At 37.8% G+C, this 71,333-nt stretch overlaps 6 protein-coding genes and 1 pseudogene across 10 annotated transcripts; 3 read left to right on the top strand and 4 right to left on the bottom strand.

The window, feature by feature from the left end:
- Window positions 1-12,701: 12,701 nt before the first annotated feature.
- On the top strand, window positions 12,702-14,517 carry LOC125192736 (uncharacterized). Its single transcript, XM_048090367.2, has 2 exons — window positions 12,702-13,278; window positions 13,666-14,517. Exons 1-2 carry the CDS (start codon window positions 12,725-12,727, stop codon window positions 14,354-14,356), a joined length of 1,245 nt encoding a protein of 414 aa, XP_047946324.1. The 5' UTR covers window positions 12,702-12,724; the 3' UTR covers window positions 14,357-14,517.
- Window positions 14,518-17,605: 3,088 nt separating this feature from the next.
- LOC125195726 (uncharacterized) lies at window positions 17,606-21,719 on the bottom strand. Of its 4 annotated transcripts, none has more exons than XM_048093911.2 (3): window positions 21,497-21,718; window positions 18,215-19,730; window positions 17,606-17,622 (listed from the first exon to the last, which is right to left on the bottom strand). In XM_048093911.2, exon 2 carries the CDS (start codon window positions 19,681-19,683, stop codon window positions 18,223-18,225), a length of 1,461 nt encoding a protein of 486 aa, XP_047949868.1. In that variant the 5' UTR covers window positions 19,684-19,730; window positions 21,497-21,718; the 3' UTR covers window positions 17,606-17,622; window positions 18,215-18,222. The 4 variants fall into 4 exon arrangements, with proteins under 4 accessions (XP_047949868.1, XP_047949867.1, XP_088913417.1 ...); XM_048093910.2 differs by lacking the exon at window positions 17,606-17,622 and adding an exon at window positions 17,706-17,883; XM_089057291.1 differs by lacking the exon at window positions 17,606-17,622 and having other exon boundaries at window positions 17,921-19,748; window positions 21,497-21,719.
- A 2,560-nt stretch (window positions 21,720-24,279) lies between these two features.
- LOC125194789 (pathogenesis-related leaf protein 6-like) lies at window positions 24,280-25,016 on the bottom strand. The gene has a single exon (XM_048093011.2). The coding sequence runs from the start codon at window positions 24,992-24,994 to the stop codon at window positions 24,503-24,505; it is 492 nt and encodes a 163-aa protein (XP_047948968.2). The 5' UTR covers window positions 24,995-25,016; the 3' UTR covers window positions 24,280-24,502.
- Window positions 25,017-33,503: 8,487 nt separating this feature from the next.
- On the bottom strand, window positions 33,504-36,857 carry LOC125194088 (protein trichome birefringence-like 13). The gene is made up of 6 exons (XM_048092111.2): window positions 36,367-36,857; window positions 35,841-36,018; window positions 34,964-35,101; window positions 34,526-34,646; window positions 34,106-34,240; window positions 33,504-33,930 (listed from the first exon to the last, which is right to left on the bottom strand). Exons 1-6 carry the CDS (start codon window positions 36,770-36,772, stop codon window positions 33,667-33,669), a joined length of 1,242 nt encoding a protein of 413 aa, XP_047948068.1. The 5' UTR covers window positions 36,773-36,857; the 3' UTR covers window positions 33,504-33,666.
- An 894-nt stretch (window positions 36,858-37,751) lies between these two features.
- On the bottom strand, window positions 37,752-41,856 carry LOC125194089 (putative pectin methylesterase CGR3). 2 transcript variants are annotated; one of them, XM_048092113.2, is made up of 7 exons: window positions 41,722-41,856; window positions 40,857-40,992; window positions 40,607-40,646; window positions 40,381-40,422; window positions 39,326-39,700; window positions 38,616-38,671; window positions 37,752-38,140 (listed from the first exon to the last, which is right to left on the bottom strand). In XM_048092113.2, the coding sequence occupies exons 2-7, from the start codon at window positions 40,974-40,976 to the stop codon at window positions 37,988-37,990; spliced, it is 786 nt and encodes a 261-aa protein (XP_047948070.1). In that variant the 5' UTR covers window positions 40,977-40,992; window positions 41,722-41,856; the 3' UTR covers window positions 37,752-37,987. The 2 variants fall into 2 exon arrangements, with proteins under 2 accessions (XP_047948070.1, XP_047948071.1); XM_048092114.2 differs by having other exon boundaries at window positions 40,857-40,995; window positions 41,722-41,835.
- A 1,888-nt stretch (window positions 41,857-43,744) lies between these two features.
- Window positions 43,745-47,729, top strand: LOC125191869 (LL-diaminopimelate aminotransferase, chloroplastic-like). Its single transcript, XM_048089297.2, has 9 exons — window positions 43,745-43,982; window positions 44,125-44,192; window positions 44,678-44,794; window positions 45,198-45,260; window positions 45,426-45,530; window positions 45,638-45,688; window positions 46,069-46,389; window positions 46,728-46,934; window positions 47,236-47,729. Exons 1-9 carry the CDS (start codon window positions 43,820-43,822, stop codon window positions 47,527-47,529), a joined length of 1,389 nt encoding a protein of 462 aa, XP_047945254.1. The 5' UTR covers window positions 43,745-43,819; the 3' UTR covers window positions 47,530-47,729.
- A 3,181-nt stretch (window positions 47,730-50,910) lies between these two features.
- Window positions 50,911-52,780, top strand: LOC125191656 (anthocyanidin 3-O-glucosyltransferase 2 pseudogene; annotated as a pseudogene).
- The last annotated feature ends 18,553 nt before the right edge of the window (window positions 52,781-71,333 follow it).

The raw sequence follows: 71,333 nt of genomic DNA, 5'->3' as shown, positions 1-71,333 counted from the left end.
TGTAGGCCCAGAGAGCATCGTCTAGACGTTTGCTCCAGTCCTTTCTCGAGGTATTCACTGTCTTCTCTAGGATGCCCTTTATTTCTCGATTCGAGATTTCAGCCTGCCCATTGGACTGGGGATGATACGGAGTAGATAACCGATGGTGGACTCCATACTTTCTCATCAGCGCTTCAATCGTCCTATTACAGAAATGAGTCCCTTGGTCTGAGATGATCGCTCGGGGCACGCCAATACCGGTTAAATAATATTGGCCTTTAGGAATCTTGAGACTTCCTTCGCGTCGCTTGAACTTGTAGCTTTGGCCTCGATCCACTTGGACACATAATCTACAGCAACCAATATGTACGTATTTCCATACGAAGATGGGAATGGGCCCATGAAGTCCATGCCCCAAACATCAAAGATCTCGCAAACTATTATTGGAGTCTGTGGCATCTCATCTCTCATAGAAATCCCTCCGGTCAGTTGGCACCTACTGCAGTTCTGGCAGAACTCATAAGCATCTCTATTCAGCGAAGGCCAGTAGAACCCGTTATCCAGAACTTTTCTCGCCATTTTTCTTGGGCCGAAATGTCCACCACATGCTAGTGCATGGCAATGGTTTAGCACGTCTCTTTGCTCCCACTCTGGAATACACCTTCTTATAACTTGGTCTGAACCCATCTTCCAGAGGTATGAGTCATCCCAAAAGTAGTACTTAGAGTCACTTTTAATTTTCATCCTCTGGGCCCTAGTGACTTCTTGTGCAGTAGGTAGTTCTCCAGTGACTAAATAATTTGCCAGGTCCGCGAACCAAGGCTCGTCATTTGGTTTGCCTTTCCGTTTCTCTGACTCCTCGGGTCCAGTCAATGCTAGCACGGCTACCCATCTGATTGGTCTAGTGGACTCCCCTAAGTGATACAAATGCTCCTCTGGAAAAACATCGGGTACGGCTTCCTTATCTTCTCCTTGGATAATTCTGCTTAAGTGGTCAGCCACTCTATTCTCGCTCCCCCTCTTATCTCTGACTTCCCAGTCAAACTCTTGCAATAGTAACACCCATCTGATTAGCCTTGGTTTGGATTCCTTCTTGGCTAGGAGATATTTAATGGCTGCATGGTCAGTGAAAACTATTGCTTTCGACCCCAGTAGATATGGCCGAAATTTTTCAAATGAGTACACCACAGCCAGCATCTCCTTCTCGGTGGTGTCATAGTTCTTCTAGGCCTGGTTGAGAGTCTTCGAGGCGTAAAATATGACATAACTTTTTCCTTTGATTCTCTGGCCTAAAACTGCTCCTATGGCAAAATCACTCGCATCGCACATTACCTCAAAGGGGTAATCCCAGTTGGGCGAGCGGATTATCGGGGCTGTGACCAAACGATCCTTGAGTAGCTGGAAGGCTTCTTCACATTTATCATCAAATTTAAACTCCACATCATTCTGCAGAAGTCGTGTTAGGGGCTGGGCAATTTTTGCGAAGTCTTTTATGAACCTTCGGTAGAACCCTGCATGTCCCAAGAATCCACGAATTTCCTTCTGATTCGTTGGGTATGGAAGCTTAGAGATTACTTCCACCTTTGCTTGATCTACCTCGATGCCCCTCTCCGATACAACATGTCCCAGCACTATCCCCTCCTTGACCATGAAGTGGCACTTCTCGTAGTTTAGCACCAGGTTCTTCTTCCTGCATCTCTCCAAAACAACATCTAGGTGCCCCAGGCAAGCCTCGAAAGAATCTCCATAGACGGTGAAATCATCCATAAAAATTTCTATGCAATCTTCCAGCAAATCTGAGAAAATGCTCATCATGCATCTCTGAAATGTCCCAGGTGCGTTGCATAGACCAAAAGGCATTCTCCGGTAGGCATACGTTCCAAAGGGGCAGGTAAATGTGATCTTCTCCTGATCCTCTGGGTTGACATAGATTTGAAAATATCCACTTTAACCATCTAGAAAGCAGAAGTATTGTTTTCCCGCCAACCTCTCCAGCATTTGGTCGATGAAGGGTAGTGGGAAATGATCCTTGCGTGTGGCTGCATTGAGTTTCCTGTAGTCTATGCACATTCTCCATCCCGTGACTAACCTTGTGGGCACAAGCTCGTTGCGGTCATTCTTGACTACTTGTATTCCTGATTTCTTAGGCACCATGTGGACAGGACTCACCCATTCACTATCGGGAATAGAGTAAATGATCCCCAGGGCTAGCAGCTTCAATACTTCCTTTAAGACTTCCTCTCTCATGTTGGGGTTGAGTTTTCTTTTGTGGATCTCGGTATGCCTTGGCTCCTTCTTCCAAACGGATGTGATGCATACATAGGTCGGGGCTGATCCCCATTAGGTCAAACAGAGTCCATCCTATTGCCTTCTGGTTCCTCCCCAGCACTTCTAATAGTTTAACTTCCTGCTCCTGGGTCAGAAGGCTGTTGATTATGACAGGCAGAGAGTCGCCTTCTCCTAGGTAAGCATACTTCAGACCCGGAGGAAGATTCTTCAATTCTTTCTTTGGAGGGGGTACTTCAGGGGGTAATGGATTTTTCTCCATACCTTTCTTGACCAGCTCGTCCAACTCTGGCAACTTTTCCATACTGGCCAGTTGAACTGATTCCTTGGACCCAGGGGATCTTGCCTCACCACAAAAATCCATTATTGCCTTTGTGATTTCTCCGTCAGATAGCCCTTGTTCCATAACTGCTTCACACCATCCTGCAACTTCTTTCCTCATGGATTCAGTCATTTCCGAGGTGTCCACCTGTTCCTGCAATAGTTCGGTCTCAAGAAACTCCTGGACCAGGGGTTTAATGACATCAACAAAATGGAGGTTTTCCACGTCTAGTGGTTTCCTCATAGCTTCATCAATGCTGAAAGTGAATTTCTCCCCATTGTAATCTAAACAGATGGTGCCATCAAAAACATCGATTATAGTCTTAGCGGTCCTCAAAAATGGTCTCCCTAAAAGAACGCCACTAGACTCAGCTGTTTCGTTGTCACTCATCTTTATCACATGAAAATCAGCAGGGTATAAAAAATTATGAACTTTTACTATCACATTTTCTAATACTCCTTCAGGGCTAATGCATGATCTATCAGCTAGCTGGATTACCACTTTCGTATCAGTCATTCTCGCTCCTACCAGTTTTTTGTATATGGAAAGCGGTAACACATTAATAGATGCACCTAAATCACACATAGCATGCTCGATTCTGACACCTCCTATAGTGATAGGTAAGGTAAACATACCTGGGTCAGTTTGCTTTGAAGGCATTATCCTTTTCTGAATTACTGCAGATACATTCTCCCCGATCACGATCTTCCCGTCAGACTTTGCCTTGCCTGCAACGAATTCCTTAATGAATTTGCTGAACGGGGGAAGCTTCAAAGCCTCCAGGAACGGGAGGTTGATCTCTAGCTTTCCAAAGATCTCCATGAAATCCACGGGGTTGTCCTTTTTCTTCTTGGCATCTCCTCGGTAGGGAAAAGGTTTCACCCTCTTTATCGTGTTGGTAGGATCTTCCTTAGAGGGTTCTTCCGCCTCTCCTTCTTCTTTTTTTTCAATTTCTACCTCAGGCTCCTGGTCTAAGAAAAATGGGTTAGCCATCCGAGGTAACGGTCCTTTCAAATCACCGGTTTGGTTATCATCCTCTGCTCTAACTTCTTCCTTTTGCTGGACCGGGTGGATAACATCCTCGCTCCTTGGCACTGACATTTCATCATTTTCCTTCAGCTTGGGTCCTTCATATGCTTTCCCAGATCTCAAGGTAACCTGGCTGATGTTTGCCCTTTCTGGCGGCTTTACTGAGGCTGGAATCCTTCCCTCATTCCCTCGCATATCGCTCAGGGATGGCGATCTGAGATAGTTGCTTTGACATCAGATCCATCGCGGCTTTGTGTTCCTGCTGAGCATCTTGGAGCTTGTGGACCACGTCATTACTTGCCAGTAGGTTGTTCTGCATGTGTTGCTGAGAATTCACTAAGTCATGGACCATATTGTCCAGATTCCTCTGGGTCCTGGAGTTCGGTTGACTGCCACTTGGCCCTTGACCATAATTTGGTCCACCCCCTTGATGCTGCCGAAAGTTTCCTTGGCCTCCTTGGTTATTATTGTATTGCGTCCCTGGTCCCTGATAGTTGTTGTTCCTCTAGTGTGGGGGTACATATGAGCTTCCCTGGTTATTTTGATTCCTATTGTTCCAGCTGGGTTGATTTCCTTGGCCTCCTTGACTCCAGTTGCCCTGTCCCTCTTGATTCCTTCCAGACCAGTTGGATTGGTTTCCTTGATTTCCTTCTGAGTTAGTAATCTGAAGTTGGGGTTGTTGATTCCCGTCGGACCACCTGAAACACGGGTTGTCCCTCTATGGAGCGTCCTTAATTTTCCACTGGTTCCAATTACTGCCCTGATTATTTTGGTTCCAATTTCCTACAGCATTTATATGGGCTGGACACTCCATCCCTCCTTGAGGTCCGCACCAATTGTATCCATCCTCTGGACCTAGTGCTTGTTTATCTTTTTCTGGTGAGTTGTTCTTTCCCAAGGCGGTTAGGATAGTCTTCTCCAGCTGTTCCATTCTAACATCCATCCTTGCATCCACTCGGGCATCTAATATTTCTTCATTTTGCACTGTTACTGCATCCGCACTTCCTCTCCGTAGAATGGTGCGAGGTGAATCGTATGCCTTTTTTGCATCAATTAATCGTCCCAGTATCTCTCGGGCCTCACTCACCTTCCTCTTGGTGAAATTCCCTCCACTAGCGGTATTCACTAAGTCTTTAGACTCCGGTCTCGCCCCTTCATAGAACAAATAAAAGGTTTCGGTCTCCATCATCCTGTGGTTCGGGCAAGCATCGAGCAGTCTCTTAAACCGAGACCAATATTGACTCAGCGATTCATCATACTCCTGCTTGCATTCCTGAATTTCCTTCTTCAGAGCATTCGTTTTGTTAGATGGGAAAAAGTAATCCAAGAATTCCAACTTGAAGTCCTTCCACGTATAGATTGATTCTGGTGGCAACCTTAGCAACCAAGTGTTCGCCTCTCCCTTCAGCGCAAACGGAATCGCGCGTAGGCGGTAATCTTCCTCTGTTGTATCGTTGGGCCTCTTTTGAATACTGCAAAGCTTACTGAACTCATTGAGGAATTCATAGGGACATTCATTCCTCCGACCCGAAAAATTTGGCAGAATACCCAGCACATTAGTTTTGATGTCGATCGCCCTCTGGCGCTGGGTAGAAACGATAGCATGGGCTGGCTCGCCATCCAAATGGCCAGTGAGCCAGCCGATCTCCGGGTCGTCATCTGCGTTGGCCATATCTTCAACGTTTTCCTCCTCTGTTTCTGAGGTTGACTTTGGTTCTCTTTTGACTGACAAATTTGACTCCTCGTCGCTCTCCGAACTCAGGTGAACTGGATCTCCTGTTGTAAGCACCGATCTGGTGGTGACTGGGAATATAGTTTCCTTGACCCGCCAACTAGTCTGGGCGCTTCTCCAACCAGGTGAGTTGTTCCAGTGTCCGAACCGGTAGCTCATGTTCATAAACTGGAAAAAGAAACAAAAGAAAACATGTTAAATAAATTATTTACGCCAAAACATTCGCAAGCACACTAATAACACCATGCATCCCCGGCAACGGCGCCATTTGAGAGTACTAGAGCTTTAACGAGTGCAGTGCAGGTGCGGTATGATATCACGCGATCTAACAGGTCCAAAGGATTCGACTAGACTTCTAAGGCTAGAAAACCGTGGAACTATCAGAAAGGGGTCGTTGGATGCACTCTATTCCCTCAAAACCTCAACCCACTATACTACAACTAGCACAGGGAAGTAAAGGATCGATCCCACTAGGATGAAGGTGCTACGAAACTGCATTTGAGGGTGTTTTGGAAAAAGGGGTTGGCTGCTGCCACGCAAATTATGGGTTGAGTACTAAAACTACTGGGTCTGAGAGACTTAAACTACTTTACTCTACCTACTGGGTCTAAGAAACAAGAACGTACGGAACATGCATGACTTTAAGAAATGAAATATTTGAGAATTAAAACAAAACAACTGGAGTTAAGTAACTAGGCAGACTTTCCTAATTTAGACAAACAAAGGAGAAACAAACAGTTGGGACCAATTTCCTTAAACGACCAGGGTCTGGAAAAGCAGCTGAAAAACAGAAGTACATGCAGAAAAGTAAAAGGTCTTGCAGAAAGGTGCTAACATAAAGCAGATCCGATTCTAACTACCACCAAACATCATCTTCTTCAGGATCAAATGAGTATAACAGAGAAAACAGAGCATTTAACATCATGAAAACAGAGTAAACTTCGGATCCAAACTAAAAACGAGAAATTAAAGTCGCAACTAACAGACCTACGCTACTGGACCTAAGAAATGGAGAAACAGAACGTAAATAGCCATGATCATGCAGAAACGTAAACAGAAACACCAGATCTGCCAAACTCCAACTCAAATCCAACATAACTCAACAAATACAAACAACTCCATACAAAAATCCACAGCCTCCAGCAACCAATAAACAAATCTCAGCTCCGAATATTCCAACAATAATTCAACAACGCAAAATAAAAACAACCGAACAAGCTCGACCGAACAAAATCCAACAAAAGCAAAGGTAAACTTCCATAAATGCATAGATAGGTTCAAATCCAGTAGATCCAAGTCAACAACTAAGAGTTACGAAACTAAAACGAACGAGTACTTAAAACCGAAAACAAACTAAACAAAGCAAAATAAATATTGTTTCTTCGCCTTCACAAGGCGGTGTTACACAGCAGCAAAATAATGACGATGAACCACCACGGTAGCCGGAATCACCCCATCTCCAAGTGCGCAGAAAGTGAAAATGAGAATTTTTAAAGTGTGGAACTAAGGAAATGGAACTCGAGCCTTCAAAAGTGAGCGAGGAGCCTTTTTATATAGATGAGGCTCTGATCCCTAGGGCATCCCTCTGGTAATTTGATGCTTTTGCCCTTGAATAAGACTCTTAAAAAGGAATCTGCTCATGCTCTATTCTGTTCCTGCCGCCAGCTTCTAATTCTCCCAGGTCCGGGCGACGACTTCTGATTTTCACTTCAATTCCATCTCTCTTGCATTTACCTGGTCAGGTAACAGCAACTCCTGGGTCCGGCAGATTTACTACGCACCTGAACTTATATAACGCACATTAGCGCCCCAAATGCACAGTTTTTTACCCTAAACCGATGCATGAAACGAGCCTTATCACTTATCCAATGAAGTAATAATGTTTCCGAATGAAGTAATAAACCCACTTGAATAAATTGCATTTTAAAATGTTAATCAAGTAAAAACTCAAGTCAATGAATTTGAATGAAGCATATGGTGAATCATTTCAAAACCTACTGAAAGCAAGTAAAAACATGTTGTAGTTTCAAGGTATTACGTACGGAATGAAGTAATATACCTATAGAATGAAGTAAAATGGGCTTGTAATGAAGCAGAAAAAATTTACACAGCAGCACATCTCATCAAAAACACTAGATCTAATGGCCCAGATTTGGGCTCTAGTTCGGTCTTTAAAATTGGTTCGACATTGATCACAACTCTATATATATATATATATATATATATATGTTAAAAATTATGCTATATGAGTCCACTGGTACAGCTGGTTTCATTTTGTTTAAGCTTTCATTTAACTCTATTTTTTCTTAATATTTCTTACAGAGCCAAAATTATTCTTATTTGCATTTGACTTTTAGGGTTCAATTCTTAAAGAAATTACTCCCTCCGTCCCGGAGTATTAGACTCACTTCTTTTGGGCACATGATTTAAGGAATTGATATTTAAATAGTTAAAGTGGAGAGAGTAAAGTATGAGAGAGGGAAAAAGTAGGAGAGAGAAGAGAGAAAAAAGTGGGTGGAGAATAAAATAAGATAAATGCTTTTTGCTAAAAAAGGAAATGAGTCTAATATGTTGGGACATCCCAAAAAAGAAAGTTGGTCTAATACCTTGGGACGGAGGGAGTATATTTTTTTATCATTTACATTCTATTTGTTGAATTTTTTGTTCTATATTTTACATTCCTAAAAATAAGAATTCAAGTCAATTTCTTTTCTCCTAAAATTTAGTACAGTATGTTTTTTCTTCATTTTTTACTCTCATCTTTTCAGATAATGTTGATTTTTGACGATGTCATTGCTTTTATCAAGTGTTAACAATTCTCGTATACATACCTCTCATTTTTATTATAGGTTCTCTAATTCGCGGTGCTAAAAAATATTTCCTCCGTCCCACAAGAATAGACACACTTTTCTTTTTAGTCCGTCTCACAGGAATATGCATTTTTTAATTTTGAAAACTATGAGATCTATTTTCCAATAACAATACTTTAATAACTTTTTCTTTCTACATTTCTCTTACTTTACTAATTGTGTATTAAAACTCGTGTCCAATACAAAATACATATTCTTGTGGGACAGAGAAAATACTATATGTGTGAACACTGGAATTGGACCCCGGCCATTATTTGATATCATCATTAGATCTCCAAATGCGAATGTTTTTGAAGTAGTTCGTTTTCTAATTATCTCCTAATTATTGTGCATAGTTCTCAGCCGATTGGAGTAATATCTTTTATGTAGTCTGACCACTTTTGTATGTGAGTATGTCTAGTGAATAATTTGGTGATTTCTAAATGCCAATTTTTCACAGTGGGAAACTGGGAATAATGTAGTAACTGATTAGGAAATAAATAACTAGAAGTCAGTATCTTTACCCCCTCGTATAAAATCATGAATGCCAAATTGAAGCATTTTATTTCAATTATTGATCATGATTTCTATAAGTGAGTATATATACTGCATTCCAAGCTGGAATTTCTATAAACTGTCATTAATCTAATCACTATTACTAAGAATCACGAAAAATTCATAATTATTTTTTTTATATCCCGATGGATTTGATGCTTTTACAGAATTCACAACTCTCGTTTGAGCAATTTAAATTTATTATTGTTATTTCTACAATTAGTCACGATCTAAACGTTTATGGAGTATATATTTTAAAACCTCAAACTATAAAACTTTTAATAATAAAGTACTAGGATTCGACTTTTGGTAATGAAAAATCACTTTGCACACTAGAATGCAAACTGAATTTTAACAAAAAAATTGGCATAAAAGTCGGATCATTTTAAGAATCATTGTTACTTCAACTTTGGGATCCAAACGGTGATGTTTTAATGTCAATTTATTTTTAATTTCTTTTCTCAAAATCTAGTCCAACTTTTGGAATTTGCGATTTAACTTTCGTCACCAATACCAAACCTCCGTTCTTTATATCGAAAATTTCGATTGTTCAGATATATATAGTACTGATACTCTATACTGACATACTCCAATATTAGTAGATATACATCACTGAAGAAGACATAAAATGGAAATTAAATAAGTTTAAGCGAAACAATTAAAAAAAATAGAAGCTGGTTGGCATGGTAGGTGAGGGTGGGAGTGGGACATCTCCATTTGTATATAGGGCGCTCACTGCTGTCATAAATTCATAATTATTCATTTTTATTACAAAGCCACAACACTGGATATGGGTTGTTCCATCGCACTTCACAGTCGCAATCCCAATTTCCAGGTCATCCTAGTTTTATATACTTCCCGCCATATTTTTGATTTTTCATTTATGTTTTCATCATTCATATTTATATAAAATAAATATATGCAGTCACAGTTAGCCATAAAAAGTTCTTTATCAAATAATTGTCGCACTTAATAATCACTTAAAATCAGAAAATAATGTACTAGTAATTATAGAAACAAATTTATGAATTAATTTACATGTATATAAGAACTAAAACAATTTTAAACATAAATTTAAATATAAAAATAATACTTATATACTACTGTAAGAACTAATTAACAATTTAAGTGGACTTGTGGCCGACCATAATCTGGTCTTAACTTTGGCGTCCAATCCAATCACAACAACTTCATTTTTAGTCAGGTTAATATTTCATTTTTATAATACAATTTCATTTTCAATCTCAAATCCTGCCACAATTTAATTTTCCATTTAATTATTTGTACTAAACACTATATAGTTCTTTTCTATTGTATTTTATTTAAATTGTGATATTTTGAAAATATAAATAAATTAATTCAAAAAATTCAAAATTAACATAACTTTATAAAAAGTGAGAATACATTATTTAAATTTCAAACACCTAAATTACTAAATTTAAAATTAACTAGAGCTTAACGTAGTGAACGAAAAATGAAGTTTTTCGAATGACCCAAGAATGTTGAACTGAAATTAAGGCATCCAAAACATACATAATCAAAAGTGTGTAGAGTTAGAGCATTCCCAATGGAGGTGGCGAATTCTCGGCGATAAATCGCCGGTTATCGCCGAATTATCGCCGGCCATTGTGGCGAAGTCGGCGATAATTCGGCGATAATGTTGCCGTTGCTTCGCCGAGTGGCGTTCTAACGCCGGATTATCGCCGAGCGATCGCCGGCCACTGTGGCGACGCTCGGCGATAATCGGCGATAATTAAAATTTTTTTTTTTTTTTTTTGAACCCAACGGCTATTTTACATTCCACCCCTATAAATATTTCCTCCACTTCCTCCATTCATCACCCACAATCTTCATTCTCTCCATTTTCAATCTCTTCTCCCAATCTTCAATTTTCATCAAAATTATGAGCTTTTGGAAGAAAAGTTCCCGATCGGGTAAGGATAAGGGTAAGGGGAAAGAGTCGAGTTCACAAATTCCCAACACGGATGAAGCAAACGAGCAGTGGATGCAGTCGTTGTTGGCGATGGGTTCTCCTCCCGGCCAACTTCCATACGGGGGTCCGTCTCCTTTGCAGACTCCTCCGGCGCGGAGACTTTCTCCGTACTTCAACTCTGCCGGCAGAATGCCCTTTCCAGCCGACGATGTGTATCGGCCCCAGTTCGACACCCCCGGATCAACCCCAGGCGACCAAGAATCTCAGGCCGCGACACTGAGCGCGGAGGACTTCGAGGTGGAAGAAACGCCCACCGAGCCGCCTTCTAGGAGCGGGAGGGGGAAGGCGCCGGCGTCGTCGGCTGCGACTGATACGGGTTCCGATGAGAGGCCGAAGCGGGTAAGGACTACTTACACTCTGCAAGAGTCCGAGCTGATAGCCGACTGCTGGGCGGACACGTCACAGGACGCGGAGCGCAGCAACTACCAGACTGAGATCATATTCTGGGAGCGGATTGCCGCGAAGTACAGGAGCCACAAGACTGCCTCAATGAAGGACCATGGCAGCGAGGCGATCCGTCGGCATTGGGAGCGCCTCATGAGGGACTGCGGGCACTTCAACGGTATTTATTCTAACTTGATGACTCACATGACGAGTGGCCAGAACGAGCACATGGTCCGAGATGAGGCCATCCGGATGTATAGTAGCCAGTACTTGTCGACGAAGGGCTTCAAGTATTGGAACATCTACGATAAGCTGAAGGATCTCCCCAAATTCCGGACGGGAATGCACGACGCGCTGCACGGGAAATCGGTGCGCTCGCGACTTAGCGTTTCGGAGAGCGAGGGGAGCGCGGCCCACATCGACTTGAGTGGGGATGGTCCGCACGAGCGCCCGGAGGGAGTGAAGAAGGCGAAGGGGAGGCGGAAGGGGAAGGGCGCAACGTCGGAAGTCGCGTCGGAATCCGTCATCGACTTAGAAAAAGCCACTTATTCGAGCAATGTCGCCAATCTGACCCAGATGTACACGCTGTACTTCACCGGCGGCGGGACCCCTGAAGAAAAGGCGGCCCTCTGGAAATGCATCCAACACCTGCAGAGTACGCTGGGGCTCGATCCCGACGCCCCTCCGGCCCCTCCGTCTTAGATTTTTTTTTTTTAAATCTTTGTTTATTTGCGTTTTTTATTTGTAGTTTTTTTTTTCTCGTTGTATTATATTTTCCAATGATTAATACAACGATGAATTGTTCATTATTAGTCTATTTATTAAATACATTTGTAGGGAAAATTAAATAATATAAAAAATAATGATGTAAAAATGAAATGTTGAGTTAGGGAGAAATAAGGGAGAAATAAGGGAGAAACCAATGTAGCACTTGGCTAAAAACTGGGGATAAATTTTGGTGCTGATGTGGCGCTGATGTGGCAGGAGTTAGGGAGAAATAAGGGAGTTTTTAGGGAACTCCATTGGGAGTGCTCTTATCAAATTAAAATATCTGTTGTAAAGCTTTCATCTGAAGTTATGGTTTTATGGATTGATAGATGATTTACTGATTAGGGCCCTAATCTCCTATACTCATATCAAGAGTTATAGAATCATCTGTTTGACTTTAATTATAATTGAAATATATCAATGGTTAAACCAAATATATAGGTTAAAATGTTTGAACGAGCGTTAGAAAAAAGGTTCCAGTTATTATTAATTAAAGACGCGGCGTTTTAGTTGAATTCATTATAAATTGAAGATATAAATAGAAAACATTATTCGAATATTTGTTACTCTTTAGCATAAGATTGATTGATAACGTTTTTTATGGAAAAGGGGTTTATTACCTTAAATAATCAAAATAGAGTTTTCCTTGCAGCATTAAATAAAACGATTTCTTTCTAATTCGCTTTCCTTCTATCCAATCCCAAGTCCAACCCTACGTGCACCTCCAGCTCATACCCCACGCACAGCCTGTCTCCACTCCATCCCCCTTCAATATATATACTCCTTTCTTCTCTCTCTCTCTCCATCTTCCACTCTCACAAATCACAATGGATCCCTGCCCTTTCCTGCGGATTGTCATCGCCAATTTGGCCCTCAAATTCCCCCCCAACTCACACCCCCCTTCCTCCTCCCACTACTGCAAAATCAAATTCGAAGGCTTCCCCACTCAATTCGCCGACGTCTCGCTCCACGCCGACGCCCTCGACAGCAGAGTCCACGGCTGTTTCCTCTTCAGCAAGCCGGAGCTCGAGAAATTAGCGGCCAAATCGACCAGATTCTCGTCTCTGAAGATCGAGATTCACCGGCGGGGCGGCCGAGGCTGCGGATTCGGCAAGCTGCTTGGCTATGCGGTGGTGCACTTGGATTTGAGGGGTATTCTCGAGGATATGGGCAAATGCGTCATCCAAAACGGGTGGGTCGCGGTCGGCGGGTCGGGTGTCAAGTTGCACCTCAATGTGCGGGCCGAGCCCGACCCCAGATTTGTCTTCTTGTTCGACGGAGAGCCCGAGTGCAGCCCGCAGGTTTTTCAGGTCAATGGGAATGTTAAACAGCCGGTTTTTACTTGCAAGTTCGGTTTGAGGAATGCTACCGAGAGATCTAGGTGAATATCTTCATTCAATTACTCTTTCAACTTTCAATTTCTGTATCCTGAATTGTTTATTGTGTTGCTATAATTGAAATTTGTGTCACATTCTAGGATTTTGGGTTCTGAATAGTACTACTACTTGTTTGTGAATTTTTTGTGTTAAATCATTGATTAGGGGAAACTATATATATCTAGGAAGGAAATTAAATTCATATATTGTCCCAATTAGTAGTATGCATTACAACCAATATTCGATGAAATTATGAACAGATGTAGAAATCATTGATGCCATATTAGTTTGTCAAATTGTACTTATTTGACAATTTTGCTGTTCGGATTCAATAATGGCAGCTTAATTACCAGAATTTGGTTAGTCTAATCATTGAATTTGTTGTTGAACAGGTCTTCACTATCAGAACCAAGCACCTCAGCAAGCTGCTTCGGCTCCGGCGGAAAGGGACATCCCATAAAAGAGAGAAAAGGATGGTCCATCACCATCCACGACTTGTCCGGATTCCCGGTTGCCGCAGCCTCAATGGTGACGCCGTTCGTGCCATCACCGGGAACAGACAGAGTGAGCCGGTCCAACCCTGGGGCGTGGCTGATCCTGAGGCCGGGGCACAGCACGTGGAGGCCGTGGGGGCGGCTCGAGGCGTGGAGTGACGGCAACCGCCTAGGTTACCGCTTCGACCTCATCCCTGACGGCGGCATTGACGCCATCACCCTCGCCAACTCCAGCATCCCCACCAAGAACGGCGGGAAATTCACCATCGACGTCAACAGTGGGCCAACGCCAATGACAAGCCCCAATAACAGCTTCGACCTCAGCTCGGGGTCGGGTTCCGGGTCGGATCTTGGCTCGGCGTTGGGTTCCGGGTCGTGGGCGCATTTGTTGTACAGAGGGTTTGTGATGTCGTCGACGGTGCAAGGCAACGGCAGGCCGGAGGTGGAAGTCGGGGTGCAACACGTGAGTTGCACGGAGGATGCGGCGGCGTTCGTGGCGTTGGCAGCTGCGATGGATCTCAGCATGGATGCTTGCAGGCCGTTTTCAAGAAAGCTCCGCAAAGAGCTGCGCCAACCGGATCTCGAATAGGTCCGTACCCTCTTCATTTCGGGTCGGATCGGGTCTATACCATTTTGAAGTGTACAGTCATCGGCAGCTATTTGTTTTTTCTTCTTGAATCATTATTTCCACTTTGTCAATTCTTTTGTACATGAACGAGAAATTTTAATTGAGCAACTATTTCTTTGGAATGCTGTTATTTGTGAGCTTAGCTAAGAATGAGAAAGAAAGTATTGGTGACAGGTTCACATACATTTCAAAGTGGTCAATATAAGCATTGAAATTTTGTCTATTTTCTTTTATAATAGTAGCTAGTTGAGTTCACATTTCTCACAGCATTTTTTAAATTCAATCACATACTTTTTAATCTATTTGGGATATTATTTTGTCCATTTTAATTTACACAACTGATAGTATTCTTACATAGAATTCAAAATTCATTAATTATTCGTAGTACTACAAATGCCAATATTCCAAACTAAAGATAACCTGAAATAAAATCTAAGGATGTGCAACAGCTCGTGTTGCTAGCATGACAGCGCGCGAACTCATTGCTTCCCTCTGCTGTGCAGAGAGTTTCGTTCGATGGAACGGTACGATGTGCCCAACTCACGTGGCGTGACGCCCAATCGCCCCTCTGTTGCCCGTAGACGTCGTCTTTTATCTGAATAATTTATTTTTATACAAAAATATCATAAAAATTCAAAAAATATCAGAAAAAATTCCAACTTCCAAACTATGACCCTTTTTTTAAAAAAATTCTAGAAAATTCACTATGTTCGTAACCTTCTCTAAACAAACAAATAAAATTACAAGGAAAATATGTAAAATCCCCCAATTATTTGTGGTTGACAGTTGAAATTGCACGGCATGTTTCCTGCCCACATATGTTAACCAACCCACTTTGTCGTTTATTTCATGAAAATTTACAATAGCTCGCCCCTATCATCCAATACGAAGAACTTTATCCGTCCCAGTCTAAATATGACATTTTTCTTTTTGGCATCTCAACATTTTTTCTGTTGGTAATAATTAACCTATTTCTTTATTTTTTTTTTACTTTTTAGAGTGAACTATAAGAATGGTCTCTGGATTATAGATTTATCTCGCTCATAGTCCCTGGACTTTAAAAAATATCGTCAGTAGTCCTTGGACTAAAGATTTATCTCGAAATTGGTCTTTTTGGCTTTTTTGGTACGAAAATGTCCTTTTTGGGGTTTTAGGCAATTTGGTCTTTTTACACTTTTTAACATTTTAAATTTGATATGTACTAAATCTGATATTATTTCAAAATTATCATTCTTCTTCCCTTTTGTCATCCTTCATCTTGTTTTTTTATTTCAATATTAGATTTAATTTTAAAAAATTAAATTTTAAATTTTGATTTTTAAATATAAAAAAAAATTAATTAAAACTATTAATTCATGGACACTCTAAATATTGATTAAAACTATTAATTTTTATTAGTTAATATAATATTCAGCTGAATTGAAGAAGTACAGAAAAATAATATTATTAATCATGATGAAAAAATAAGAGCTATTATATTTAGCATTCATTCGGTTGTTATAATTGCTTGTGATTGAATATTATGAAGTTGACTAAAAATTTGGTCCTACTAAAATTTTTATATAGGAGTGTTTTTATTGAATCTTTCTAGTAAATTTTGATTGTTTTCAAATTAATAAACGAAAATTATATTAGTCTTACATTAGATGCATATATATTTCAGAATAAATCGTGTTCTATGATCTATTTATGATTAAATCTATTAAATATTGATTAAGACTAAGGCGTTGTCATACCTTATTGATTAAATATTAGGCACAATCAAATATTGATTATGACTATTAATTTTTGTTATTTAATAATTTTTATAATTAAAAAAATTTATTGATATTTAAAAATTGAAATTTAAAATTTAATTTTGTAAAATTAAATCTAATATTGAAATAAAGAAACAAAGTGAAGGATGCCAAAGGGAAGAATAATGTTAATTTTGAAATAATATCAGATTTAGTACATAATTGAAATAATATCATATATAAAATATTAAAAGTGTAAAAAACCAAATTGCCCAAACTCCTCAAAATCCCCTAAAATGGCATTTTCATAAAAAAAAAAGCCAAAAATGACCAATTTTGAGATAAACCCTTAGTCCATGGACTACTGTCAATATTTTTAAAGTCCAGGGACTATGGGCGAGATAAACCCATAGTCCAAAGACCATTTTTATAGTTCACTCATTTTTTTTATCTCTCTTATTCTTTCTTTATTTCTCTTTTCTATTTTATTCTCATTGTTAATTTATTCTACGTTTTTCCTTCTTTGTTTAATCTATCTCTTACCCTACTATTATTGATAAATTACCTATTCATCATTACCTAAAATCTTGTGCTAAAATAGAAAACGTCTCAATTTAATGGAGGGAGTGTTCGAATTTCAAAGTTATGTTTAATACTAGTAAGAACTAAAAGCTTTTAAAATGATCAAATTTTAAGAGTTTCAAGAGTGTAGGTTTCATTTTCTTATAAGTACATTGATTTGGTTTGTCTATGCGTCACTGTTTGATGTGGGATCAACTTCGCTACGAAACAGAATTGACAGCTTTGTAATTACTAGTAACAGACTGTATTTAATATAGCAATTTAATCAAATATGATAAATTACAATATCCAACTAATTGCCATCAAATGACGGACAAATTAAGAGTAGTTGTATATGATGATGACATCACAATCATAATATTTAGTTATTAAATGATAGCTGGTTGTATAGTCCGGTTTATCAAACCAATAAAATCATCGATACCGACGGCAACAATAATATTTACAGGCAATTGTCGTATTTATTTCGTATTTGAGCTGATTATTTAAATATGTTCCAATTTTTAAAGAATTCTCAAAAATAACCAACTTAATATTTTTTTAGAGTTAAAAATGTTAGGAACATAAACATTTTAGGCCAAAATATTAAGACGGTGAGACATAATTATGCATAGGTTGAGACATTTCTAATCCGGAAATGATATGTTGGTTACTTTTAGAAAATTATAGTAAGCCATTTTCGAATAATGAGCTCAAATGATGAAATAAAATCAACCATTTATTCTACACCATATTTGTTTTGAGGATAATCACGAGTATGAGGTTTGGATGAGCTTTCTATAAATTTTTATCTACTTTTCTAATCCCTCTTTCTTTTTCTAAGGCTTAGTTTGAAGTTTTGAAGTGGATTAGCTAAATTCTTGACTTGAACAAAAGTCTTCAATGCTTCCAGATGATGGCGCACCCAACCTGTACCATAATAAATTAATAATAGTAACAAATTCAACTATAAAATGGAGTATTAACCAACACCAAATATTTTGAAAATTGCATTCAAGAAAACCATTGGAATTGATTAGCAAAATAAACTAGTACAATTGTACAAAAGTCCTTTCAAACTAATTCTGATATAAATAGCTTCACCTAATCTTAAACCACACTACCACATGTCTAATGCTACACTATTTACAACACCACATTTTGGCTCCAAACTGCAGCATCTTTGAGCCCCTACATAGAGTTGGAAAACACAGTCCCTTTTTGTCAATGACTTCAAATCCCAAGCATGATTCATATAAAGTAATAAAGGATTATGAACATTGTTGCAAACTTAGTAACTTAAGCAAAAACAACATGAGTTGGCTGATACATTATGAGCCAGAATCCGGTCGCCATCACCTTGCCTAAGTTCTACATGCAAAGTCGAAAGCAAAAGCTTAACATTTTCACACACAAGAAAAAGGACCAAAAATATACTATAAGGACCCTGATATTTAAGGAAGAATACATGGGGTGAAACTTAAATTCGAGGAAATTGATGTGATTAACAGTACCCTGCTACCTCTATATTCACTCTGCAGCAACATCTTCGCTATTACTTCCCTCTGTTTGTATGTCAGGGAGAGTGTCAAGATCCACCCGTACATCTTTCTCCTCCATGGAATTGGAAGTATCAGATATATCAATAGCATCCTCTTGAACTTCTTCAGCATTATCAGCCGATGTAGAATCCAAGCTTTCATCTCTACCATCACTTGTATCTGATTTCTCAGCATCGAATTCATTGTTCTTTTCTGAGGACTCTGTAGTGTTGTTCCCTTCTTCATTCGAAGCCTCTGATCTTAAATTTTCTGATACAGAAGAGTCTGTATTATCAGATGAGTCAGAAAACTCCTCGGGGAGTAATCCTGCGTCGTTTGTTTCACCAGAGCTTGTTGAATTAGAGTTCGAATGAGTACTGTCCACAGTTAACATAGAATTACTGCCCTGCTCTGGATCAATAGTTTTATCGTCAGATCCTTCAGCAGATGTACCCTCAGTGCCTAACTCAGGCTTGCTGTCTGTTGAATTATCTGAGGGCAACTCCTTGCTCTCTAATGTAACCTCAGTAGTTGTGCTATTACTTATCAAAGGATCAGTGGATCCTTCTGTGGTTGCATTATTAGGAGTAGAACCATTCTCAGAGTCATGTAATGTGTCATCCTTGACTGAAGTGGTTGCGATATTTTGTTGATGACCATCACCAGCTGCCTCACTTCCATCCACCTCCAAATCTTTCCTGTTCTCACCTTCATAAGTTTCTTCACTGTCATTCTCTTTCGTCTCCTCTTCTAAAATATTTCCAGGGTGTTCATTTGAGTTCTCAACATGTTCATTCTCGTTTTCTGTCGCCATTTCGGTATCATGTGTCACAGCACTAGAAGCGTCATCTGCCTTGTAATGTTCCTCGCGTGCTTCGTGAGCACTCATATCTTTTGCATCATGATCAGTATCGTCAGAAGTACTTTCCTTCTCCGTTTGGTCATGACTTTCAGAATCTGTTTCTTGCATTTCATTATCCTCCCCATCTTCCCTCTCCCCACCATCAATCAAACTTTTTTCTTTATGAACTTCTGCATCAAGTTTCTCTTGTCCGTGGTCTTCCCTTTCATCCTCTCTATCTCCTGCCTCGTCGTCATCCCTCTCTTCGACCTTCTTGTCTTCTGAATCATCTTCACCATGCTTATCTTCCTCTCCTTCTTCAGTAGTTTCCTCTTCTTCTGATGTTTCATCATGAATCTCATTCTCAGAGTCCATTTTGTCAACTCGAAGACGGATATCTTTCCTTCCAAGCCTTATAAGTTCATCACTACTAGTTTTTTGAAGTGAGCTTTTGGCATCAGTTTCATCAAATCCTGTCTTCTTGTCATGGGAATGTTTAACTTGGTATAGCAACCAACAGCATGCAGCCAGCAGCAAGCAAACTTGCAGGACATACTTAACCTTAATCCCTTTTGATCTTTGGTTCCTGCTGGGCGATTGTCTGTACATAATGATCTCTTCACGTATTCTCCTTTTTCACCGCTATTTGAAATAATCTGCCATTTAATAAAACTCTTTAAGAGAAAAACATCCACGTGAATTCAAATTTTACATATGAAACAAGACTTCTAACTCACTTAAGAAGTTCACATAGTGCATATCAACATTTTCTAATTCTCTTACAAATTACTTAAACAAATAAATGTGAAAAAAATATCATTGTCATGATTACGATCAATCACACTTTTAAAAACTTGTGATGACCAGGAAACCCTTTCCACTAAGAAATTCACAGCATTGCATGTTAGAAGAGGATCATTTATGAAAAATATCTACCCATGGAAAATGGTTTTTATTCAAGACATGGTTTCATATATTTGGGTTCATACAAGAAACAAGTTGGTAGACATGCCCAAAACAGAAATTTCGTGTCATATTCAATTGTATGGAAGCTTATATTTAACAGAAGTTAGAGGATGCTAAATTTATCATGACATAATTGATACACAGACTGACAGACAGCATAATATCAATATGCCAAGGGTGTGATGGAAAAGGAGACTGATACACTCCTTAACCAGTGAGAGTGAGAAACTTTCCTAATACAGTCTACATCACCACAAAAGATCAAACTTCACAAAAGTAATTTCTAGTCAATCTCTCTTGCAGTGTTCCACAATATATGATTCAAGAATTCTTTATGTAGATGAATAGTTTTGTTTCTATCATTTTTCACCAGATTACACAGAAAAGGGGAATAACTGTACATGAATTTTTTTGGGACCCTATTTACATGAGTCATTACACTGAGTAACAAACCAAGCTTGGCCAATTACCATACCACTTTAAACCACACTCCATGACATTGAGATGATATTGTGCAGGAAGAATTATAGAGTGCAAAAGCAATGGACTAAGTTGTACATATGGAATGTAAACCTCACAGAAGCATCATTTTGAATAACATAAAGTATAAAAAATGATACTCTTGTAAGGATAGTAGTTGCAGAATGTAATATAGAAGAAGAAACAAAATTATACCACCCTTCTCTGCAAACATAGGGTATCTAAGAAGATACTAAAACCCCATTCCCTATATACTAATAAAAAGTTCTTTGGAACTTATGTGATTCGGTCAATAATTCTGCCATGAAACATTATTCAGTGACCACCTTAACTACCCCGACCCCTCTGGAGGGAAAGCAAGCTTACATTTGACTGAACCTTTAACACATACAGAAAAATTAGAGATCAAACTACTCCTAGTGAAAGTAAATGCTGAAAGCTTCTTTTTTAAGTAGCGTGATTAAATTATGCTCACTCAATATAGATTTGACAAAGCCCTAGGAGCTCCACATGCTTAATTCCAACAACAAGCCTCCCAGAAGTTCGCCCAGCATCTCAATCTAGCTTAGATTCTGAGGTTTTCTCTACCGTAGTCTACAAATCTAAAGAAAAAACAGAAATCTACCAGGGCAAGAATTTAGGCATAAATTAGAGCAGTCAATTGTAAAGGATCTAATCCAAGATACAAGCATATATAGAAAATGAGAAACTACGATAACATCCAACACACAACTCAATAAATCGTCGAAGCAAAATCTCAAGGAAATGAAGTCAAAATCGAAACTCCACAACATATTTCCAAAGCCGAAGCCAGAAATAACTCATTAGAAACAAAAATCACTACGACATTAAAAGGTCGCATGATTCAGCTCATTCGGAATCCAATACAGGCCATAACTAAGTAAAAAAAACAGTCAACAAATTGCGAAATTAATTATAAATTATGAAGTTAAAGAACACGAAAACAATGGCATACCTTCAGCGGATAAGAAGTCCGATAGAAAAACAGGGAATTGGTAAAAAAAAAAGATGTATACTTAGAAACTCGAAATTGCTGGAAAATCTCTATTAGCTGTAAATAGGAGGCCTCATCAGCTCCCTCTCCAGATTCTCTCTCTCACACACACACTCTTCTCTCACTCTCTCTCTCCTCTCTGATCTACTGATAATAATGGAAGAAGGTTGTTCTTTGTTGCTACTGTAAAACGAAGATATACAGTTGGACTGGGACAGCGTCTTTAATTATTTCGGATTTCGGGTTGACCCATATAATGAACGGGTTATCTTCGGTTTCGTCCATACAGTATTTTACAATTTCGCTATAAGACGCTTTATAGTTAATGAACAGTATTTTAAGGCGGCAACAATGTTTAAATTGTGTTCAATTTTAATATTGAAATTTTAGTTTAGTGTGCTTACTATTTTTAGTATTGCCTAAAACACCAGTATATAATACTATTGATGCATTATATTTGAGCATGACACAGTTATTTAAATTGACCACTAATAAAGTTTGAGAATAATAACAAAATACAACGGCCACCTAATAACTAACTAAAGAATGAGATGATATAATTAGCTAATTAGTACTCCCTCCGTCCCGGATAATTCGGGTCACTTTGACCGGGCACGAATTTTAAGAATTGTAATGAAAAGTGGGTTGAAAAAGTTAGTGGAATGTGAGTCCTATATTTATATATTAGTTTTATAATAAAATATGAGTACGAATGAATTAGTGGAATATTAGGTCCACTACCAAAAATGGTAAAAGTGAAATGAGACAAATTATGTGGGACGAACCGAAATGGAAAACTGAGACGAATAATCCGGGACGGAGGGAGTAGTATTTAGTAACTTTTGTGTAACATATATACTTAATTTAAGAGATATAATTGCATCCTAACGCCACGGAACTTAACATGAATTTAAATTTGTAACATGATTTTTAGATATTTACACCAAAATATTACTCCCTCCGTCCCGCAGTATTAGACTCACTTCTTTTGGGCACATGATTTAAGGAAGTGATATTTAAATAGTTAAAGTGGAGAGAGTAAAGTATGAGAGAGGGAAAAAGTAGGGGAGAGAAGAGAAAAAAAAGTAGGTGGAGAATAAAATAAAATAGATACTTTTTGCTAAAAAAGGAAATGAGTATAATATGTTGGGACATCCCAAAAAGGAAAGTTGGTCTAATATCTTGGGAGGGAGGGAGTAATAGTTTTTGCCAGTATCAATTTGGTTGATTGAATCCATTGGCATACGAAAATGTACCGCTGGCAAAATTTGTGAAATTTTAGAAAGATGAAGAATCTAAAGTGAAAAACGCACATGATTAGAGCATCCACTATAGGTGGACACTTTTTGATGGACAACTTTTTTTTTATCTATAGCCCCATTTTATTTGTCCACAACCACAAAAAAAAGTGTCTGCAGCAATAGCGGACACTTTTTAGTGGACAAATTTCACTTTATTGTTTTTGTTGTATATTTTAATTCAATACAATTAAAATTATCGGACTATAAATAATTAGGCAAAAACGGCTAGTTCAATAAAATTAAAAACGCCCTTACAAAACTGCCGGAGCACATTTAGACTAGTCGTCTCACCCATCTGTAGGTATTCGTCGAACATATCAGCCGGTCCGGCATAGGCAAGCTGCCTAATTGCAGAGGTGCATTTCTGCAAAGTAGACAGTCCGATCCGGCCAGTGCAATCACTCCGGAGCGTGAAGCACTCGAACCGGTCCGCCAATGTCGTCGCTATATGGGTAAATAGCGGTTGCGACATTCTGAAACGCCGACGAAAAATCTCAGCCGGGTAACGAGGCTCATCGCTAAAGTAGTCGGCCATAAGCCGCTCAGCCGCTCCGACATGGTCTCGTGGGATTGTCCGACGATGACGAATCTCACGAGGGATCGCCGCCGCCTCCTCGTCGGCCTCCCTCTGCACCTCTTGAATCAAAGAATCTCATGCTTGATTCCACAAATCATCCATAATTGAAAAGTTTTTAGAGATAGAAAATTTGGATAGAGAGTGAGGAAGTGTGTGGAGAGAAGATGAAAATGAGAGGAATATTTATAAAAAAACCAACAAATTCGAATTAAAAAAAAAAAAAAAAAAAAAAAAAGGAAAATCCGGCGGACCGCCGCGGCGGCCGCCGATTTTCTCTCTCCAACGCCCCGTCCTCGCCGCAAAGCCAGCGAACTTCCGTCCGCCCCACCCAATTCGTCCACCTCCGGGGCGGACGCCTTCGCCCCTATAGATCGCCGCGGCGGCCGCCGATTTTCTCTCTCCAACGCCCCGTCCTCGCCGCAAAGCCGGCGAACTTCCGTCCGCCCCACCCAATTCGTCCACCTCCGGGGCGGACGCCTTCGCCCCGATAGATCGCCGCGGCTAAGCCGGGAAGGGGGCGGCCGGCGCGGCGGTGCTATAGTGGATGCTCTTATAGAATGATGTATCGTGATCTCATCATCGATTTTTGCAAATTTAAATAATTTTGTTAGTACATAGTAGATGTTATTTTTATTAATTAGATTTACTAATCACTAATCTAAGTAAGGATTCATATAATTATTTTCTTACATTTACGTTGCAACTTTTTACTACTAATTGACTATTAGGGTTGCTTAATCCAAGCTGTAAATATGGTACTATATAATTTGTAAGTTTTGTCTTTTCTAATAAACGTTATTTAAGGTCCATCATATAATTACAAATTTAATTTATACAATAAAATCTTTAAAATAGTGAGATTAATATTGCAAGAAAAAGTTGATCAACAATTACACATAACCTGAAACAGTTGAGCTGCAATTAGCTAGCCCTTACACTTTATAATTATATAGTGTGTGGAGTAATACATTAGTTTTTCTTCATGGCTATAAAAGAGTGCCTCAATTTATTATAGAGCAGAAACCTTATACTATTTCCACTGCTTTCGTCTGTCTATAAATTAGCTTAATTATATTATAGTACTCCTTATTAATAAGGCATCTCCCCTTCCCAGTTGCCTGGTTGATGGTAGCTGCAGATGACGTAGTACCAGCCATTGTTGCACCGGACTCGGGCGCACCCTATCTGGGTGGAGTCGTGCCACACCACCTGCGTGTAGTGCAGGCACTGGTTCGTGCCGATGCAGCAGTTGTTTGTGTGGTCATAATATTGCTTCTCCGCGGCCCACAGGTTCACCGCAGAGACGCCCGTGAAGGTGCTGCTGCTGCCCTTGGCTAGGTTTTCCCCATACGGGCCGTAGGAGTGTGTCAGCGCGCAATCCCCAACCCTAGAGTTGGCGTAGTTTAGGGCGTAGGTGGCCAGTGTGGCATTCCATGCCACCGCCCCCACGCCCACTTGGGTCCGGGGGCTATTGTGGGCGTTCACATAGTCCTGCGCCGCATTTTGGGCACGTGCAGTACTTATTAGGCCTAGAATGGAAACAAGGGTGATCAAGAAATATTTGTGGCAAGCCATTGTCATTTGTGAATATGTATGGAATGTTTTTGAATTTGAGTGATTGTGATGATGGAGGGATAACCTATTAGGTATTTATATGGAATTATGTGGATTATTGTATGTAATTGTGCCCTAGTATTTAGCAAATGACATGTGCATGGAAAGGGGTATTTGTGACTGTTATGTTACAACAATTTTAAGCAACCCTAAAGTTGCTAATTTCAAACATTTGTTTATTACATGTTGGGGGCCTATTAGTTAGCAGTTAGCACAATATTCTAAATTGCAAATTATGTGAAAGTTTGTGTACTAATTAGCAACTATAATTACTCCTTTTTGATGAAAATTCAGGTTTACTAAAAGGAGGGGATTAAGTGTTGCTAAAGTGGCGGATAATTTCTTCAGGTGGTTTTAATTTGTTTAAGTCTTCACTCAAATCCCTAGAAAAAGTACTTGGTGTATAAGCATAGTTTTTTTAATCAGATGCAGCTCACTTGGGGTATTATCAACTTTGACATTTTAATAGAATTGACAAACTTAATTTCAAAATAAAAAAGATAAGTAAATGCATGCACGTAATGTAGGATGCTGCATAAGTGGCAAAAGGCTTAGTATGATTACAAACATATTTGCTAGTGGTTAATAATCACAATATATGTTATCCTGCCTATTTTAATATTTGTAATAAATATTGGTCAAATAACTTTCTTAGAAGACACATATGTTAACACAGTTTGAAAGAAAGAGGTATATATATCAAGATCTTGAATGCAAATATTCCAAAAAGAAGGATCTTGATGCTTGATTTGCATTTAAATTCTAATAAGTATACAAGAATTAATGAACAAGTTAAAATTCAGGGATGAAATCAAGTTGAAACAACAAAAGAAAAGGTGGTGGCTGTAATTTGTTAGTCTCCACTCAAACTCCTAGCTAGAAAAGTTGTCAAGAGTAATTAGAGCCTGGTCAATTGACAAAATTTGAACTATAATTCAAAGTGAAGAGATAAGTAAATGCATGCATGGATCAATATGCATGAATTATATAATTGGTCGAAACATATTTTTTTATATGATATCATGGCTTGTATTAAATAATTATAAAGTCGGTCAAATAACTTTGCTTGAAAGACACACATTAACACCATGAAAGGATAGAGTCGCGTAGACCCGTAATGCATTGAAGTAGCTAGATTATAGCAGATTCTTGTCATAACGAAACAAAAGAATAAAATTAAGGGAAAAGCTATATAGCCACATTATGTACAAGTACAACCATAAACTGGTTCAATTGCTAAAAGAATCGGTTTAATAATAATTTCTGGTTCAATAGTAACTAAATTTACATTTTTATCCTTTATTATATTTACCGCCTCTCATTCTATTCTCTTCCCAAAATCTGGCGCCTGCTTATCCCTCTTCCCATTTCATCCAAAAATGGCGCCCGTTTTTCCCTCTTTCCCATTTCATCTCTTCCAATATCTTTTTCCTTGATTTTCGGTAGGAAATAAGTATAACAACTATCCCTAATTATTTCCTGTATTCTAGGATTCAGTTTGTAAACAATATTTTATTATTCATATATAAATAAAATATAAAAAGATTTGCAATATTTTTTTGTTATCGCGTTCTATAGGACTTGCTCCTTGTATGAATTTTAAGATTTATTTTTTGTGTGTTCTATGCCACACACTTTAAGATATAATTTACTTAAAATTTCAATCCATTGTAACCTAGCTTCAACTACACCGTACCATTTAATTAAGATCAAATTTTGTTTGAAATATTAATTCGTATATTATTGTTTCATTATATAATTTTTTTAATTCAATAGAGATCTTATATAAAATAAATAAGTAAATAAATTTCTAATGGCATTAGTATTTTGATTGAATGATTTTTTGAGTGTGCTTAAGATCTAACATTACAAATCTAATAAATTAATTAGTAATTTATTCTCATCTGACCTTTTCATTTATGAGTTATGCTGCCTAATTGTTTTATGAGAAAAAAATTCTCTATCCTGACAAGATAACGTTATGACATGGTATGACTATCCAATAATTATTTAACAAATGAAAAGTGATTTAATACTCAAATTAATCTTACATAATATGTCATTCACTTCTTTGGAAAAATGCCAAAATATGGTAACACCTTTTGAACTTCCTATTAGGGGTGTCGAAACGGATAATGGGTACCCGCTACCCGACGACAATGAAAAAACGGGGCGAGATCGGGTAGTTTGTTTTAAATTTTTGCGGGTATGGGTATACCCGCTACCCGCTCGGGTATATCCGTTAAACCCAATAATACCCGTTATTTATAGGGGTTTCAAATATTTTATTTTAGTTAATTAGTTTCAAATCCATATATACTCCCCGAGGATACACTTTATTTCCAATTATTTATCCGCTACTAAATGAAGGATTGCAAGATTGGTGAAAGTGAAACTTTTATTAGTTTAGTGTCTTTATATTAAAGATTTAAAATATATAGACTTTTAGTTGAAGTTATATATATTTAAACTTTTGATGAAAGTGAATTATTTTATATTTTATATTAGACTTTTGAATGGTAATTTAATTTTAGACATGCTTGATGTTTCTATCATATTTGCTTATTTGAAATTTGGATTTGCATTATATTTCATACATAGTCATATTATATTTAAGAGATGAGAGATCATCATATTTGTGCATAGTTAATAATTGGAAATTAAACAAATAGAACAAAGTAAAAAAAATATAAATCTAAAATCGCAGTGTAGCAACTAGCAACAATCCCAAAATTCATTCTATAATTTCAAACATGTACAAAAAATTATTGTATTAGATGACTAGCATTGATGATAAGCGAAAACTCATAATACCGTTGAATAATATAATACACAATTCAAATTATGTGTGCGGGTTTGGGTACCCGCAACAACGGATTTGGGATACCCGATGCGGGTATGGGGTTACCCGTTTAACTATACGGGTCGAGATTGGGTAGTATAATATTGAAGTTTTCGGGTACGGGTACCCGCAAAAACGGGTTTGGGTAACCGCGGGTACTCGTTTCGACACCCCTACTTCCTATACATGCAAAATATGCATCCATGTATATTCACATAATTTCCTGATCTAAACAAATTCGTTGAAATTATTTTAATTAACTTAATTTTATTAATCTTTATGATATTAATCATGATGTAAAATATTTTAGTTAACTTAATTTTCATATGATGTTACTCTAATTAACTTAATTTTGTTAATTTTCATATGATATATTACTTTAGTTACTTTTAATTAACTTGGTATTATTAATTTTTACATGATATTAATTATGATGTAAAATAGTTTTGCTATTACACATCCTTAACTAAATGAATGATTAGAACATGATCAAAAAAGTTAATATTAATACATCAAATATATTTATGTGGTATGAAAAAACTTCAAAAACAAAATATAATAGATTACTCATGCAAAGATAGCAATTACATTCAAAATTGAAAATAATTAAAATTAACGACATTAGTGTTGATTGAAGATCTAGCGAAGTAAATAGATTAATTATTGAATTATTGTCATCAATATAGATCAATACTAATAATATTAGTCTTGATTCAGATCTCATGTTGCAAAATAGATACATTAATATGAGATTTGATTAAATAGTAATTTTTTAATGTATTCGAGATCTAATATTAAATTCAATTAGTGATTTAATCTTATCCAAACTTTAGATTTATTAGAAATATTATAATGACATATTGGTGTTTGATTAAATATATTTTCTTAATAACATTATTGTTTGATTAGATAATTTTTTCTAATATGCTTGAGATTTAATAATTCAAAATTTAATCAGTGATTTATTCTCAAAAATCAAAGATAATATGTTTAAAACTTTAATTCCAATAAATCAAATATAATATTTTTGAGAAGTTGATGGAGATATCATCCTGTAACTCCAATAAATCAAAGATAATAGTTTAAAAACTTGTAAAATGTTGAGTTTTGAAACTTTAGTCGAAGTGATTATCCATGTGTTATATTAATTAAAGTGATTAATACTATAAAATTTTAAAGAAATAACCAATTCTTTTAAAGAATTAATATTTTTAATGATAACCATCCATAATTTATAAATTAATTTTCTTCCGTATCATATAATTAGGATGCTAGTAAGAATTAACTTCTATTGTAAGAATTGACAACAAACATTTAACATAGAAAATTTATGATATCTTCTGATAAAATTTCAAGTGATGCACTCTATAAGTTTGATCAAATGTGAAATATACAATAGGCATATGCTATAACAATTTATAACGATATATGAATAGATAGATTTGATTTTAAGCAAGAATAAAATCGGCTATTATATTTCTATTTTCTCCAAGTGAGTAGAAGGAATGTTATGGAATGAGTTATGGAAATTCTTATTAGTATATGAATATTTTCATCAAACAAATCGGCATCTATTATTTCATATTTTGTGATAGAATGAGTTATGAAAATTGTTATTAGTATAGGAATATTTTTTTAAAAAAATAGGCAGCAGTTATTTCACATTTTTGTGATAGAATGAGTTATGGAAATTGTTATTAGTATATGAATATTTTCTAAAATAAAAAATAAAAAATTTCGCAACTGTTATAGAATTTTTAAATAGTATATGAATATTTTTAACTTCTAGTAGTATATATTCTCCAGATATTATGAGCAACTTTATCAAATTGTTATACGGTGGTTGTATAATATTATATTAAAGATTTGTGTATTGAATTTTTACTTTTTTTTTGGAATTATAAAATGTAATTAATGCATTAACTCTAATTCAAATTTGAAAAATAAGAAGGCTTCAAATTCAAAAAAAACGCAAAGAAGGCTAAAGGGTAATAAAGTAATTTTCAATTATCCACTAACTACAATCAATATTTTATTATATAATTAATGTTTGAATTTACCTATATAATCTCGTGTGGTTGTCCATTGTGGTTGTTTAGCATCACTCATTAATTAATTAATGCAATACCTAGGGATCAGATTAATCAAGTTGGACAAAGAAACTTAATTAATGATGGCTTTAGAATATGTATATGTAGAATATGACTCATTTAAATTCTCAAAAAATTTCAATTAATGCAGTTCAAGGCTATGGTTATATTCGTAAGTTTTCTATTTTTTTTTTTATTTGCGGTTATCATAATCATCTGGTGGATGAGGTTTACGACTAAAGTTAGGATGGTTTCCCGTCCCTTTGCTTGTATTTCTTGTGCTCGTCATCTATACTTTTATGTAGTGGAGTAGTAATTTTGGGTATAACGTTCATTTTTGTCTGTACAATATCATCTTGACTTTTTTGTTGTTATATTCCAATCTGCTTATGTACTAGTACTATTATTCTTCTATTTACTGTACTCTTTTTTACTCTGAATGTTTCGTGACACCAAAAAACATGGAAATTAACGAATTAAAATTATTATACGCCCATTAATTAATTTATTTAGTTATTTTTAATACTACTCACTATTCGTGCTAAATCACTTTGCACTTTTTTTAGTATCATTTTCAAAACATAATTATCTATATAATTGTGAGTTCGTCTTCATGGACTTTGATCGAGTATATGTACATAATTGACTTGAGTACATCTTCATTGGGCACTATATAGTTTGGTGTTATGTATAGTCGTCAAGGAAGAATGTTATAAATAACAGTTATGACAGTATCATTGACGCTTTTCCGACACCACTGTAAGCTCTTTTGATATTGACGTTGCTTTTACTATATCCATCATATGTATATCTAATTTTTTAGTATTACTCATATCTAATTATTTCTCTCTGCTTACACATTTCTCTCCACAATCCCCGCCCCATGTTATAGCTACTTTTGGTGATATCGATACCGAAAAACACCCACAAAATTATTAATAAGAGATTGGGCTTCCAACATCAAAATCTTGGCTACACCAGTTTAATGTCCAGCTAATAAGCTTTTAATCGTCATAGGTTATGTGATAATTAATCACTTTCGAAGCTAGATGTCTCTACTAGCTTATACTAAAACCTAATTGTTCGAGCTTACCATAAGCTGTAAACCTAGTTGTCCAATTTTAGCAGCACGAATAGCAACAACATGCAAGCGGCGCCCTTTATTTGTTTTTGAACCAAGTTAAATGCCTCGTTTATTTCTTCTCCAAATGCTACTAAACATGCAAAAACAAGCTAGATATATATATATATATATATATATGTCCTAATTTTATAAGGTACACATTAACACAAACCTTATTTTAACACACAAATTAAGCAATAAAATGCATGTCATGAGCTCAAACTAGAAATCAGCGTTGAAAATGAAACAAAGCAAGAAAAAGCTACTCCACAAATTCATTTAATAAGGACGTTGGCCAATATAGTTCCCTGGAGGATCATAGTTGCAAGAGATGAACCACCAACCATCGTTGCATCGAACTCTAGCGCAACCGACATGTGTTGAATTGCGCCAAACCACTTGTGTATAGTGGAGACACTGCCCACCAACACAAGAGTTGGAGGTATGAATATAGTTAGGTCGTTCCTTGACCCACAAATCCACGGCCGCACTACCGGTGAAATCTTCGCCGCCCTTGGCAAGATTCTCACCGTATGGCCTATTAGTAGAGTGGATAAGGTTGCAGTCCCCAACCCTTTGCCTGGCATAGTTACGGGCAAAACTCGCCACCTTTTCGCTCCACATTATGGGCCCGACTCCTACCTTGGCTCGGGCAGCGTTGTGAACGTTGATGTAGTCTTGTCGAGAGTTTTGCCCTAGACATGAATATGGTACCATGGTGATGAGAAAATTGAACAAAATATTGGCTAGTGGAAAGTTATTGTTCTTTTTCATTTTCATTAGTGACACGATGTTGGTTACGTAAATCTATATTTGCATAAGAGTGGGAGGGTATTTATACCAAAGAAAGTAGACTTATCAATTTTCGGTCTTAGTTATATATATATGTCTTCAAACGTGTAAAATGATTGACCATGACTAGTTGTATTTTGTATATGTATCAAATACCTTTTGCAATTGCTGCATCCGTGCAACTATATATAAGGCTATGAAGTTTGAGAGTAATTTATCATTTTTTAGAGCAAGAGTCAGTTTATCATTAATTGCACTTAAAGTATGGCCGCATACTTGTAAATTTGTATACTATATAATAGGCATTAGTTTAATTAATAACCCTAATTTAATAGTATGATACATATTGTGCTAAAATCACATTGATAATTTGATGAGATGGTGTACATATATTGTCGGAATATTTATTAAGTCCCTAAAAATACAGTTTCCTGTTTTGCGTCTAAATGAAGATAAGCTAGTTAGGAGCTGGAATACATGAAATTCACAAACTTTTGGCGTACATTTTTTCCATAGACAGTTTTTTATTTTAAATGTAAATATACGAAGGTTAAATTTATCTAAAGTTTCTCATGAACTGAATTATCTCTAAATTAATTATGATATGGTAAAATTGAAATTGGGTAAGAATTAAAAAAACGTCATTCTAATATATTAGTTTCAATTTTTTTACATCAAATTTTAAACAAAAAGTTAATGTGTTTACGTCCTAAAAGAAATTGGTCGTCGCGAACAAAATTGGTCGTGCTACACTATGTTAATGTAGGTAGCTAGTCCAACTAATTTGGTCAGTCTAATTAATTTGTTGCAAAATATAGGGCATGCTAATCCAGGTTAATTGGTTAAATAATTTAATTGAGCATTGAATGATAATTCATTTAATGAAAGTCATATTAATAATGTAACGCACAAGTGAACCACTGAAAATCCCAACTAAAACTAGCATTAGGATTCATGTATTACAATTTTTAATATGGCTGGTAGGCGATAGAAATGATTTAAAAACCAAAAGGAAATCGGTGAAGCTAAACGATTCACAATACATTAGTCGGATCAGTTTAAAAATATTATTAAATCTATATTATATAAAAACCCATTAAATTTAGTGAATGATAAAATATAAATTAATAATACTTATATTTTTAATTAATCAATATATAGTAGTATAAAATATTACTAATAATTTATTCAATAATAAAATATAATTCAACATGAATTATTAGTTAGTGTGGAAAAATATGATGTTTTATAATAAAAGTGTAGTTACTTAAATTTAATGAACAATACATAGTATAATGTAGTGGATTATAATTAAACTATGAAAATAATTAATTATACACATAAAAATATATATTTAAAACAAATCATTAGCTAGTGTAACATTTTATAAATAAGTATATACTATTATTTCACAAAATAACTTAGTTAAATTTAAGATTATACTAAAAAATATGAAAAAAATGATTCACGGTTTCCGACCTAGGCCAATTCCACCAGTTTAAACGGCGCGATTGTCTAGCAGTTTTATAGGTAGAACCGGACCGGACAAGACACTGATTTGCGGTCGCAACATCTGTCCGGTCAGATTTTCAAAACATAGACTAATGATTCCATAATTTGAAGGAAAGATGCTCAAAATCTTGATTTAATTAGCATTAATAGTATATCTAACTTTTCAACAAATAACATACATATACTAAAAGATACAGCAACGGTTGAACCAAATCTCATAAAAAAGCTACTCCTACAATGTTAAATAAATAGAATTATATCGAATGACATTTCGAATTGATCAGTGCCTACCTTTAACGCTGGTTAAATGTGCTATGAACAAGTCATTCCATGTATCGGTAAGTCCTGGTAAGCACCAGTGCATGCAATCGTCGTGTCTTTTCCCACCAGCCGCAGATGGATGGGCATCAGCTCGGAACTCACTCATCCGGGTTATGTCTAATATTTGGAATTTCGAACCATCAAGCGCTCTGTATAGATGACCATTCACAAGTCGTGTTTCCACATTTGTTCCGTTGCTCTCAATAGAGAAAAGTTGTTCAACCTGGAGACAAAAAAATGTGAAGTTCTTGTTTGGATATGCCAATACAGTGTGGTATGTAACTCAAAGACCTAAGATTCAGGTACATCCCATAGCTCTATATTACAAGCATACATATAAACTCAATATGAATTGTGTAAACAGCACCTGACACAAAACACCAGAAGGAAAAGCTTACCTCTTTTGGTGCTAGAGGCTGTAAGCGAGGACATGAGCCACCTTGGTCCCAATCGCCTCCTTCAAAATGCCTTGGCGATTGTGTTCGAAAGAATAGAATAGCATTTTTCCGTGCACTCTTTTCCACAAAAGATACCTATATAAATACATTTCTGGCATGAATCTTGTAATAAGAATAAATGAAGCAACAGCCTAAAGAGGGAAAACAATAATGAACTAATAAAAAGTACTAACATATTAAAAACAATAGTATTTTTTAATCAAACAAAGAACACTTTGAGCAGCCAATGAATTGGGTAAAATGGAACAGCTTGAGTTTCAACGAAAATGAATTCATTTCTTCAAAGAACAGATTTAATATAGTTAGTCAGGGATTAGATCCAAAGTCAAGCATCTGAGAAAGAGAAGCATGGAGCTATACCATGTGTCGTAACACCATATCAAGCCCAGCATCTGGTGGTAGTGGAGGAGTCACAGGTACACCCTTCTCAAAGAAGAGCATTGGTGTTTTCAATGGATCAAACTTTGAAGGAGCCCACCACCTAATAAATCAAGCAAAAAAAAACAAATTAAAACTATAAATTATGATATCATATGTATTGAAAAGAAAACAAAAATATGATGCTTTAGTTTTTAAAAGCAAAACAAACATGTAGAAAAAAATGATGCTATAACTTTCAAAAGATACTTTATCAGTAATAGGTCCTAGTTCACAAGGCAGGAAATGGCTTTAGCTTAATAGAGAAAGATTTTCATGCACCATCAGTAATAGGTCCTAGTTATAAGAACACAAAGCCTTCAAATACAATACTAACAATGATCCATCTACTCAAATAAAACACATTAAACACTGAATTACCAGTGTCCTGTATTGAAAATGAGTATGTCGTGGAAAGGTGGAACAGCAACCCAAGTCCCGTCTGGTATATCAACATCAATTCTATACCCATCCTTATAGCCAAGTGACTCTAGTATACCACTGGTACCACCTGACCACCTAGAAAGAACACAAACAAAGAACTACAATGTCAAAAGGTACAAATGTAGAGTATAGTGAAATTGCTATCTCTGTGTCATGATTATACTGTAACATGAACATGTAAGCAACTAAGCATATAGCAAAAATTATACTCCTATGTATTAAGGTATTAACCCATACTCATATACAAAATGAAAGATGGCACAGGAGCAAGACAACTTTCATAGTAAAATCATCACAGGAGCATGACAAAAAAAAAAACACTCAAGAATATTTGCAATAAATATTCAGCAGGGCAAGTGTTAACTCTGAAAGGGACCTATCTATATGCATGAAATTTTATTTATTTGCACTTAAAAGGAGAAGGTAAAAGGAAAGAGAATTTAAACAATCAGCAGGTTTGTAAATATCTAAATAGTAAAATTCATCTCCTAGCGAAAACTCAATAATCTTCAGTTTGAGTATGAAAACTTAATTATCTTCACTAAAGTTCAACTTGTTAGTTCCCAAACCAACCTTATCTGATACAACTTGTTCAAGTGATAAATGAGTGACCTCCAAACACAATATCAAGACTCAATGCACCTTTATATCTTTTTAACATAATAAGCTCCAAACATAGCATGTCTTCTCAAGCACAGCATCAACACAGTATGCAAGTGTTTGTTCTCGCTGGGGAGATGAGAAAAGGAAAGCAACACAATGTAACTACATCATCAGGGGGGTGTCATGACTCAAGATGTTGTACATAGCTTACCTACCATAACGAGCCAGAAGATTCGTACGATGATATGCAATAGTTAGGTTGTACTTAAGGAAAGTAAAACCGCGATCAGCTCCTGCAGGACGCCACTTTTTCACCTCAGCAGAAACTTTTCTCAAAGCACAAAAAAGAGAAACAAACATGTTCCTATTCAAGGAGTCCCCAACAAATCCTGCACTGTTAAAGATACATTAGGTCTACAAGCAACACTAATATTTACACAACACAAAATTCGTAACACTATGGAGTTGAAAGTTTAGAGTGGTGACAGAGTTAAATACTATTGCTCCAATAGAATGACCTCCTTTACTAGAGTTTGTAAAATAACCAAGTACTATCAAAGTAAAATTCAAATTAAAACCTTTCTCTCTCCTCTGCTAATTGTTTCATCAAAAATCTCTAATTTAGAGCATCCGAAGGCGATGATTATAATACGGGATTCGGAAAGAAAAATTAAGCTGAAAAAATATACTATAACACTTCCAATCCTCCAATTAACTTAATGCAGTGGTGTACTCACCGATGCTGGTGTCTCGAAATTGCTCAAGGAACCTCCGCGGATCAAACGGCGGCAGATCGCAGCCGTGGGGTTTCCACCGCCACTTGATAATGTCGAGTGCGTTCGATTTGTTACCTGCGATGCAATTCCATCCTTTGAATATCTCCTTGCACGTGTGGTCATAGCGCGGTGGAGATCTGATTGATGGATCATAGATCCAACGTCCGTCCGAGTAGTTGCAGGTACCGTTGGTCGTGGCAGGCACCACTGGGTAGAAAAACGACGGAGGCGGAGCATCCTTCCGGAAGAGAGAGAAGCAGAAGTAGAGAGAGACGGCGCAGAGGAGAGTGATAAGGGCGCGGGGTGCGAGTGAAGAATTGGAAGGAGCGGGTTTCTTGGAGCCGTGAAGCGGTGCTCTAGTGGCCATGGCTAATGCTATCTAGCGCGACCGCTACGCCGGGCGCACATTAGCACATCGCGTGCGCTACTCACGCTGTTGGATCTTTGATAAATCACCGACACGCAAAATTTATATATATTCGATTAAGAATTTATTTGTTCCAATTAGTAATATTCGTAATATTTTGTTTTAGTAATATTCGTGATATTTTTTTATAATACAGGTTTTTATCATTTTGACTAATTAAGTGATATACTTAATTAATTAAAAATAAACAAAAAAATTAAATGGTACTAGTATAAATGTAGGAGTTCCTCCGGTTTTATTCTAATAATAAAAAATTACCAATTTAATAAAATTAAAATAATTTTTATATTCATTTAGTGCATAATTATAAAAAATAAAATATGTAATTTGTACTTTAACTTTTTATATAACTTAATTAGCATATTATTATCAGAAAAATATGTTTATACTCATCGAAAATCAAAATAGTGGCAAGTTCCAAAAATAAAAATTCATTGATTTTTTAAATTTGCATAATTATATTAAGACACTTCGCCGTTAAAAATGTTGATATTAGATTTCAAACGCACATTGCAAGGAAGAAAATAGAGTATTTAACTATGTGTTGTGTATAAATTGAAAATAAATACTTATTTATGTACTCCCTCCCTCCGTCAATAGGAGTCCCGATCTTCTCAATATTATTCTCTCTTACTTTACTATTTCTACACTTTAACTATTTATTATCATTTTTACAAAATGAATGTGCAAATGTGACCAGGACTCCTAATGGCAAACAGAGAGGGTAATGGTCGGTCACAAGAATGGCAAGCCACAACGCGTCTCACAATGGGTTCCGAATGAGAGGACAAGCCATATCAGGCGTACTGCTGAGTGCTGTGGCTGAGCTTTGATCCGATTTTAGTTTGTGAACTTTGTTCAAATATTTAGAGGAAAAATGATGTGTGTAATTAAATTAAAATAAGCAGCTACCGAAACATTAGAGAACATTAATTGATTTATTTCTCAAGTGAAGAGGAGAAGCTACATTTGAGTTCCCAAGTTCACCTACTCAACAGAGTAGTGGTACAATTTTGTACGACACTGAATTAAGATGAACAAAATTTTGAATTCAAGAATAGATCAATGTCTCGTGTACGTATACTATAACAGATTAACAACATACAATAACTTAACAGTGTAAGAACTAAGAAGCATGCATGCCACATGGTTCCATTACTGCAAGGGTTTAAGGTGAAAAACTTGGCAGGCAGGCCTGTAAGATTGCTTCTTTATCGCCTGTTCGAATTTCTTGTTCGCAGCTTCATTCTCTTCTAAGCTGGTTTGGATGAAAAACCTAATCCACCATGATGAGCTCCGGAATTTGGCCTGAATAACAAACACGCCCACTAGCATATTCAAGGACTCGCTTATTTTGTTTTTTAAAGCAAACAAACACAAAAGAGAAAACCAGCAAAGATGAACCAGCTTTCCATTACCGAATTTTGTATAGCGGGACATTTTATGGAAAAAGTTGAAAGTTGGGGACTATTGATAAAAAAACGGAAATTTGGGACATTTTTTGGAATACACTGAAGGGGATATGTTTATCGGGTGTTGTTCAAATTTTGGGGGCTGAACTAACAGTAGATTAAGTGCTTGTGTATTAAGAATTAGGAGAGGCACTCAGGCACAAGCCTCTGACCCCACTAAATTGAGGTGTGATCCGCCATTATCATTCTATAAGTATCTGATGACATGGTTTATGGCTGTGGGAAGGTGGGTGTGAGAGAGAGAGCGAGCTTAAACGAATGTAAAATTTCCAGGTTAAGAATTGCATGTAAAAGAGATAAGATATACTTACAGAGCGTCCGAACTTGGACAGTTCAGCCACTTTAGCACTTTGATGACCTGGATAACCTACAGTCACATAAAATTGGTAAACTCGGTTTGTGAAGTAACATGGGCACAGCAGGCAGTCATGCCATTATCTTATTCTACTAAAAGAGCCTAAACTTGCAGATATATAGAAAATCTGCATGGTACACATGGGGATTACCATGTAACAGCAGGAAGTTACAAGTACGGTTAGGACTCACTACCCTGTATCATTCGGTTAAAAAGAGCTGGGACAAGTATCCTTGGATAAAGAGACCAAATTTGTTAATTATAAGCTTAAATAGGTACCAACAGAATATTTAAGATCTTTTATTGTGCACACAACTAAGAATGAAAATGGTAGTATCATTCATGTTTTTTCTATCTGCATATTATGAATGTTTTATCACTGGGAAGCAGGAATCAGACTGGAGGGAGCACTGCATCACTTTATCACTGTAAGCACACACCTGATGCTACAAACCGGATAGGCATGACACTATGGTACAAGACAGTTCCTGCTACAGTGCTACTAGATGCAAAACTATGCCAATCAAGAAACTGGTAAAACTGCTCAACCATGTCCAGCTTACAAAATGCTAATGACTTGGTCAATTAAGATCAAAGAGATGAAAATATGATCACACAGACAAGACTCATCAAAGGAAATCGAAACCAAGATTTCTGAGAAATTACCAGATAATAAAACTAAGCCATCGGATGCCACTCGCGCTAAATCCGGAACAGTTTTATTAAGATATTTTGGTGACAAGTAATCCAATGCATCTGACACAACAACAAGAGAAAATGACTTGGGCTTGTATGGAAGGGGAAACTTGATATCAGCCACACGTACAACGCCCTTGCTCACAAGGCTCCTGCAGTTGGCATCAACATCATCTAATTCATATGGCTCTACACCCCAAGCTTCAGTATCATCTTCTTTTAATATTTGAGAGACTATTGAGCATGTTTCTGGGCCTACATGCAGTACCTTCCGCATGCTGTCACCATATGATTTCTTAAGGATAGGTATCAATCTTTGAAGTTCTAGAGTACAGGAAACCCCACCTGGAACAAATAAACCCAAGAGCAATCATCATATCAGAGGTGATTCATCTCTTCGTGAAATAACTCTGGCAAAGCTTAAGTAGTGTTCCAAAAATTATTTGAGCAGTTAAAAAGTAATGGTAATTCTATAGAATTCAGATCACATCAATAACATTACTTGGTAGACTAAATGCAGAATAGCTAGCAGAACTCACATGAGTTAGTCCAGAGCCCTTCAGAATAAACTGCCCTATGTTTTCCATGTATTTTACCAGACAAAGTATATTTTCGGATTTCAATATTTGTAATAACAAAGTATACTTTTCAACATAATTACCAAAACTTGGCACTAGAAAAAAAAATTAATGGCAGCTAAAATTATTGCAATACAAGTTTGGAATTTTCTTATGCATTGCTTAATCCTGAGTCTAGTGGAAAAGGAATGATGATATTAATTAAATGGAAGTACCATTGATGTACCAACAATGAATGACTACTTTTTGTAAGAGAGAGAAGAAGGGAGTGTTTTAAGAGGATGTCTTCACTGGTAACTAAGATATGACATTAATCCTTAAGCTTTGACAAAAAAATTGAAAAAACCACAAAAGAGTTGCCTTTATAGCAAACAAAGAGGAAAAGAATGGAAGGAAGAAAGAAAGTAATTTCTTAGAACTAAAAGAAGGGGTGCGCTTGGCAGTTACCCTCGAGTCGATTCAAAGCGGCAATATCACTACTCCTGCCACCTGTCAGGAAGCAGTTTAAAAGTCAAATAACACCAAGAAATAACTTTGTACCAAATTCTTCAAGGATTATCAAAAGCAGCAGTAGCAATCAGTATATGTTAAAAATCTTGCCCTGTCAATGGCTTATTTGATCATTTATCAATAAGATGTGTTTTTTTTAAGTCCAAACAGACCAATAACTAACCTGAACCATGATACATATACCCAACAATGAGCAATGCTCCCTGGAAAAATGCAGAAAAGCAAGTCACAAATTTTCTTGGGGTGAAATCTAAAGATACAGTTACAGCCACCGCAATCAATGCCAGACAGATCTTACAAGAAGTGGAACAGTAAGAAAATGTGTTTACTTGTTAAGCAGTATGCATGAGGGTGCATACATCTTTAGGTGCACATAAGGTAATGCAAAAGTAAAAAAAAGTCACAGTTTTTACCACCACAACGAGTCCTATAGATAGTAGAGGGGATGGCCGAGACTTGTGATGCAATGCGCCCATAAAGGGAACACCACTATCTGTAAAGCGACGGGAAGTATTGGGTCTCCTTGACGTCATTTGCAGATGTAATAACCTGCTAGATATTGGATTAAAAGCACTATTAAATAAATCAAACTCTTTGATATGATAAATAATGAAGCTAATAAGTTTGATAGATGTTCCAGACACAAAGATTCAAAAATCACCGACCGAATCAGCATGCATACGGACAAGCAATAGTAAAACAGCAATAGACGATCAGCTTTATTCGAATCTTAGTTCAATTAGGAAACACATATTCCTACAGGTAATCTTGAAAACTTAGCTGATGCTAACACACAGAAGAAGCTCAGAGTTGAAAATTTCAGTTGTATATAAGTTATATCAATCACAAAAGCTCAATACAAGTAAACCATATCTCTTCATCCACTGATCAACAAACAAAAATCGAATATCAACCGATACGACCAAGGAAACAACCGCATTATAAGCACATCAATCTTCGACAAGACTCACAAACCCAACTCACAAGCCAAGTAAATATAAACTACTACAACACAGGGTCGGCTAGTTCAAGTCGACCAAAATGGCGGGTAAATCTGCATTGAGGCGGGAAACCAATAATCTGTCAGCTAAACGCAGTGCTCTACAGCCGAATTTCACGCAATCAACAACCGAAAAACATAAAAAACGAATCTATCATCCAGCAGATATAAAATGCAGAATCTCTGGAACAAATATACTACTACAATTGAAATAAAAAATACACGAGAAATAATCAATTTGAATAGAAAATTAATACAAAATTAAGCGAAGAAGCTACCGGGAATAGAAAATCTAAAGAGGGAGCACGAGAAGTGGATGTGGGATCTAGATCTGCGGATTCGCTTTGTGCTCCGACTGAAAAAGGCGCTCTTACTAGACAGTAGCTTTATACTCCATATTTATTTTATATATTTTTTATTTTTTATTTAAATACTCCTACTATAGTAGAATAATACTCCATTCTTTTTTCCCTTTTCACAATAAAGTTATGCGCCGCGATTTTAGTTAATTAAAGTACTAAATTGATTTAATGGCTGAATCAGTAAATCTCTTAATACTAATACTAATATTATTTCTTTCTACTAAGTATAAGTGAAAGGGTGATTTCGAATAAAGGGTATAATAATCATTAGGAACATTGATTCATAGTTATTGTGTTTAATTTGGGGATTACTAGGATGGAGTAGGCAGGATATCTCGGCAAGATGTTTTGATGTAATTGATTTTCGCGTTAGCATATTTTGATGTTTTCATTATTGTGTAGATTTTGAAGTTTTTATATATGTGTTTATTATATTATCTAATTAAAATGTAAATAAATGAGGTTATATATAGAATAATAAGCATACGCAAACTATCGAGTCGTTGGTCTCTATGAACAGGCCATTTGGCGGCATTTTCAACTATAGATCAGTCGGCTGTGAGGCAAACTCCTTCATCAACAGTCATATATTTTAAATCACTAATTTCATTTATTATTTATAGATTAGATGGCATTTTTTACAAACCTTTCTTACTTACAAAAAACCCTCACAAATCACAACTCATTTATTTCATTAGTTATTTATGAATATCACCTTTTAATCTTTTTTCATTTCTTTATGTTATACTCCTACTACTAATTTATTTATCCAAACGTAACTAAAATAGGAAATTCATTAAAATTCTAAAATTATACTACCTCCGTTTTTTAAAATAGGGAGGTTTGAAACGAGTTTTAATGCACAATTTGGTAAAGTAAGAGAGAGAAAAAAAATTGATAAAGTAAGAGAGATGGAGAGAAAAATTGGTAAAGTAAGAAAGAGGGAGAGAAAAAAAAGTAATGGAATTAATATTAGTGGATCATGAAGTCCACTTTAAGTTGTTAATTGTAGTGGTATAAGTTGTAAATAAATTGATGTATAAGGGTGTAAAGATTTTCAAAAATAAAAAATTTGAAAGTTGATATTTTAAAGAACGGACTAAAATGGAAAGAGTTGTCATTTTTAAAAAACGGAGAGAGTAGTATTTTATTGATAGCCATAAAATATATAATTGGAATTCTAAAATTACATTTTATTAGAAGCGATGAAGTACATGATCTAAATTGTTATCATTGGTTGTTGTGTTCACAGTCTCCCAAATGTGTTCGATTAAGTCTTGTTGGAATACTAAGTGGGTGGCGGAACTGTTACTCGTAGAATGGTGGCGGCGCACCTTGGTGTGGGGGTTGGTTGTATTGGTGGAGCTTGACGAGTCTGTTACTTTGTCAAACCAATTAAGCATGTACGGTCCTTCATCTTCAATAATCAAGTTACATGACGTTGACAAACACTTCCCGGAACCACATTTATCTCAGAACTTTGATAATAGCACGTGTTTGTACAAGTCTAAAGGATAGTATTTAGATATCTTTTTGGACAACCTCTTTCTTCTATTTTTTGGCACGAATAAACAAAAAGAAATACAACCTATTTATATTGGAGGGAGGAGCTGCCATTTAATTACCCAAAGTATAAATATTACTCACTCCGTTCCACGTTACTTGAGTCACTTCTTTTTCGCACTCGTTTTGTAAAAATAATAATAAATAGTTAAAGTGGAGATAAAGTAAAGTAAGAAAGAGAATAATATAGTTGAGAGTCAACTATATTATTCTCTTTCTTACTTTACTTTATCTCCACTTTAATTATTTATTATTATTTTTACAAAACGAGTGCGTAAAAGAAGTGACTCAAGTAACGTGGGACGGAGGGAGTAGTACTACAGTAGAAAGACCAATCTCAAAGAATGTCTAGGGTTTGAATTAAAAAATTTCAAATCAAGAATCTCATTTCAAAACTAACACAGTGCTGCCTTCTCTCTCATCTCTATTTCTCTGAGCTGACTTTGCCAAAATGTCTGCGATTCTTCAAAATGTTTCCACTTCTCTCTCTGCATCGACCTCCACTTTTCTCGGTCACAACAATCTCAAGGCCATCAAGCCTTCTCATGTATCCATGGCGGGGAGAATGAACGCGGTCGTTAAATGTGTCGCGTCGCCGTCAGCTGAGAAAACTGGTAACTGATTATCTCCTTCTTAATGTGCTTTTTCCTCACGTTCTCTTGTATCTATGGAGTAATTTTTTGTTGTGTAGTTACATGAGTTAGTTTGTTCAGACTTAATGTGATATGCTAAATGTCGATGCTACTTTTAATGAAGCTTACAAGACAAATGTGGCACGGAATGAAAACCTAGCTAAACTTCAAGCTGGCTATCTCTTTCCCGAGGTGTGTTCAGAACTATTGTTTTTTTCTAATTGTACATCTGTTTGCTGATACTTGTATTATCTGGTGCGGTTTTAGTTTATCGGAATCTCAATTTGCCTGTGCTTCATTTCTATACTGACATTAGCAAGTACTATTTGCTTTCCTAAATCCTAATTTTGTTTTCCTATAAGTTTATTAGAATCCTTGAAATCTTCGGAAGCTTCTACGGAAATGCATAAAATGTTCCCTGTTTAAAATGGGAAAGATATGTTATCTCGAGTCTATCTTTAATTTTCGGGTCATTCTGTTATTGCTTTCAGTATTACACACTACAGCCTTTTTTTTATAAATATATATGTACTAGTATGTTTTTATTTATGCAGTAATGTGGTGGTTTCCTTTTGCTCTGGATTAAGAACCCTCTGACATTTGTTACTCTATAATCTATATTGTATCTATCAATATGCAATAACTGGATTAAAAGAATGCAATTTTGTTCTTATTAGATAGCAAGGCGAAGAAATGCACACATTGCTAAAAATCCAGACGCTAAAGTTATCAGCCTTGGAATCGGTGACACAACTGAACCAATTCCAGAAGTCATTACCTCTGCAATGTCAAAGGTATTATTTTCTGAGCCTCATCAATAATTCATAGTTTTTCTGTTCTATGAGGTAAGTTTGATGTGTCCATTGAGCATCTGCATCACCATATCCTGCTTCTGGGCATGAAACCTCTCTCTTATATAGGTGTGCCACCGTGTGCGCATGAACTGTTACTCTGGGCAGTAAATTTAATGCGAGATTTATGTAATCTTGTATATTATCCTTATGTGTGTTTGCAGCAGTGGAAATTATGGTCCTGGCCCCACTCCTACCCACTGTACTTGTGTAACAAGTTAAATCCAAATTTGTTAGACTGGGACATTGTTGTTTCTACTTAGATAGCATTTATGTTTCCGTGCTCTTATCTTGTTGATTGCTGATGCTGTTTCCCGGATTATGATGAGCTTTGTTCTCATATCAGAGATCAGAAGTGCTGTCAACGGTCGCTGGTTACAGTGGCTATGGTGCTGAACAAGGTGAACAGGTAGTAATCTTCACATCTTTCCTGTTTTGTGCTGTGTTTTCTTTCGCCCTCTTTTCCTCCACCAATGTTCTTTTTTAACCTGAGTGTCCATTGATGTTTCTGGCTTCCATTATTCAACAGATGGAGAAACAAAGGCACTCACTTTTATAACTTTATTCTTAACAGAAATTGAGAGCTGCCATTGCCTCAACCTATTATGAAGGCCTCGGCATCGAAGAGCATGATATATTTGTATCTGATGGAGCGAAAAGTGACATATCTCGCCTCCAGGTTAGCTTTTTTCGCTTCTCTTGCCGTCTTGCGGGTATAGATAGGGGTATTTGTTACTGGATATAACTTATTGGTTGCTAAATTTTTTTTTCTTCTTTTTCTGGCAGGTCCTTTTTGGTTCTAATGTGACGATGGCTGTTCAAGATCCATCTTACCCGGTAAATATATTATGCTTTATATGGTGAATAAGAGTTCAGTTATTAAATTATTATTAAAATATAATTAGTCTTCCTGCATGAATGTTTAAACTTGAAGTGTCAGGGTCTATAATATTTTGATGTTGCCATCTTCTGAACTGTTATTTGGTTTAACATTGTAAACATCACCTTACACTTTATAAATTAAAAACTCATCATGATGAGGTAGCACACGCACATACTGAATAACATCTTGCCTCCTTTTGTTGATTGTGTTACTGGTGGTGAACTGTTAAAACTGTTAGTAGCATGAGAATCTGTTGGCTGTTCCACAAATAACTTTTAAATTGTTATCTTGTCCTTCTTTGGAATTTTATAAAAAATTGCCCCTCTGTATGTAGGCTTATGTGGATTCGAGCGTTATACTGGGTCAGACTGGTCTGTTTCAGAAGGATGTGGAAAAGTATGCCAATATTGAGTATATGAGGTGCACACCAGAAAATGGATTTTTTCCTGATTTATCCACTGTTCGTCGGACAGATATAATCTTCTTTTGTTCTCCGAATAACCCGACTGGTTCTGCTGCATCAAGAGAGCAACTAACCAAGCTTGTACAGTTTGCTAAAGAAAATGGTTCTATCATAGTCTATGATTCTGCTTATGCTATGTATGTCTCAGATGATAGTCCGAGATCAATTTTTGAGATTCCTGGAGCCAAAGAGGTTCGTGCTATATCTGAATTTTCTAGTCCATTATTTGTGTGACGTTCCTCAGGTTCAGGAATTCTTTTTTACAGTAAACTCTAATCATGGTATTCTCGTTGTAAATATGTACTAGCATTCTTAGTCAGCTAGTCGAATGTTACATAAAGGACAAATACCTTCTTGTGCACTGCGTTTGCTAGTCCACTCGTGAAGATAGTTCCCCTTATCCCCTGACTAGCTTTACTTCTCAAGTTGGTTATTTCTGTTGATTAATGTGCCAAATATAATTGAAAGATTTTAGCATTACTTATTTTCGAGAAGCATGGATCACATTTACTTCTTTATAATGGTTGCAGGTTGCACTTGAAGTTTCTTCCTTCTCCAAGTATGCTGGGTTCACTGGAGTTCGTCTTGGTTGGACAGCAATTCCGAAAGAGCTCCATTACTCTGATGGTTTTCCAGTGGCCAAGGACTTCAACCGCATAGTGTGTACTTGTTTCAATGGTGCATCTAACATTGCTCAAGCTGGTGGTCTGGCATGTGTTTCACCTGAAGGCATTAAGGTAATTCCTTTTCGGTTTGCCTATTACAAAGTTAATACCTTAAGCTACATAACATCAAACTCAAAACTCAATGCAGTCCCAAAACTCGCCCCACTTGCGGCTGAAAAGCTAGCTGCCCGGCTGTCTTGCGGCTGCATTGCATCAGCCGCAATCTTTTCCATTTTTTTTTCTTTTGTTTTAAATTATAAAAAAAAAACAAAAAAACATCAAACTCAAGAAAGCTTAAAGATGAGTGAAAAAGGCAACAGCAGTAGGGCTAAAATGATGCTTGGAGTAATGAGCATTAATCTGTCATGTGCAGGCAATGCATGAGGTTGTTGGTTTCTACAAGGAAAACACAGCTATCATCGTCGACACATTCAATTCGCTCGGGTTTAAGGTTTATGGAGGCAAAAATGCACCATATGTTTGGGTCCACTTTCCTGGCCGTAGCTCGTGGGATGTGTTCAGTGAGATCCTGGAGAAGACTCATGTCGTCACCACCCCTGGAAGTGGTTTCGGACCTGGGGGTGAAGGGTTCGTCCGGGTCAGTGCTTTCGGGCACAGGGAGAATGTTATCGAAGCCTGTAGAAGATTCAAGGAGCTGTACAAGTAAACCTGAGGCTCCTCGGATGAATTCTTCTAGGATCAATCGGATTATGTATGCCACCGGTGTTTGTAATGCTTGGTTTGCACTTGCTGACTTTTGTTTTGCAGGATTCTACCTTGTAAAAGTAATTTAATTTTTTATTTTGAAACTAATGTGTTTAATATTTTATCTAATAAAAAAGTACATGGGAAATTTAAGGATTCTTATTTTCTGATTTTTCTTAGGTGTTTCTTTCTCGGATTTAAAATTCTTATATTTTAAAATATTTAATACGTAGTACGTACTACTCTATTAATATTAGTTACTAGGGCTGGGGAAAAATACCGAAAAAATGATATATCCCTCGTATCGTATTGAAAAATATCGAAAAATTATCGAATTTTCGATATATCGTAATTTTCGATACGATACGATATCGTATCGAAAACTTTCGATACGATAACGATATGAATTTCCTTATATCGCGATATATCGTTTTATATCGAAAATACGATATATATCGAAAATTTTTGATATATCGATATTTTCGATATATATCGCTATTATATTTTCGATATACACCGATATATATCGAAATTTTCGATGTATATCGATATTTAACGATATATCGAATTTCGATACGATATATCGAAATATCGATACGATAACGATATGAAATTCTTTCATATCGATATTTTCGATACGATACATGATACAACATTTTCGATACGATATATCGTATCGACCCACCCCTATTAGTTACTACCTCAATCCACCAAAATTTGTCTCATTTTTCCATTTCCGTCCGTCCCCCTACAATTTGTCCCATTTCACTTTTACCATTTTCAGTAGTGGACCACATATTCCACTAACTCATTCCTACTCACATTTTATTATAAAACTAATATATAAAAGTAGGACCCACAATCTACTAATTTTTTCAACTCACTTTCCATTACATTTCTTGAAATCTGTGTTGAGTCAAGGTAGGATAAATTTTGGTAGATGGAGGTAGAATTATTATTAATTTAAGCAAATTTAAGAATTCTTTCTTTCCCTTCCTACTTTTATTCTCTCCTAGCTTAATCTCTAAAGTATTTCTTAGCTTCATACTGAAAAGAAATAACCCAACTAAAATAAGATGAAGGGAGTCATATTAATGGTAGTGATAAAATGCAAATTTATATATTGTACAAATTCAAAACTTCTCAACACAGCTTCAACACAGTTTCAATACAATATAAACACAGTGTAAAATTTCAAGATTTTGATATCAACACAACAACAATCATTGACTACCGTTGAAATTCTATTGACATTTTCTTGTTGATGCTTTTTTGTGATCTGTTGACATTTTTCAATGGTCCAAATCATAGTTTTGAGTTTGTACAATATTTATGGTCCAAATTATAGTTTTGAGTTTGTACAATATTTTGAGTTTTCATTTGATCACATTCCGTAATATTAAAAAGAGTGAACTATACGTTTAGGCCCTATACTAGTCACCATGCACATTTGCGGTTCCTATATTTTAAAGTGGGAACATTTTTTTTGGTCCGATAACTTTGTCAAAGTACTATCATTTTTGGTCAGTAACGTTTCAAAATATCATTTGTGGTCCATAAACTTCGATTTAATATCATATGAGTTGTTTTTCACCGTTTCTAAAAATTTTGGATGAAAATACCCTCAAAGCCATAAAGGACAATTTAATCTATTTACTCTCTTCTCTCTTTTTTATGAAAATATTTATTTTGTCTCTCTTTCATTCTTCTTACCCTTAATAGGACTTAAGTCTTCAAAAATGTGAACTTCAAGAAAGAAAAAGAGAATGAAGGAAGAAAGATAGATAAATGAGTGAACTACATAAACGGTACCTGATCTTTCACTTTCGCACATAAACGGTACCTGGTCTTTATTTTATATCATTTTTGGTACCTATTAATCACATTTTTGGTACCTGATGCAATTTTCACCCCAAAATACCCTCTAAACAAATTCATTTTTCCATTTGTGTCATAAACGGTATTTTGGGCATTGACAAAACTAGTACCAAAAATGATATTATAATACCTTCTCTCATTCTCCCCACTCTTTATACTATTATTATTAATCAATATTAATATTATTATTTTGATGTTATAAATTAATAATTAATTTATTTTTTAATATCATTTAAATATTTTTAATCATAATCATAATTATAGTTATAATTATGTTTAAATATTATAATAATAATAATATTGTTATAATAGTAATAACTAGTAGTAATTAATAAATAATAATTATTATTTTATATTAAATTAATAACTAATTAATATAGTCTTAATCAAAATTTAAAATTGTGAATTGTATTCATAATGATAAAGAGTTGAGCATTTTTAGTTAGGTGTTTCAACCTTAAAATGAGTATAAATAATTAATTAAAAATATTCAATTGATTTAATTATTTTAAATAATTAATTTAATTAGGTGTTTTGTTATTGATTTATATTATCAATGCAATTAGATGAATGTATAAAACACTAAAAAAAAGAAGAAAAAAAAAAGAGAAGAAAAAAGAGAAAACATAAACTAAGGAAAAAAAAAGAAGAAGAAAAGAAGATAAAATACTAAAAAGAAAGAATAAAATGAAAAAAAAAGAATAAACTAAAGAAGAAAAATAGAAATAAGAAAGGAAGAAAAAAAAATCACATATTTGGTTCTATTTAATTGAAATTCCAAAAATATCCTCCATAACAAATAAATCACATGTTTGGTACCTAAGGTTATTTTTGTCATGGGGTACCAAAAACGATATAAAATAAAGATCAGGTACCATTTATGTGCGAAAGTGAAAAATCAGGTACCATTTATGTAGTTCACTCTAGATAAATTGAATATTTTAATAAAGAAGAGAAGGTAAATAGACTGAATTGACCTTCATGGCCTTGAGGGTATTTTCATAGTAGTAGTATTTTCTTGAAACAATGAAAAAGTTGCTCATATGATTTTAAATCAAAATTTATGGACCTCAAATGCTATTTTGAAATATTACGGACCAAAAATGATACATTGACAAAGTTCGTGGACCAAGAAAACATTCCCTCTACTTTAAAATGCATTTTTGCGATCCTATATCATTCATTTTGCTCGTTTGAAATGCTTTTGCTCTTTTTCCAACACTTACTCGGATAAAAATGGCTCCAAATCCATTAGGGTCATTTTTGTATTTGCTCTCCAATGACTTTAAATGAAACTTATTTTGCCCGGACTTGAAATGAAATTCGTTATATTTTTGGGTATGTGATTTAAAATACTTTATTCGAATTGTTTACAAATTGTTCTTAATTTGAAATGGCGGTAGTGTGCAACTTATGAACCCACAGTTTAGTCCATCCAGAAAGTAGCTATTTAATCTTCTAATATTGTTACGCCAATAATAAATTGACACATACACTATTACTTTATTACTCTATACTTCTATAAAATTAAAGCTCACCCTACCGCATTAAGTAGAGAGAAGAAAGTTGTGGTGAAGAAAAAAATATGACCAAATCCGAACTTGTATTCATTCCATGTCCTGCGCTAAGCCACCTCATCCCCACCGTAGAGACGGCCAAGCTCCTCCTCCTCCGCGACAGCCGCCTTGCCGCCACCATACTCCTCCCCCCTCCCATCTTCATAATCGACGCCATTGCTGAAACCTACGTAGAAACCACCTCTTTAAACCCTACGTTTTCCTCACGACTTAAATTCATCCACCTCCCTCCCATTCAACACTCAAACAAACATTTCTTCGAGCATTACAACGTCCAAATCCCCAACGTCCGGCAAGAAATCTCCAACCTCCTCTCAAAGGAGCAAAATCCCCGCCTCGCCGCTATCGTGCTCGACGTTTTCTGCATAGGGCTCGTCTCCGTCGCCGCCGAATTCGGCCTGCCGGCGTACCTTTTCTTCACCGGCGGTGCCACCTGCCTCGGCATTTACCAACACCTCGTCTCGCTGAGATTCGACCATAACGAAGATGTCACGAGGTACAAAAACGCGGAGGTAGACTTGCCGGTGCCCTGCTTTTCTCTCCCAGTTCCGGCAAAAGTCTTGCCGGCGGTGACGGTGGATGAGACCTTCTCCCCAGAGATCTTCTTGAGCCATTTCAAGATGTTTTCTGAGGTAAATGGTGTTTTGATCAATACGTTTTACGACATGGAACCATACGCAGTTGAGTCGCTCTTGACCGATGATAAGACACCGGGGATTTATCCGATCGGACCGGTTTTGAAGGTGGAAAGCAAATGGTTTGACGAAGACGACGATGTGAAGAAATGGCTTGACGATCAGCCGGAAAATTCAGTTGTTTTCTTGTGTTTCGGAAGCCTCGGTATATTTGGAGAAGAACAGGTGAGGGAAATCGCCAAGGGTTTGGAGAATAGTGGGAGTCGTTTCTTGTGGTCGTTGAGGAAGAGTCACAATCCCAAGTTAGAGAGAGAAACATCCGAATATTTCGAGGGTTTCTCGGAGAGGACTAAAGGGTTTGGGAGAGTGATGGGGTGGGCCCCGCAGGCAGCCGTGCTGGCGCATCCTGCGGTGGGAGGGTTTGTATCGCACTGTGGGTGGAACTCGACTCTCGAGAGCGTGTGGTTTGGAGTGCCCATGGCTACTTTCCCGATGCATGCGGAGCAGCAGCTGAATGCATTTTATCTGGTCAAGGAGATGGGGATGGCGGAGGCGATTACGTTGGATTATCAGACGGATTTCACGGGAGAGAAGCCGCCCGAGAGTGTGGGGTGGGAGGTGATCGCGGGGGGGATAAGGCGGCTGATGGCGGAGGAGGGAGGGAGTGGGGTGAGGAGGAAGGTGGAGGAGATGGGGAAGAAGGCAAGGGAAGCTTTGGTGGAAGGTGGATCATCTTACAATGCTCTAATTCATTTTATTGAGGATGTTATGACTAGGACTGGCTAAATATACCGTAATACCGAAATATCGCATTTATCGTATTGAAAAAATACCAAAAATACCGAATTTGCGGTATACCGCAAGTTGCGGTACGGTATGATACTGTACCAATAGATTTCGGTACGATAAAGGTATAGATTTTCCTTTACCGCGGTATACTGTAATATACCGCATTTACGATATTTACCAAAAATTTATTATATATGTTGTTTTTAAAATTTATATAAAAAATACTCCATCCGTCCTCGATTAAGAGTCACATGACTTCGACCGGACACGAGTTTTAAGAAATGTAAAGAAAGTTGGTTGAAAAAGTTAGTGGAATGTGGAACCCATTTTTTTGTATTGGTTTTATAGTGAATTGAGTTAGTAGAATGTGAGACCTACTTACTATTTATGGTAAAAATGAAGTGTGACTCTTAATTGGGAACAGACCGAAATGTGAGACCTACTTACTATTTATGGTAGTTAATATTTTAAAATCCGTAACCCTACTTTCATATTTTAGATCAAGCGGCCCCCGACCCCAAAAACACACACGCAGAGATGCAAATAAAGTCAACTGTATAGATTTGATTGTGGTGTAATTTTAATCTTTTGGACATTATATAAATATGTGAAATTTTATTTTAAATATTTGACTATAATAGAATTTTTTGGTATCAAAAACAAGTATTACGGTATGTCATACCTTATTTTGGTATACCGTACTTGGTATGCCATACCTTATTTCGGTATAATGTAAAAGTACGGTATATCGCAATACGGTATGGTATACTGCATAGACGATATGGTAACGGTATCTGAATAATCACACCGAATTTTTGGTATACTGCAATGCGGTATACCGAAAAATTCGGTAAGGTATAGGTATGACATTTTCTCATACCGCAATTTACGGTACGGTATGTAGTATGACATTCTCGGTGCGGTATACCGTACCGTGCCAACCCTAGTTATGACAAATATAGATTGATTATGTATTCGATTCTTGTATTTTTAATATGAAGTGTGGGATTGCTAGAAGATTAACTAGAGTAAATATTGGTATAGTAAAAATCCGTACGAAATTTAAGAAATTGATGTTTAAAGATTAAATGGTGAGAGAGTTGAAGAGCAAGATTTTCTCGTGTGTGTGTGTAATAGTCAGACTTCTCAGATTCAGAGAATCTACTAGATCACGGGGTCTAGGAACTCAGAGAACCCTTGAAACCATCGGTCGCTGGGCACACAATCTTTTCCTGCTTTTCAAAGCCCTCAACCCACAGTACTAAAAACTAGTATAAGGAAGTAGGGATCAAATCCCACAGGGATGGAAGCGTAAGAAAACATGCAAGAGATTTTGGACACTGGTTTTGGCTGCTGCCATGCATTTTTTGGGGTTGAGATTTAACTACTAGACTTGGGAAAAGTAAATGATCTGTCCTAACAGCTAGATCTAGGCAAATATAACGAGAACATGCATGACGAAAAGCAAGATGTAAACAAGATAACTCTCCAGCGATAACATTTTATCAGACCTAGTGAACAACTTTTCCTAAAATTGCCTAGACAAAGGAAAGACAGATCGTGGGGACCATTTCCCAAAATAGCAAGGTACAAATGAAAAGCTGCAAAATAACTAACTAAAGGTTCATCTAACATCTAGCTTCATCTTCTCTAACGATCCTTGATCACAAAATGCAAGAAAAACAAAGTAAACTATAAAATGAAACAGAGCAAGCTGAATTAAACCATTTAACTACGATTATCTACGAAAGTTAAGCAGATCTACTATCACTAGCTGAGGTAAATGCGAAAACAAGACCAAACATAAAAAACCATGCAGAATCATAACAGATCTAGGCATCGGACGCTTCATTCGCTCCGGATCCAAGCCATCCACAACAAACCACGACAATTTCCATCTCCGATTTCAACGATCCAACCAAAATTCAACCGATCAACCACAATTCAACACCATTCACTTCAAACAACCCAGATCAAGTGCGAAAAGTATCCAAGGTAAAACAACAAGCAACATAAACATGAAACGAAAACATAATAGCGATTTCCATAGCAAAACAAGTGCAGATTCAACAGAAATTTAGCAAAATAAGGCCGAGCTTCGAACAGCGAAGACTCGGGAAATTCTGTAACGAGAATTCAAAACAGAAATTGTAAACTTTATCTTCGCCTCACCTGGAGACCGTGTTGCACAAACCGATTGTCTAACTATGAACCGAACCCCCAAATTTGTACCCCGTGATCCGTGTGTAGAGTGTGTGAAAATGAGCTAAGAGCTGAAAGATATATGATGATGATGATCGCGTGCTCTTATTTATAAGGAGTTGAGCTTTTAGATCCTTCCTTGAATTCCTCATTCTGCCCTTGTCTAGGATGCTCCTCTGTCTTGTACATTCTCTTCTTTCTGCTCACTTTCTCTGCCAGACTTCTTCTCCAGGCAATCTTCTCTTTTCTTCCTGGATCTGACATTTTCTCTACACACCTGGCTTACAAAACCTTGTTAGACCCAAGAAATTACAGAATTTATCCCATAACCAATGCATGAAATTAGCCTTATCAAGAGTAAAGTAGAGAAAGAGAAATAGTAAGAGAAAGTAAAGTTGATAAAAAAATAAATTACTTTCCAAAAAAAAATATGAAGCATATGGATTGAGATGATCCAAAAAGGAATACAAAACAAGTAGCTGGGGATGGAGATGGTAATTCTTTAACCCCATAACATATTTAGTAAATTTAATTTTGAAATTATGCTCTTTATTTAGAAAATTAAAATATAGTACTCAATTCTTTAAGAGTGAACTACAAAAATGGTCCCTGGACTATGGATTTATCTCGCTGAAAGGTAAGTTTTGTTGCAGATAGTGTTGTACTCGAAATAATAGTGAGATTTCTCAGATTCAGGGAATCCTCTAGATCACAAGGTCTAGGAACTCAGAGAACATTCAAAAACCGTCGGTCGTTGGGCACACAATTTTATCTGCCTTTCAAAAACCCTCAACCCACAATACTAAAACTAGTATAAGGAAGTAGAGATCGAATACCACAGAGATGGAAGCGTAAGAAAACATGCAAGAGATTTTGGACACTAGTTTTGGCTGCTGCCACGCATATTTTTTCGGGTTGAGAACTTAACAACTAGACTAGGAAAATGTAATGATCTATTCTACCAGCTAGACCTAGGAAAACATAATGGAAGCATGCATGACGAAAACAAAGATGCAAACAGGGTAACAATCAAGCGACTAAATTACCAGACCTAGAGAATAACTATTCCTAAAGTGCCTAGACAGATGAAGAACAGATCGTGGGGACCATTTCCTAAAATAGAAAGGTACGAATGAAAAGCTGCAAAATAACTAACTAAAGGTTCAACTAACAACTAACTTCATCTTCTCCAACGATCCTTGATCACGAAATACAGAAAAACGGAATAAACTACCAATCAAACAGAGCATTTTGAATAGAACTATCAGATTACGATTAACTAAGGAAATTGAATAGATCTACTACTACTAGACGAGGTAAATGAGAAAACAGAAGCTAAACATCAAAACCATGCAGAAATGTAATAGATCTAGGCATCGGACGCTTTATCCGTTCTGGATCCAAGCCATCCACAACAAACCACAGCAATTCCCATCTCCGATCACACCGATTCAACCAAATTTCAACCGATCAACCACAATTCCACACCGTTCAACTCAACAACTCAGATCAAGTGCGAAAAACATCCAAAGTAAAACAAAAAGCAACACAAGCATGAAACGAAAACATAGCGAATATTTCAAATAAGTACGAATTCAACAGAGATTCAGCAAAATAAGGTCGAGCTTCGAACAGCGAAGACTCGGGAAATCCACTGCAGAAAATTAAGAACAGAAAGCGGTAAATTGTATCTTAGCCTCGCGTAGAGACGGTGGTGCACAATGATGATACTAATTCTGAACCCAAGCCCCCAAATTGGTACCCCTAATGTGTGTGTAGAGTGTGAGAAATGAGCTAAGAGCTAAATGGATGATGGAACGATTAAAGATGATCTCAGGCTTGCTGCGTGCTCTTATTTATAGGAGTGGAGTGGAGCTTCTAGATCCTTCCTTGAATTCTCCATTCTGCCCTTCGTCTAGAATCCTCCTCCGTCTGGTGATTTTCTTCTTCCTTATGCTCACTTTCTCTGCCAGACTCCTTCTCCAGGCAATCTTCTTCTTTCTTCCTGGATCTGGCATTTTTCTCTACACACCTGGCTTACAAACCGTGTTAGACCCAAGAAATTACAGAATTTAACCCCATAACTAATGCATGAAATACGCCTTATCAAACTGCTCACACTTAAACCATACTTGTCCTCAAGTATAAATACAAGAAAAAAGGAATAAGGCGAATTTCAATGCATGGTTATTTCATGACCGACCCTAAAAACACTTAAACACCTAGACCTATACACACTACTGACATAAAAGGAAAAAACAAACACTTTAAGAAAACAAAACACATAGGCACGAACTAGCTTAAACTTTTAAGCATCCGTCCCCACAAGCTTAAGGTCAATCAAATAGTCTACACACTATAAATCCTCCCCTTCCCTTCGTCCACCTAGTTGGTTTGTCAGTTCGTCCAGATAGCCTATAGCCTTACTAGTCGTTAGATTCACTCGATCACTCATTCCTCACCAGGGATGTTAGGATCGATCACTCTAAGTCATTTCCTGCCACTGATGCTTTGGGTTATGATAATTTCTCCTTCTGCCATACATATATTTTTTCCTTTTTCATGGACTTCGTCCAGCTTATACCTCCAAAAAGATATATATATATATATATATATATATATAGGGAGATGATCAAAACAAGTATGTGTTTAAATCCAGAAATGCAGCCCAAATCTTGGCCCTAGGATTAGATGATCTAATGGTCAATAATTAACCCAAAACACGGAAGGTCATAATTAAGTAGTTTTAGGTCATATTATAAGATTTGAGTTTATGTCATGTTAAGATCATTTTAGGTCATGCTTTGTTAGCATAACCTAAAAATAAACTAACTATGACCTAAAAATGCCTTATGTATGACCGTGTTCTGCATTTCTGTATTTAAATCTGGTCTTCATAGATCAAAACCCTATATATATATATATATATATTTTATTCCCTCCCCTGGACTTCGTCCATCTTATTCCTCCAGATATCTTTTTTTCTTTTTCCTCCACTATTTTCTCCTTCCTAGATTCTTCTCCCTAAGCATCAGATGACAACCCTTTTTATATGTTAGCACTTAGTATTTGGGCTTATAACTCACTTATATTATGGCTTCACAACTAGGTCAGCTAAGGCATTTTCTATCGTTCTTACTTCTTCCAAACCGATTTCAGCTTAGTAAGGAAAAAGGCCTCAAATTTATAGTGCATCCTATCTTCAATTACTCTCACTAAGGGAATCTTGTCTTATTATTTTTACTAGTTCATGCTAAAACACATGAATCCTAAAACCTAACTAACTCCTAGACCTAGTGACTCTTACGCATGCTGAACACAGATTGCACTAGCTGATACGCTCGGATTTTGCACTGTTTTAAGCCCATTATTTGGTCCGTTTTTGATATCAAAGTCACTCTACACGTCCATTATTTATATATTTTGTCTATTTTGGTATTTGACGTGTTTTGTGAGAAATGTGCATAATTGAGCCAAAAAGGGAGCCAAAACGCAAAGTCTGGAAATCTGGAGTCAGACGGCGACCGGCGACCGCCGGAAGTTGTGCGGCGGTCCGCCGCCGAGGAAACAAACTCTCTGGATTCCAACGCGGCGAATCCGAGAAGCCCTAGATTTGCTCCAAGATTTACCATATTTTGTAGATCTTTTCCTTCTACAACAAGGATTGACTTTCCCCTATAAATAAGACCTCAAGCTTCATCAAAAAGAGAGAACTTCTACTTGCAAAATACTTCATAGAAATCAAGAGCTAGAGTACTTCACTTGTGCAAGGAGTTGGAGAAGGATTTCAAGAACATCAAGAATAACAAGGATTCAACCTACGGGTTTTATTTGCTTTAGTTTTATGTTCAAATTGTCTTCCCTTCAATCTATGTTTTTAGCTTATTCAATTATGTGTAATTAAACTCATAGCATTCTAGGGATGTGTTAGTAACGACTTTGGTTATACAAATTCCTTTTTCTATGAATATGACTTTGATGAGGTTTGGGGTGCGATGACGAATGAGCACGAGCACGCCGCGGGCTATGCCAAGTCTTCCTCAATCCGCAACCCGGTTTTGCGGTACCTCCACCGAGCCATGACCCAACTTATGTTTGCTAGGGTCGATGGGGGAAGTGTCTCCCAAACGGAGTTGAATGTGATTTGGTGTCTCCTCAGCAAGAAGGGATTCGACTATGGAACCCTTTTTACTATCTATGTGGACCGGACCACGAAGAAGGATGACAGCTTTATATGTTGTGGTGGTTTGATCACGACAAGGATTTTTGAAGCTCGACTATTGGGGGCAAGGATGTTGTGGTGGTTTGATCACAGCGTTATATGTTGAGGTGCTATTTTCAGTGGGGTTCTTGAAGACCGACTATTGGGGGCAAGGATTTTTCCTACAAGTGGCGGGGGGATCACTTCCCTATTCCCATCCCGCAGTTGACTAAGGTCGATGTTTGGGCAAACCAAGTTAATTGGAAGCTCAACACCCCGGCGCACCGAAGAGCCATTGAGGCTAACCCCATCAATGGGGAGTTTAGGAAGAGAAATATACCGGGTCGCATCCCTATATTTGAGGCCGATGATGACTCCGCCTTCGATGCTATTGATCACTACACTAAAGAAGGGGAGCACTCGCACGCCCAAGAAAGTCAAGCACCGCCGCCACCGCCGCCCCAACATCATCAAGAAGAAGAAGAAGAGGAGGAAGTAGAGGGACATCGCCGACGGACTAGAGCTAACCACCGCCGCGGAAGGCCGAACCCCGATGAGGAGTTTCAAGCAAACACCTCCGCTCAACTAGGAGATATCTACTCCTACATGCAAAACGTGTCCAACACTTGGGACACCCATTGGGCGGAGCAACAAAGGGAGAACGCCTACAACCGCCAAGGATGGACGGCTCAAGGCGATTGGCGCACAGTGGAGAACAAAGGCTAGAAGACGTGCATCACATTCAACAAATTGAAGAGCTCCAAAGGATGGCTACCGAGGCTCGACAAGAGCACCAAACCATGAGGGGCGATATCGCCTATCTTATTGGCACGTTCGACGACCTCAACGCCCGTTTCCCTCCTCCTCCTCAAGATTGAAGAAGTCAAGCTCAATGACTTTAAATGAGCATTTGTACCATGTTTTTGTATGTTTTAAGACATTTTCTTTCTATATTTTTGACAATTTTTGCTTTAAGTTTAAGTATTTTTTGGTTTTGGTTTAATTTTTGTGCTTTAGAAATTTTTCGCAGGCTTTGACCTCTACGTGGCGACCGCCGCATGTGCTGCGGCGGTCCGCCACCTGCTCACTGGAACAATCTGTTGTTGCACGGCGACCGCCGGACATGCTGCGGCAGGCCGCCGCCTGGGCGTAATTTCAGTGCGATTTTTTCGAAGTTTCTCAACTTTCGCCCGGTTAAACCTCGATGCGAGAGTTTTCAAGGTACGTTTTTTTTCAGTAGTTCACTCACGTCCCTACCGACTCTACAAACTTAATTTACACTTTGTTGTAAATAAGTTTGGGGGGATGAAGTGGTGGACCGTGAGTTTAGATTTTTGTTTTCAAAACCCCGTAGGTGAATTTTGTGTTCTAAAAATATTTTCTTGAATCCATGTCGTGAACTGAGCATGAAGAACTTAGAAACACGTATGCTTAGGGACACACTTTAGATCGAGTTGCCGATGATATTACATTCCATCTATGTTTAAGTGTGGCTTAACGTTTTGATTTGATGGTTTGGTGAAAAGGTGCATAATTAGTGAATTGCTTGTTCTCCTTGAATCATGCTTGTTTACCTTGTGAGGACTTGAGCCTATTATTTCACTCTTGTGTGATTTATCTGCATTCGTGTACATGTTTCTAGAACTTGCTCTTAGTCTTGCCTAAGTTTACAGAGTGTTTAAGTTGATTTAGGAGGATGATTGGCCATCTTTTCTAGCCTACTTTTATCCAAAAATTTCGACCCTCTCAAATTTTCAAAATTTTTCCCTTCGGAGCCAATTTTGAGCCTTTAAGCCTTTTCTTTGGAAGCCAACATAATGGGGACGATTCATTGGGTTAGTTAGTTTTTGCTATCTTATTTTGTAAAGGAATTGGAGAGATAAGGGGGAAATATAAAAGTAGTGTGTTTAATGTAAAGAAAGTACAAGTTGTGAAATCGAGAAAAATTCCAAATATGTGCATGATCTTAGAAAAAAAAAGAAAGGATGTGTAAGAAAAAAAAAAGTGTGGAAGGTTGTGAAAAGAATTTTTTTTTCAAAGGATTGGAAAGTGAGTTGAAGGAGAAAAATAAATAAAGTGTTAAAAGTGTCTTGGGTTTAGAAAATTGGAGTCACTTTAACTCTACTTGGGATATTTTTATTTTAGTCACTTTTTAGCAAAATATTCCTCACCTACCAAAGAGCCTACATTACAACCAAAGATAAAGACCTTTCGGACTTTTGAAGCTTAATCATATTTAGTAGAGGAGGGATTAGACCTTGAGCAAGCCTATGGTAAACTTTGCATGATGCATGATACACATTATCTTTATACACTTTGAGAGTGAGAGAACACTTCCCATCTTTGGAAGTTTGCCACATGTGAGTGCGTGAATTCAAGGTGTTCCACGAGTTAGTAGTGAAAGTGCACTAATAAGCCTTGCTTGATTTGATTGTGTTAATACATGCTTAATCTGTTCTTCCATCTTTTGAGGCAATTTTGACGTCTAGTCCTTGTGCATTTCGTGCGACTATTCTTGTTTCTTTATTGTTTTGTTCGAGGACAAACAAAAATGTAAGTTTGGGGGAGTTGATACGCTCGGATTTTGCACTGTTTTAAGGCCATTATTTGGTCCGTTATTGATATCAAAGTCACTCTATACGTCCATTATTTATATATTTTGTCTATTTTGGTATTTTGACGTGTTTTGTGAGAAATGTGCATAATTGAGCCGAAAAGGGAGCCAAAACGCAAAGTCTGGAAATCTGGAGTGCGGCGACCGCCGGCGCCCGGCGGGAAGATCAATGCAGCGGCCCGCCTCGGAAAAATACGCTTGGAAGAGAAGTCTCGTCCGGCGACCGCCAGAAGTTGTGCGGCGGTCCGCCGCCGAGGAAACAGACTCTCTGGATTCCAACGCGGCGACCGCCGGCCAAGGTGCGGCGGCCCTTCGGAGAAAGGCGGCGAATTCGAGAAGCCCTAGATTTGCTCCAAGATTTACCATATTTTGGATATCTTTTCCTTCTACAACAAGGATTGACTTTCCCCTATAAATAAGACATCAAGCTTCATCAAAGAGAGAGAGCTTCTACTTGCAAAATATTTCATAGAGATCAAGAGCTAGAGTACTTCACTTGTGCAAGGAGTTGGAGAAGGATTTCAAGAACATCAAGAACAACAAGGATTCAACCTACGGGTTTTATTTGCTTTAGTTTTATGTTCAAATTGTCTTTCCTTCAATCTATGTTTTTAGCTTATTCAATTATGTGTAACTAAACTCATAGAATTCTAGGGATGTGTTAGTAACGACTTTGGTTATACAAATTCCTTTTTCTATTTAATATCTGTTTTGTTTTTACTTTGTTTCTTCCCTAAGCAGTTTTGATGCTACATGATTGAGTGACACAATCTTGTATGATTTAATATAACTTGCTTCATAACTGTGACAGAGTTCTAGCGAGTTAGATTCACTTAGTAGACACTACAGTTAGCTTCCCTTAAAACGGCACTGTTAGTTGAGAGTGAGGACTTTTCAAGGGTTTTAGGAGCTTTATGCAGTTACGTGTTAGGATTGACAACCCTAACTTTGTAATCAACGTTTGTATAGCATGAGCATAAGCTTGGTGACTCGTTCTTTCAAAGTATAAACTGTGCTAGGGTATTGTAGTTGAAATTTTGTATAACCATAACTGTGAACACACATCCCTGGGATTTCCTTATCTCTATCGTCTTTCTCCGTGTTTTATTTGCTCTTAGTTGTTTTATGCTTTTTATTGTTTTTAGTTTTTCAAAAGTTTTTCAAAACCTACTTGCTTTTCCAGATAGTAATTGAGTCTTAGTAGAGGATAGAAACTTTGTGTTTGCCTTCCCCGTGTTCGATATCCGGTACTAACCTTTAGCTATACTATATATACCTTGTATACTTGCACGTATTTTTAGTGCTAATAAAAAGTGCATCACTAACTCCCCCTCCCCCTTCACACCAGCTTGTCTCCAAGCTATCCTAGTGAAGGGGGAAAGCAGGGAAGTTGGTGCACACAACAAAACAAAAACACAGAAACTAAAACAAATACCAACATATTAAAGAAACTTCTCACACTTAGACCGGGCACCGGGCTAAGTGGGAGAAGACACAATTACAAACATAAAACCAACATGCTTAAATAAATAAACTTCTCACACTTAGACTAAGGATTGGGCTAAGTGGGAGAATGCACATATCAACAACTAAACACATGCTCAGCAAGAAAAAAAACATACACTCAAACAAAAGTAAGAAAAATAAGAAAATAAAAACTGGAATATAAAATTTACTTGGTCATTGGGGGGTATCAATTCTGAGTCTGGCCCCCTCGGGAGCCAGACTTGGGTGGTACGTTGGGACGGTTCATCTTTACCTTCTTCTTTGCTGGCGACACAAGTTCCTCTTCAGTTATCACAGGTTGCTTTGACAGGGCCTTCTTCATGGACACAGATGCAAGGGATGGCGATACATACGGAGCTATCACAGGCTTAGACGGGGGCGGTGTCGCTGGAGAGATGAGCGTCCATGACCGGGCTGCCTGGCCGCATTACCGGGTCCAGGAGGCAGCCTCTGCTGGGTCTGGGAGAAATTTCCCTCAAGCCATTCCGCCATTCTTTTCATTAGCCTAACCGCATCAGACATCCTTTCATTCTAGGCTGATGATCTCTCGGCCAGGACATCAATGCTTCCCTTGATGGCCTGCAACTCCAGTCTGGCCCCGCCTAGCTCCTCTCGCATCACGACCTCTCCTTCCTCAGCTCCTCAACGTCTGCACTCACCACATCCTCCTCTGGCTCTCGTTTCACCTTCTCCACCACTGCTCCTACATTGTAGAAACACACCTCCTAGCCCTCCATGTATAAGAGCCCCTTGTTGAAGAAATACTCCAGGCTGAACAACTCTGGGGCTAGCACATCATCACCTCGGGCTCCGCCTTTCCTATCTTCATTTTAAAATTGCGTTGAATATAGGCGCCCAGTAGATGGCAGGTGTACATATGGCGGGAGGGGTTGGCAGTCATTTGGTGGCAGGCTTGGGCTAACTGGTAGCCGAGGTGAACCTTGATTCTCTGCGGCATACACCACGTGAAATAGAGTTCGGTAGTGGTGAGGGTTGAACTAGCTGTACCCATTAGATTTTAGTCGATGAATTCCTGCGCAAATCAGAGGAGGTGGTCTGTGATATGGATTCCTTTCGACACACTGGTCTTGAAGGTTCCACTCCTGCCATGCGTTATAGCCGCCCATGCCGTCTGCGGTGTGAATCTTGGCGTGTTCCTAGGTGGGCCGAACATCCTGTCATCCCAAATACCTTCTTCATCCTTTGCACTCGTAAACAATCCCATATGGAGAGACCACTCTCGCACACTCATGAAATGCTCGATGTTGAACAGACAGAAGGAGATTGAGTCAGCTTCTGGGTCTGTAGTAGCTTTGAATCGGAAGGTTGAGAAAAATTCTCTCGCTGCGACCACAGGCACCTCGGGCTCACTATGATTTAATAACCACTCGAAGCCGATGTCCTTAATATGGCCGAGGAACTCTTCCTCCGACTCAATGTACCTCAGGTATTCTGAATCATAACGCTTGCCAGACATTGCTAACTTTCCAACCGCGCTCCTTTTCTTGTAAGTCTGTGCTCTCCTGGAGTCATCAAACTTTGCTATGGATCCCAACAGTTTCTTGGTGACCCATATCTCAATCCGCTCATAGTTGGGAATCTCTTCCTCCTCTGATTCCTCGTCCTGTTCGCTCTTAGCAGCTGGACTACCAGGTCCAGGGATCTTGGTTGGTGCAGGGAGTGGCGCCTCAGCTTCCTTGACGGACGAAATTCTTTTTGATTTCCTGGGCTGAGAAGTGGCCGCTTGCTTTCCTTTTCGCTTGCGCTCCATAGCCACGCGGCGTTCTTCCACAGTATCCACTTCTTCGTCAGACCTAGGAGCGTCCTCCTCCTGTGCACTTCTCGCCCCTGGGGCAGGGTATTCCGATCCTTTGGACTTGTCGAGGTCATCCACCTCGTCCAGTGCGCTTCGTCGTGCCCTTCTCATGGACTCCCTTGGATTTATCGGTGAGTCCCCTCCTTCTGGCACATCCACTAGATCTACAATCTCTTGCAGCCCTCCTTCCTCGGACTCCTGTACTTCAGCAGAAATGGGGACTTCCTCCCCCACAGACATTCCTGGGGTTTCCCCCTCAGCAAACAACAACGGGGTTTCCCCCTCAGATATTTTCTGAGTCTTCTCCTCAGCAGTTTTCGGGGTTTCCCCCTCAGTAACCTGACCAGGGGTTTCCCCCACAACAGATGTAAATGGGGTTCTCCCCTCAGATTTTCTTAGGGTTTCCCCACAGCAGACTTCAGACCAGGGGTTCCCCCCTCCATACTTTCTTCCACATGGGTTTCCCCTTCACTAGCATCTTCCCCCACATCATCCACCAACATCTTGTCCGACTCCGCCGCCAGATTTCCACCATCCTTCTGCCCATTGGCCCCTTCCTCTGCGACTGATCAAAAGCGGGTGCTCTGACTGAGGCTTGAGGCGCGTCGGGATGTGAAATTGAAGGTTGGGCTGTCGGTTCTTCGGGAATAGTCGGCGACGGTGGTACTACGGTTATGGTTCCGGTAGATTTCCCTTGGTGCATTGCTGGAAAGAGGGCAAAGATTCTTCTGGCTTCCTCCTTGCTCCCAAATTTTTCCTCTAATTCCCTCAAGAACGCTGCCTCTTTAGGGTCCTCCGCGGTAGTGGGCTCCGGAACTGAAGTCGATTGCCTCTCAGTTCGTATATCATGTATTGGAAAAGTTATTTGCGCGACAACCGGTGGTTTCGCTACCAGTTCCACCTGCATCTTGGACGAATCGCCAGCTGGTGGCTTTGGGGTAGGGTATCCTTCCTTCGCCGGTGCTTTCTTCATGGCTTATTCTGCAGAAAATCACGAAGACTAGGGTAAAATTTTGGGTTAGGGTTAGAAAGAAGTTGGGTATTGTGAGAGAATATTTGGGAGAGATTAGAGAGAGAAAGTCGGTTGAAATTTTGATGTGAAAGGAAAAAAGAAATTATATTTTTTGTTTTTAGATAAGGGGAGAGGAACGGTTGCAGAGTGATGTAAGCAACCGTACGCCTCCTTGAAAAGCGGAATTCGAATTTCAAAAACTACCCGACTTCCCTCCAAAAGTATTTGATCAGAAATTCTTACCTCCCCCGTGCAACTCACAATTCCACACAAAAAACAAAGGTGAAACACCAAGTTCCCAGGTCGAGGATTATGAATGAGACAAAACAATTTCCCTGAGGAGCTTGGTGTTTCGAAAATATTTGTGGAAGATTAAGAATTTTTTTTCTTTGTTTGGATTTTTCTTAGTTTTTGGAAAAGCAATTAAACTATTTACACTTGCAACTGAGTATTCTCAAGATCCCCTAGGTCACTGCATAGATAAAATTTATTCCCATTTTACCTGACCTAGGAATTCGTTGAGAACACTCACTTGCCTGACCAGTTAGGCAATAATTAAGGATGCGTGTAGTGACACTTCTTCCACTACACACAACTCCGAATTATCCTTAAAAGTTTTTACTCGATAACCATTAACAAGGAAAGGGACAGAGTTAGGAGCGTTTTACTGGATTTCCACCGCTCCATTTGCTCGGAGGCCAACAATGGTGTATGCGCCTATCCATTTGGACTTCAGCTTAGCAGGCATTAGCTTGAGCAGAGATTGAAAAAGTACTTTCTGCCCCACTTGCAGTTCCTTGACCCAGAGATTTTTGTCATGCCAGAGTTTTGTACTCTCCTTATACCACATTACTGAATCAAATGCTTCCAGCCTTAGTTCCTCTAGCTCCTGTAGTTGCACCTTCCTTTCTTCTTCACAGGCCAACGCCTTCATATTCATCTCCTTGATTGCCCAATAGACCTTGTGTTCTATTTCCACTGGTAAATGACACATTTTTCCAAAGACCAACCTGTAAGGAGACTTCCCAATAGGAGTTTTAAATGCAGTCCTGTAGGCCCACAATGCGTCACTGAGCCTCCTACTCCAATCCTTCCTTGACGGGTTAACAGTCTTTTCCAATATTGCTTTGATTTCTTGATTAGAAATTTATGCCTGACCATTAGACTGAGGGTGGTAAGGTGTAGATAACCTATGGTGGACACCATATTTCCTCATCAATGCTTCGATGGTGCGATTGCAAAAGTGCGTTCCTTGGTCTGAGACTATAGCTCGAGGTACTCCATACCTGTTGAAAATATTCGCCTTCAGAAATTTTGCTACTTCTTTCGATTCACAGGTAGGTGTAGCCTTAGCCTCTATCCATTTGGACACATAATCCACTGCTACCAATATGTAAGTGTTACCATAGGAAGATGGGAAATGGCCCATAAAGTCCATCCCCCATACACCAAAGATCTCGCACACAATTACTGGAACTTGGGGCATTTCATCCCTCCTGTTTGCTGGCATCTCTCGCAGCTTTGATAGAATTCGAAGGAATCCTTGTTCAATGTTGGCCAGTAGAACCCACTGTCTAAAACCTTCCTAGCAGTCTTCCTAGGTCCAAAATGACCTCCGCCCACCAGGGCATGACAGTGGTTAAGCACGCCCTTCTGTTCCCATTCTGGAATACACCGTCTGATTACTTGATCTGAGCACATCTTCCAGAGGTAAGGATCGTCCCAAAAGTAATACTTAGCCTCGCTCTTCAACTTCATTTTCTGGGCCTGGGAAATTTCTTGCGAATTCGGCATCTCCCTTGTGACCAAGTAGTTAGCCAGGTCGGCGAACCATGGTTCTGTATTCAATGGATATTTCCCTTTATCATATTTCCCTGGACCGGTTACCGTCAATACTGTTTCCCAGTTGATGGGTCTAGCAGATTCCCCTAGATAGTAAAGGTGTTCCTCGGGGAAGGCATCGGGTATAGCTTCATCCGTGTCTCCTTGAAAGATTCGACTCAGATGATCAGCAACCTTGTTCTCTGTACCTTTCTTATCTCTTACCTCCCAATCAAACTCCTGGAGAAGTAACACCCATCGGATTAACCTTGGCTTAGACTCCTTCTTCGCCAGTAAGTACTTAATAGCTGCGTGATCTGTGAAAACAATCACCCTCGACCCAAGCAAGTATGGTCGGAGCTTCTCAAAAGAATACATAACAGCTAATATTTCCTTCTCCGTGGTATCGTAGATTTTCTGAGCCTGATTAAGAGTGTTTGACGCATAAAAAATCACGTAACTCTTCCCGTCGATTCTCTGACCCAGCACTGCTCCCACTGCGAAATCACTCGCATCACACATAACTTCGAAAGGATAATTCCAGTCGGGTGCCCTGAAAATTGGTGCAGAGATAAGCTTGTCTTTCAGTAATTGAAATGCCTTCTTGCAATCTTCGCCAAAGACGAATTCAACATCGTTGTGCAGGAGATGAGTAAGTGGCTGAGCAATTTTTGCAAAATCCCTGATGAATCTTCTATAAAATCCTGCATGCCCCAGGAATCCTCTGACTTCTTTCTGATTCGTAGGGTAGGGTAACTTCGAAATCACATCAACTTTAGCTTTGTCCACTTGAATACCTCTCTCCGAGACTACATGGCCTAGGACTATTCCTTCGGGCACCATGAAGTGGCACTTCTCAAAGTTAAGAACCAAATTCTTCCCCTGACATCTCCTCAGTACAAGGTCTAGGTTGGCTAAACAGGAATCAAAGGAATTTCCATACACAGTGAAATCATCCATGAAGATCTCAATACATACCTCCAGTAGATCTGAGAAGATACTCATCATGCAACGCTGAAAGTTGCCAGGTGCATTGCATAAACCAAACGAAATTCTTCTGAATGCGTAAGTGCCAAACGGGCATGTAAAAGTAGTCTTGTCTTCTCTTGGCTGTCGTGGTCTACATAGATTTGGAAATACCCACTGTATCCGTCAAGGAAACAGATATACTGCTTTCTAGCCAATCTCTATAGGATCTGATCGATGAAGGGTAAAGGAAAATGATCCTTTCTAGTGGCTTCATTCAGCTTCCGATAGTCAATACACATTCTCCATCCGGTCACCAGCCGGGTTGGCACCAATTCATTTTTATCATTCTTGACCACTTGTATCCCCGACTTCTTGGGTACCATGTGAACTAGACTGACCCATTCACTATTCGGGTGGAATTTCAAAACTTCTTTCAGAACTTCCTCCCTCATGTTCGGATTCAACTTTCGTTGTGGACCTCTTCGAGCCTTTGCACCTTCTTCCAATCTGATATGGTGCATACAAAGATCGGACTAATTCCCACTAGGTCTGAGAGAGTCCATCCCATAGCTTTCTTGTTTCTTCTGATCACTTCTAGTACCTCCTCTTCTTGTTCCTTGGTCAAGTTGTTGTTGTTGATGACTGGGTATGTATACTTTCTTCCTGTGGCAAGGGATTTTTCTCTGTCACATCAGGTATTTCTCCTTTCCCTGACCCAGAAGCATTTTCCATACTGGCCACGTGGGCTGATCCCCTTGATCTGGCTAATTCTGGATCCCTACAGAACTCTGAAATAGCATTGGCTAGTTCTTCGTCTGTCAATTCCCTTGTGTGCATTGCCTCACACCAACCAGCTACCTCCCTATCAATGGAGTGACTCAACTCTGAGTTATCAATCTGTTCCTGTATTAATTCAGTCTCAAGATATTCCTGGACCAGGGGGTTTATAACATCGATAACATGCAAATTTTCAACATCCAATGGTTTTTTCATAGCTTCATCAATGCTAAATGTATATTTCTCCCCATGATAATCCAGACATATTGTTCCATCAAAAACATCAATTATTGTCTTAGCGGTGCATAAAAACGGTCTACCTAAAAGCACGCCGCTAGACTCAGCAGATTCACTATCACTCATTTTTATTACATGAAAATCAACAGGATACAGGAAATCATGCACTTTAACTATTACGTTCTCCAGCACACCTTCGGGGGAAATGCATGTTCTATCAACTTCTTATATATTGAAAGTGGTAAAACATTTATTGATGCCCCTAGATCACACATAGCATGCTCAATCTATATGTCACCCAAAGAAATAGGTAAGGTGAACATACCTGGGTCTGTGCATTTTGAAGGCATTCTCATTTTCTGTATCACAACTGACACATTTTCTCCAATCACTATCTTCCCATCAGGTTTGGTTTTCCCAGCAATGAACTCCTTAATGAACTTGCTAAAGGTAGGCAGCTTCAGAGCCTGCAGAAACGGCAAGTTGATCTCCAGTTTGCCAAAAGTCTCCATAAAGTCCTCGGTGTCATCCTTCTTCTTCTTAGCCTCCCCTAGGTAAGGAAATGGTTTCATGCGTTTAAATGTTCCTGCGGAACTTCCAGCTGAAGGTTCTCCAGTTTCTCTCCTTACGTCTTCACTTTCCACCTCTGGCTCTGGATCGAGGGAAAAGGGATCAGCCATTCGAGGTAGCGGCTTTTCCAGATCACCATTTTGGAGATCGTCGTCTGCTTCGGTGCTCATTTTTTCAGTACTTCCTTGGTCAGGGACTACATTCTCATTCTCCTTGCTTATCATGGGGAGTACATCCTCATCATTCTTCATCACTGGGCCTTCATAGCCACGTCCTGATCTTAGAGTAATCTGACTGATGTTTGCCCGGTCAGGTGGTTTCACTGAGGCTGGTATCCTTCCTTCGTTTCCTCACATTTCACTCAATGAAGTGGCGATCTGAGACATTTGCTTAGCCAACATGTCCATGGCAGCCCTTTGCTCCTGTCACACCTCAACTCTTATTACTTATGCACTTACTATAAATAAATTCAAAATTTTCAAAAGCACACATATTATATAATTTCAAAAATCAACATTTATCAAGTACATATTTCAAAACATTCTGAAGAACAGTGGGACCCTCTCACCACTCTATATACTACACATTTATCTACATGCAAAAATGACGAGGAGGAGAAGGTTGCCAAAATGCGTCAGCCCCCGACCCTTATAATAACTGTAACTCACATCAACCCACGAATCATTGATATCTTATTCCTGAAAAATATTAGTGGTTTATATGAGCCACAACCCAGTGTATATAAACTTTACCTTTAATTTCACACACAAATATCAAACTCATTCTTTCATCAAAATATATCACCGGAAGTAATAAATATCATAAACAATTTAACATTCATATGCATATGCCTCTCCATTCTTTTTATTATTCTGTGACACATCAAGCCTGGTATATGCCCGGGATTTCCATTGTATACGACCCGTAGGTCCCTTTTCATTATTTGACCTTTCCATGAAGGCCCCTCTTTGCTTTTTGACCTTTCCACGAAGGCCCCTCTTTGCATATTGACCTTTCCACGAAGGCCCCTCTTTGATTTGACCTTTCCACGAAGGTCCCTCTTTGCATATATTCTTTGACCCGTAGGTCCATTATCATTGAATATGACCCGTAGGTCTTTTTCCATTGTATATCAGATCCAGAGCAAGACTGTCACATAGCC

Source organism: Salvia hispanica, chromosome 4 (genome assembly GCF_029641045.1).
Source record: "Salvia hispanica isolate PSC_SH4W2 chromosome 4, Shi_PSC_v1, whole genome shotgun sequence".
NCBI lineage: Eukaryota > Viridiplantae > Streptophyta > Magnoliopsida > Lamiales > Lamiaceae > Salvia > Salvia hispanica.
This window is presented reverse-complemented; position numbering and strand designations above follow the sequence as displayed.

Bases quoted from the DNA above. Each gene is read 5' to 3' on its own strand.
- LOC125194089 (XM_048092113.2), bottom strand. From the start codon at position 40,976: ATGACGTCAAGGAGACCCAATACTTCCCGTCGCTTTACAGATAGTGGT. The intron at 39,701-40,380 runs GTAACTGCCAAG...TATTTGTTCCAG, and splicing joins CGCTTTGAATCGACTCGAGG to GTGGGGTTTCCTGTACTCTA. The intron at 38,672-39,325 runs GTAATTTCTCAG...ATGTGACTGTAG, and splicing joins TGGCTTAGTTTTATTATCTG to GTTATCCAGGTCATCAAAGT.
- LOC125191869 (XM_048089297.2), top strand. From the start codon at position 43,820: ATGTCTGCGATTCTTCAAAATGTTTCCACTTCTCTCTCTGCATCGACC. The intron at 44,795-45,197 runs GTATTATTTTCT...TTCTCATATCAG, and splicing joins TTACCTCTGCAATGTCAAAG to AGATCAGAAGTGCTGTCAAC. The intron at 45,689-46,068 runs GTAAATATATTA...CTCTGTATGTAG, and splicing joins TTCAAGATCCATCTTACCCG to GCTTATGTGGATTCGAGCGT.
- LOC125194789 (XM_048093011.2), bottom strand. From the start codon at position 24,994: ATGACAATGGCTTGCCACAAATATTTCTTGATCACCCTTGTTTCCATT.
- LOC125195726 (XM_089057291.1), bottom strand. From the start codon at position 19,683: ATGTACAGACAATCGCCCAGCAGGAACCAAAGATCAAAAGGGATTAAG.
- LOC125194088 (XM_048092111.2), bottom strand. From the start codon at position 36,772: ATGGCCACTAGAGCACCGCTTCACGGCTCCAAGAAACCCGCTCCTTCC. The intron at 35,102-35,840 runs GTAAGCTATGTA...TGTTCTTTCTAG, and splicing joins CTTCTGGCTCGTTATGGTAG to GTGGTCAGGTGGTACCAGTG. The intron at 33,931-34,105 runs GTAAGCTTTTCC...TTTTGTCTCCAG, and splicing joins AGCCTCTAGCACCAAAAGAG to GTTGAACAACTTTTCTCTAT.
- LOC125192736 (XM_048090367.2), top strand. From the start codon at position 12,725: ATGGATCCCTGCCCTTTCCTGCGGATTGTCATCGCCAATTTGGCCCTC. The intron at 13,279-13,665 runs GTGAATATCTTC...GTTGTTGAACAG, and splicing joins AATGCTACCGAGAGATCTAG to GTCTTCACTATCAGAACCAA.